Source organism: Carya illinoinensis, chromosome 7 (genome assembly GCF_018687715.1).
Source record: "Carya illinoinensis cultivar Pawnee chromosome 7, C.illinoinensisPawnee_v1, whole genome shotgun sequence".
NCBI lineage: Eukaryota > Viridiplantae > Streptophyta > Magnoliopsida > Fagales > Juglandaceae > Carya > Carya illinoinensis.
The window spans coordinates 7,227,035-7,299,123 of record NC_056758.1 but is presented as its reverse complement, the minus strand read 5'-3'; the positions used below and the strand labels follow the sequence as shown (position 1 = coordinate 7,299,123).

The window sequence follows — 72,089 nt, the reverse complement described above, 5'->3', positions numbered from 1 at the left end:
TCCCTAAACTCACAAAGAAGTCAAGTTCTTAGACTTGCTGGGGGGTATGGTCAAGCCTGCCAGACTTCCCAACTCTCTGTCCAATGAAGCCAAGACCCTAGACTTACAAAGAAGTCAAGTTTCTAGACTTGTTGTTGGGTACGGCCAAGCCTGCCAGACATCCTGACCCCTCGTCCAACGCAATCAAATCTCTAGACTCATAAAGAAGTTGAGTCCCTAGACTCGTTGCGGGGTAAGGTCAAGTCTACCAGACTTCCCGACCCCCCGTCCAATGAAACCAAGTCCCTAGACTCGCAAGGAAATCGAGTCCCTAGACTTTCTGTGGGGTAAGGCTAACTCTCCTAAACTTACTAACCCCATGTCCAACAAAGCCTAGGTCCCTAGACTCGCATAGAAGTCAAGTCGCTTAACTCACTGCGTGGTAAGGCTAAATCTCCTGAACTTGCCGACCCCTTGTTCCAAAAATAAAAAACAAAAATAAGCAAGAGGCAAAAGGCACTTGTAAGGCACAAATGATTCTCATTAATTTGGCACACAACGTGTGTTATTTACAAAGGTAAGAGGAAATGAATATACAACCAAGAGGAAGAATGAAAGCCTCGATTCGATCATTGGGGAGACGGGTCAAAACCATCCATTAGGAGGGGCGATATCTCAGTTGCCCAAATTTCTTGCAATAAGCCCCGGCCTCAAGATCGGGCTTTAGATGTTGCAACTTCAACGTGCACAGATCCAACTCAAGATGCGCCAACAAGTGTTCTTGCATCCCGAATGGCATTGCTCTTTTTTTATTCGAGCCCGAATCTCTACAACATTTCGGCCCACACCCTCGAGGTTTGAGTTCCTGTGCCATAATGGTCGTGTTCTTCTTGAACACCTCATATTTCAGTTCCTTGACTTCCTCCTCAACCTGGTGAAACCCTCCCCTTAGGATCTGCACCTCGATTATGCTCTTAAAACTCAAGGATAGCAGTCGCGAGTGCTGACCACAAGCTTTGGCATGGTCCTGATGGAGCTGCTTCAGTACCGCTTGGGTCTGGACCAACTTGACCTCCCGGGCAGCCAAGTTCTGCATGACCATTTTGTAGTCTACCTTAACCCGCTTTCAATAAGAGCCTCTGCATATCCTCTACCCTCTCTCTCCAAGTTCTCGATGCTCCTCCACATATCTTCCACCTCGTCTATCCATCCTTGGCGCTCGAAATCGAGCTCCTTTTTGCATCTGGAAGTTAGCCTTAGACAAATCCCTGATCTCTTTGCTAACCATTGCTACCAATTGGTCTGCAGTATGCCAAAGGGAAACAAGGATGTATGTAGTGAATGAACAAGAACAAAACACTTAGGTGATTAAAGACAAAGTAGGCAAGTAGAGCATGGAACTATACTAGGGCGAAGACAGGTCGCAGCTTCTGGGCTATCCATTTGGTAGTGGCAGCATGGGCCTTACCTAGATCTAACTTAGAGGCCTGATTCGCCAAGGTCCCAACTATGGTAGGAGGGCTGGCGGGGCCCAAGGGAAGAGAAGAGCCCAACCTCGAGGCCTCAACTCCCTCCTCGTTAGCAGTCCCTCCCAAATGGCATGGATGGCTTGGCAATGGAGTCTTAAGTAGGCGAACCTCCATGGGGAGCATGAACAGCCTGTGACTTTATCTCCTGAGAGTCATCATCACCGCTCAGCACTACTGCCGAATGGGTGTCACAAGGGTCCTCACCATCCCGCTCGGCATTGACAAAAGGAGGAGGGCTAGGGTGGCTTCTCGGCACCTCCGTCTGGTCACCCGTTCTGGGAGCTGATGAAGGATCGACAGTCCCAACCTTTCCCTCCTCACATCCCATAGACCTAGCCACTGTTAGTGTCATGTTTTGCAGCCTGATTCCATGGGGATCCACTCGCTCGGTACCTACAAGAGGAGCAAAGGGTGGACTCTGGCGAAGCCCGTGAAATCTCCAATACTAAAGTTAGTCGAGAGATCTTAGGTGAATGCAACACAGAGATGAAAAGAGAATTAGACCTTTTCTCATGGATGAGATCGGGGTGTTTTACTCAGATTGGGCTCTTTCATTAAGGGAGATCATGGGGTGCTAGGTCGTGCCCAGGTCAAACCTGCCACATTTCTGCTATTGCAGCACAATGCGATGCTGAGGTCATGTCGTCCCAAGGGTACACCATCTTGTGTTTGTATCTCCTGATACATTTTAAATACGATGTGTCTCTGGCTGGATGCGTCTCTGACTGGGTATGTCTCGTCGCCAGTGCCCTGCCCGATCACTTGTCCGTGTACCTTCTGTTAGGTCCTGGCTTCCTAATGTGGCCTAAGGTGGTTTGGGCCCATAATGGGCTTCTTGATCAGCTAAGGGGACTCAAGGGCCCTTCTGTGAGGTAAGAAGGTTACAGGGTTGGGCCATGTCCTTTCTTTCCTAGGCCCTTGTGTGCGCTATCAGTCGTGCCCCAACCCTGGGCCGCTACTAGTTTCCCACTTTACTTTGGTTTGGGGATACCTGGGTTCTAGGCTGGGCCATTGGGCCTAGGGCCTTTTCCCCTCACAATATGTGTACCTAATTGACATTATTAATTTATAATGGATTCACTCTACACACTTAAAACCTATCGAGTTTTTCTATTCGAATGGATACTATCAATTTCATTTATAATAGTCAAGGACGCATTATTGTATCGAAAAAGAGTTATAAATATATATTACGGATGATTTCCTGGAAAGTTTCCAAATCTAGCTATTGCCTCACGTACAAAGAAAATTCTCATGTTCTCATGGAGGGGTGGATTCGAATGCAGGTGGTCATCATGTAAACTATGTTGGTGGTTTCGGGCAGATAGGTTAAACCAGCGCAGTTTGATTGAGACTTTAATTAATTAATCAAATCGATTAATTACGTGTAAATTACTAGTAGCCCGGCCCAGCTAACTAGACGATATTTTAGAAATATTTGATTGTGCATTAATTCCAGCTAGCTTTAATTAATTTGCTCCTGTACCTGAATGACATTGTAAAATTTAGTTGTGGTTAATTTGGATGGTGAGGTGAGATTAGATGGTTTTAAATGAAAGTTGAATAAAATATTATTAAAATATTATTTTTTAATATTATTATTATTTTTAAATTATTTAAAAAAGGTGAATTGTTTATTATATTTTATATGAAAATTTGAAAAAACTGTAATGATGATATGAAATAAAACGATATTGGTTGAGATCAGTGTTTCTTAATCTAAACGGGACTATTGAAGCCATGAGATGCAAAATTAACTTTTTGAAAAATTATATTCTCATGCCGAAGTGTAGAGTACACTTATAAGTAAGTGTTAATATGTTATGATTTAATTTAAAAGATAAATTTTAAAATTTTAATCTTACAAATTAAATTTTATTATTTAAATAATGTGAATGATGAACTTTACATACCAGCTTGAAAGTATAATAACTCGAACCTAATTTCCCTAATTGCCAAAATTCATCAATTATTGATTGGCCATTAAAAACAATCAAGCCAAATCTCCAGCTTGCTGATGAGGTACGTAATTAAAAAAGCTGATTACGTACATGAATCGGCTTTCTTTCATTGTTGGACACTCCATGCAGGGACCATGCATGCATTGTGTCTAGGATTAATGAGACTAGAAAGAGATCGAAAAACATAGGTAAGTGAAATGCAGGTTGGAGGCCAGAAAAGTTGCTGCGTAGCTAGCTAGCTAGTTGAGTGCAGATCTAGATCGATCGACACACGGAAGCCACACATACGGATCAGAAGGCAGTACGATATGCATATACCTAGACATGTATACCATATCATTTTGTGGTATATTCTAAATATACATGCATGATCCATGATCTCTTTTCGTTACTCTTTAATTTCCAAGTTTTATACGCGTGCATGCTCACCACAAGCTGAAAATATATATGTGACGAGATTGATTATTTGCAACTAAAACATATTCATTCAGATAAAAATAATCATTTTTACAATAAATAATAGGTCACAAATGAATAATTAATTTTCTTGCAGTAGCTGGCCGGGTCCTATACGTACCTAGCAAAACATCATGTTGTGAGAGTCCTATATTCAACGTTTCCTTGAGTACGTACGTGGGTGACGAATCCTAGAGATTTTGCAATTGTACACGTTGTTTCAATTATAGTCTGTCCAAGAAACTAAAATAATCTAGGAAACTGTCTATTAATTTTTGTTCTATAAATTAGTTGTTAATAATTTTTTTGTTGCAATAAATTAATTGTAAAAACTCGTTTTTCTTGCAGGATGTTGTAGAAAGGGAAATTAGCACTATGTTTATTTCATTAGATAAAAGTAAGGTTCCACATTAATGAATACATTCAAATGAAAATCTTCTTGACTATCGTATGGGAAAAAAGAAAGAAAGAAAAAAAAAGCAGGATTAAAAATATAATATATCTTTAAAATTAAATGGAGATCAGAAGTACTCAAATGATCTACATATATATGTACGTACGTACGTAATAATTAGGGGACCGGAGGAGTTATACGTTCACAAATTTAAATAAGAGTAGTTAGCCATTAATGGCTGCTCGATGCAGCTTTGTTCTTCCTTCTAGCGCTTTAGGATCCAAGAAAAATATTCAATATATATATATCAAAGAATAGTTTTGAGATATACCAACGTCCAATATTTGACACATATATAAACACTACATATACGTACGACGTCGATTAACTCTGGAAGAAAACTGTTAACTACGTAATCATGTGTTTATATATTAATTGCAAACAACATGCTGGTTTTGAGAAGTTTGGAAAATTAACAGAATAAAGAGATCAACGACTCGCCGAGAATAAAAAACCGACGCATAATTCATTTATATATATAAATATATATGTACAGATCGAGAAAGAGAGGTTATGTGTATGCTTTTAATATTGGTATATATGTTATCTCTTGACATAATTCATCTATCATATTGATATATCATGTAATAATCCATGCTTTTTTGTGACTGATCTATACATTCCACATAAGTTTGTGGTTTGGTTTTGTGCGGATGAAGAACCCTAAATGCTAAGTTTTCTTTTCCACGTACCTAACAATTGCCGGCAGTTAATATAACTCCTATTGTCTTACAAGAAACTGTAACAATCTAGAAAGATAAACTAATTAATTGAATTGTTCTACTTATCATTCCTACCCTATATACTTGTTGAGGGAGAAAAACTAAGATAGCTCATGTGGTGTATGGTGTAGGAATGATGAATAGAAATTTTATTATTTTTTATAAACTGTTTTGTGAAAAACAGATATGTGAGAGTATCATTATTTTACAAAAATGAACTTCATTCAGAACTAAAGTGTAATGAAATTTGTAAAAAGACTAGTTGTGTCTCTATTATCACTATCTAAATAACGCTCTTACAACATTTTACAACCAACTAATATTTTACGACAGTCATAAATATATCAACTTGATAAAATGGTTATTATCTTTCCTATCGTTGGCAACCGACGTTACTTGGATGTTGGAAACACAAATAGAACAGAAATAAGAGTGACCACTAGTTCTTGAGAAAAGGGTTGGTTTCTGCCACCACTGTTATAAATAGGGTACCTCTCACTCAACACAATAAGAAACAAACTCATACAGCCATCCAGATACAAAAGAGTGATTGAGATTGAGATCGAGAGATGGAAGTTGTTGATCAAGTGCTCCACATGAATGGAGGAACGGGACACACAAGCTACGCAAATAACTCCCTATATCAGGTGAGTTCAGAAATCCGCAGCGACCCCCGGGCCGGGGGTGCAAAATATAGAGGATTCCCCAACTTAATTGATCGAGTACTTCTCAGGCCCATAATCTGTAGGATTACGACAGACCTTTTGGAATGAATTTGCCCAATTGAATTTGTTATGATATTCTATATATAATAAGGTTATTGCTTGATTCACATGTAAGGAAGCTTTACATGAGGTAAGCTTTGTGTTATCATTGATTGTGGTAATTTACATTAGAGTAATAGTAGATATTGTAGTCTTAGGATATAGAAGTCTCTTGCAAGCCCACTTTGAAAAAATAGTTTTTTCATCGGTATATCTTACTTTTTTTCTCAAAGAGCCGTACTAATGACAGCTTGGACACCCTAGACTTTTACAAATCATTTTACATATGGAGAGTTGATTCCATGTTGCTAAATATCCAAAAGAACTGAATCAAAATCTTTGTTTTGAATTTGGACAGAGAAAAGGAATATCTATGACCAAGCCCGTCGCAGATGATGCTATAACCAATCTCTATTCCAGCATCTCGCCAAAGAGTCTAGTCATCGCAGACTTGGGTTGTTCTTCTGGATCAAACTCTTTGTTTGTGATTTCTGAACTTATCAAGGTTGTGGATGAGCTTCGACAAAAATTTGGACATCCATCACTCGAATATCAAGTATTCTTGAACGACCTTCCTGGGAATGATTTTAATACCATTTTCAAGTCATTGCCAAGCTTCCAGGAAAAAATGAGTAATCAACTGGGTGTTGGAGTTTGTCCTATTTTCATTTCAGGAGTACCCGGTTCTTTCTATGGCAGACTTTTTCCGAGCAAGAGTCTGCATTTTGTCCATTCTTCTTACAGCCTCCACTGGTTATCGCAGGTAATTAACTTTCTTAAACAAAAATACAAAATTAAACCAATATTAATTTGATCTTAATTATATATCCACAATCATATGATATCATGAGGCCATAATTATATGATATGCTAAGCATTTTGTTGATCTCAAATGTAGAAATAAATACAGTATTAAGAAATCAAATTAATAAATATTAACGTTATTGTTCACGACTAGGTTCCTGAGCAGTTGGAGAATAACAAAGGGAACATTTGCGTCGCATGTACAAGCCCGCCAATTGTACTAAGGGCCTACCACGCGCAATTTCAAAAAGATTTTTCAATGTTTTTAAGGTGTCGCGCAGAGGAATTGGTGGTTGGAGGGCGAATGGTCTTAACGTTTCTGGGCAGAAGAAGTGAAGATCCCTCCAGCAAAGAGTGTTGTTATATTTGGGAACTTTTGGCTTTGGCACTCAATGACTTGGTCTCCAAAGTAACCTCGTTTCACTTTTATATGATACGAGTTCATTATGATGCATTATTGGCATAACACCTGAATTTTCATGGATTTTTGTTAATAATGCTTTTAATTTAGTCATACTAGAAATTTACCTCATTGCATGCTTTTGAGGTTGTCTCGGTCCATTAATGCATATTTATTTATTTATTTTTATTTTTGTGTTTTTTTTCTTTATCATGCATGTAGACCAACAGACACAAGGAGAATATTATACAAAATAAACCTACAAATTGATGTGGTTTCATGGAGTGCGTTATATCTATTTTATAATAAAAATAATTTTGTAATTTGATGTACCATATCAAGCTACAACAGTTTGTAAGTTTACTTTTATATACTCCTTTGTGGCTCAAGTCTTTTCTTTCTAAAAATTGTGTTATATGTATGTAGGGAATCGTTGACGAAGAAACGATGAATTCTTTCAATATTCCTCAATACTCACCATCCCTATCAGAAGTGAAATCTGAAGTCTTAAAAGAAGGATCTTTCTCCATTGATCACCTTGAGACTTTTGAAATCAATTGGATTGCATATGATAGCGAAGTCATGAACTTGCCCGATGTGTTTTTTGATGGTGGATACAGTGTTGCAAAGTGCATTAGAGCTGTCGTTGAGCCTTTGCTTATTAGTCATTTTGGAGATGCAATTATTGAAGAAGTTTTCTGCAAATATAGAGAAATTCTTTCTGATCGCCTTTCTAAAGAGACTAATAACTTTATCAGTATCATCGTTTCTGTAACAAAAAAACGCATGATCATGATCGATCAAGATGTTCATCCTTGAATTTTTTGTATTGAATGCAAGAAATATCATAATCAGCACTTTGAAATAAGAGTCTATGTTCTTAGACTCATTCTTGTAGAATTATTCATTATTATGGTATACAATATTGGTGGAATAAATCGTACTACCCCTTTTGGTCTATGTAATATCCCGGCCCATCAAAGCCCAGACCCTAAAAAACCTGTGCTTTCTTTTTTAAATTTTTTTCTTCCATTTATTCTTCCCACATCCCGATGCCTCTTAGTTAGGTGTATAATCGGTCCAGTTCTAAAAAAAATTTATAACTGAACTAGTAACATTAGTTTTATATTTTTTAAAATCGATTACGCAGCGGTTTACTTCCTTAAACCGGTACTTCTGATTTTACAAATTCATTACCGGTTTGGTCCAGTTTTAATATATTAAGTATATTAGTATTATAAATGTATTTATCAAAATAAATATGTTGAGAATTTATTAGGCAATAAAATATATTTAATATATATATTTTATATTTAAAACATATGATTAAATAGATATTCATGTTTAAGATTAAAATGTTATGTTATAGATTATAATATATTATTTCATATATAATTATATATAATATAAAATATATTATATATAGTATTAAAAATTAATAATATATATTATATGTGAACCGATCCATTTTGGTGTTGGAGAACATAAAATCAATTTTGGACCGAATTTGATCAATTTTTAAAATGAAGAAATCGATTTTCGGACAGAACTGGTCGAAAGCCGGACCGATTAGGCCGGTTTTCCAGTTTTTTGATTTATTTTTACACCCCTACAGAGCGATTCCTCCCCCGGTCTCCTTCTTCCCCAATCTCTCTCTCTCTAGAGCACGCAGCCCGCTTTTGTTTTGGTGATAGTCATGTACGACACCAGGATGTAGACCACTTGGGTTACACACACCTTATTTATTGTGACAAGTGTGTGTGGTCACATATTTAAATAATCTGTATAACTATATTGTAACGAAAAATAGAAAGATTAATTATTAAAAAAAAAAAAAAAAAACTAATAGTACTAGAGAAATTTAACTCATCACAATCCAAATATCCATAAGCCAGCCATAAGTCTTCAAACCATAGACAGAAGAATATTACGTAAAGTCATCCAAAATTAATTCAAAGTCAAAAATAATACTCAAATAAACCCAATCTTCACTTTTCAAGTGAAGCCAGGCCTCTATACACATGCTCATTATCTGCATCAAAATCTATGCTTTAGGAGAGCAGAATTGCAAGTAGGACTATTATGGTGAGATTTCTCAAACTCTCAAAAAGTGAAATTGAGTCTAACATCCAAAATATATGCAAGAGAAAAAAATGAAAAATTATGGAAAGAGAAGATACAAAAAATATGATTTTTTGGCATTTGCAATTTATCAAACTCATGTATTCACCCATTCTTTCAACCGAGATATTACACACCCAAAAATCTTGTTTTTATTTTGAAAACATCTATTTTATTAAGGTGTGCATCATGGTCTCCCCTATGGACCATCCACACACTATAACTCATTTCATCAAATCCTCCCCAATTATAAAGAATTTCATCTTCAAAATTGCTAAGTGTCATCCAGAACTTAAAAACTCCAACTTAAAAGTTGTGCCTTGAAACTTGTTCAACACATAAACTTAATTACCAATACCCAAACAAGTCTGGGTATTGCTCTCTCATATCTACTTCTCACTCCCAGGTAAAATCTCGAGCTACTAGATTTCCCTACAAAACCCTCACCAGAGGTATTGTCTTGGACCTTAACTTCTGTTATTTCCAATCCAAAATCTGTGTCAAAGCTTCCTAATACATAATTTTAGGCTGAAGTTGGATATTCTTTTTGGAAAGGATAGGAAGGAAAACCACAATTTTTGTAAACCATTTTAGAGTTGGAGAAAAAAATTGTTTCTATCAATTTATTTTATCTACTTATTTTTAGCACTCGCCATCTTTGTCCAACTTAGTGAAATATTTTTGGCAACTTGATGCTTTGACAAGAGTACTCACTTTGCATCATTTATTTAGAACACTGATAACTCATACATAGACACATAAATCCTATATTTTCTACATTATAATATGTTATAGACATTTTTTTTTTCTTTTATAGTAGGTTACACTTAAAAAAAAAAAAATTGCATGCTTTAAGTACTTTATATTTAGCATTACTCTAAATATAAACGATGCAACATTTCACGAGTTAGCTCCTTGGTCATATTGTTGGTAGGGATCTTTATCGAAAGCCTACTGCTTTTATGCTAAACCACTTCTGCTCCCTAAATAAACATAAAAACACACACAGACAAATGCACACTACATACACACACTCTCTCTGTAGATCTCAAACAAACTTGGTCTTGATTTGGCTGAAGATTAATATGGCTTATTAATTGTTGCCATTTGTATCAATATACGGTAGGAGTCAGACTAGATCATCAATATTCTTTCAAGTTCTACTGAGATATAAATTCACTCCAAAAAAAAAAGTTCAAAAGTCTCAGCACCACTACATATTATATATATGTATATTTATAGAGTCTCAATGATACCCAGTGTTCTTGAAACTGCATGATCTTCGTCACTCATAGATCTAAACAAATAAATGGGGTTTAAGTAATATATATGATTGATATAGCATGACCATGATCTAGGTACTACTATATATACATTAGTATTATATAGTGCTGGCACCACGGTGTATTTCATTTTCTCCCTAGTCTATTTTATTAAAAAATAACAATGTAATTAAATTATTCTTTCAAGTTCTACTGAGATATAAATTCACTCCAAAAAAAAAGTTCAAAAGTCTCAGCACCACTACATATTATATATATATATAGATATATGTATATTTATAGAGTCTCAATGATACCCAGTGTTCTTGAAACTGCATGATCTTCGTCACTCTTAGATCTAAACAAATAAATGGGGTTTAAGTAATATATATGATTGATATAGCATGACCATGATCTAGGTACTACTATACATACATTAGTATTATATAGTGCTGGCACCACGGTGTATTTCATTTTCTCCCTAGTCTATTTTATTAAAAAATAACAATGTAATAAAATTATTCTTTAGAATCTAACCAATTAATGAGAAGGAAACCTCTACTACCCCAGCAAGTTCCGGTGGGATACCAAAGATTGATGCTAGTGGGCATAAGTGGGGGATTTGAAAGTACAACGCTAAACCTTTTAATTTAAAATATATTTTGCATTGAGGTTTGTGGGTAGGTAGAGGTGAAAAGTTTATTGAATATAATTTGCTTTTGGGGTAGATTTACTTTTTGTTTTGGGTTAAAATTGCTAATGTTAGTCCCTGTACAGGTTGTCTTTAGACTAGTTAAAACAGTGTTGGGTGATAATAAAGGCACCCATATAGAAATGACTAAGGTATTTGAATTCGAAAGGAAGGTCTAAAATGGGATAATAGTTCTATTTCGATTATGATTTTGAAAGACAGAAGAATTAAGTAGGAAAATTACCTCTAGTAATTCTGCTAATCTACAATATATTAATGGAAGTAAAATTTTCAAGGTTATCTGTTGACTCCTTGGTTGAGCACCAAATGTTTAATTTCTTTCAGTCTAATTGTTGCAAGACAATTCTGTAGATGGTCTTCACACCCTACCCAAGAGCACCATATGAAATCATAAGAAACTGATATACAAAATGAAGCTCCTCTTGCAATAATTACGTAAGGTCAGATTTTAACTACAAGCATATAGAGTCAATGACCACAACCATGACCAATCCAAACTTTATCTAAGTTAATGGAACTTGCCACATATCCACACAAGCTGCAAATGACTCCAATAATTTAACTCCTCATGGAACAACAGAATTTGAATCTGCATAACTAATAAGGATGTTTTTGTCAAAGTAAATCTAGTCAAGTACAACAATACTAACACTAACATAGTAATATTAACGACACTGATGGTGATGATGATGTTTAAGATTATACATCAAACTTGATCTCTAATTAGATCAAATGATAATTAATGGGAGTGCAGTTACAATATATACACACACTACATTACTAGTAGTGTAGGCATCAAGTCTCATCGCTCCTATGAAGCAGCTCTTTAATTCAATAGAGCTTAATATCCTTATTTGTTAAACTTTTTTTTTTTTAGGGGTAAATATCATGTCCATGGAATTTACACAATTTATGAAGATAATGGAATTCAAAATAGTAAAATAAACCAACGAAACCACTAAAGGATACATTAGACTCAACCATGGCAATGGAACACTCCAGCCCCACATTGGGAATTATATGCATTGGTAGAACTATGTTGAGACCAGATCTGTCCATGGTCCCCCTAGCCTCCCATGAAAATTTAAAAATATTATTTAAATTCAAATAACTTATTTGGGAGAAAATATATAAAAATCCCAACTAATATAAAAACTCCTAGATATTTTTGAAAAATATGAAAACTTCGTCTAACTCCATCTGAGATTCCCGAGGCTTCATAAAAGTATGAAAAAGAAGTTTCTCTCAATGTTTTTTTCAAGTCCAAAAATTTTACCTCCAAAATATTAAACTAATACACTACAACAAAAATCATTTTTTGGGATGAAATCGTCCCAAAAAGTGAGATTTTAGAACGAAATTTGAATTTCGTTCCAAAATAACGACGGAATGCCAGACCGTTCGAACGAGTTCGAACGCTATTCTTAGGGACAAAATTTTTTATCCCAAATAAGTTAACCGTTCGACCGTTAATAATTAACCATTCGAACGTTTAATTGTTACCGTTTGAACGTAATATTGGCGCGATAGGCAAAATTATTTTGAAGGGAAATTGACAAACCGTTCGAACGGTAAATTATAAACGTTCGAATGATGCATATTCACCGTTCAAACGTTATTTGAAGCGTTCGAACGTGGTATCGTTCGAACGGTAAGTTAATATCGTTCGAACGTATTAACTTAAAATTAATACCCTTCCCTAATTAATCCAAATTTCATGATAATAAATGTTATTTAAATGCAATATTCGGTATTAATTATATTAAATATAATAATTAATTCAATTATAATATATTTTAACTGTTAAATATATTAAATGCAATATATTTAATGCGCTTATATATTATTAAACACTATATATTATATTTATAATTTTTTATATATATAGTATATATTATATTATATTTAATTAAAATATATTATACTATTGAATATTATATAGTATATAGTATAAGTTATATTATATAGTATAATTAATATAATATAGACTACTATATACATGAAACTATGTTCATGTATTTATATAACATATATATTATATGTGATATTAACTAATATATATATATTTAATAGTATATGTATTACATGACTTGTTTAGTATATTTTTCATATTATATTACAGTTATAGGCTAATTAGATGACACTCTCTATTCTAGCACTATAAATGACACTATATATACTCAATTTTAATTTTTGTATCATTATAATACACTCTAATTGCTAGTAGTATAGATGACACTATATATAATAGTAGATATCCTATTATTAAATAATATTATAATAATAATATAATATAATAAACACTATATATATATGCATGTGATACATATAACCCTATGCTATGATACCATATATATGTTATATATAATAGGTTAATATATGTACTTGACTATAATACTAGATGTAATATGATATTTTATACTATATATGTCACTAAACTATATAATATATGTTTGATTATATATTATATAGTTATATTACTCTGTCTCTAAACTATAGTATATTTACAAATTATTATATTAAAAGGTATAGTGCAAAAAAAATACAATAAGCAACATTTTAATTTGACGTTTGAACGGTTTAAAATAACCGTTCAAACGTATAAGAAAACGTTCGAACGGTAATTTTCACGTTCGAACGTTTAATTAGAGGGGGAAAATTTTCCCGCTAATCTATTTGACGTTCGAACGTTCATTAAATAACCGTTCAAACGTCAATGTTCTACATTTACACGACAAAACCTCACAATCTCGCACTCATTCCAGTCGACTTCCAATCTCTCCCACGCTCATTTTCTTCCAACCAACGCCATTATTCTTCAATCCAGCCCTCAAATATTACTAACTTCTATCAATCTCTTATATTTTCGGATTAAGAGATTGTTTTTACCGTTTGGTGAAGAGTATTTAAGTTTTGGGTATTGAGTACGGGTGGATTTTCCGGTTTATCTCTCCAAATCAGGTATTATCCTTAAATATATTCTCATTTTAGATTTTATATAAGTGTTTTCGTTTGCTATAATGAGTTCGTCATATAGTTTGCTGTCTTTTGATGTAATTTGGACTGTAAATGTTGAGGTTTTCGGAGGTTGAAGACGACTGTAATCTGGAATTAATCCGTTCGAACGGTATTCGTGTTCCGTTCGAACGTATGTCCTTAGATCGAACGGTGACTAGCACCGTTTGAACGTTATGTTGGTTAGTGTTAAAATAATTAATACTTTAAATGCAGGAATTGAATTAAAAATTAATTATTTATAATCTACATTTAATAATACTTAAATACTTAAAAGATTAAAGTAATCAAATGAGAATGAATTAAATTACAAATCATCTAAGATTTAATAATACTTAAATATTTAATAGTTGAATTATTCAACTATAGGTTAATACAAATAGTTTTATTTTAATAACACAAAAATACTTAATCTTTGAATTAATAAAATGAATTTTAAATAAAATAAAAATAATCTAGATTTAATAATACTTAAATACTTAAAAGTTAAAAGTAATCAAATAAATTTGAATTAAAATATAAATTCTGAATTATAATTAATAAAATGAATGTTAATTACAATACAAATAGTTATAATTATTAACTAGAATGTTAATTACAATACAAATAGTTATAATTATTAACTAAAATGTTAATTAAAATACAAATAGTTATAATTAATAAAATATTTTGAAAGATATAAAACAACTATCTAATTATTTAATAATATAAATACTTAATTAACATATCTTGCATTGTTTGTTTGATACATGTTATATTAAAGAATTGGTTGCAAAACAACAAGAGTTAGAGGCTCAATTGGCGAGACAATGAGACATGGAAATGCGCCTCAAACAACATGAAGAAGAACAAGCAGAGTTCAGGAGAGATATGCAACTCCAAATGCAACAGTTTATGCAACAGTACAGGCCTCCAACCAACTGATGGTTTTTTACGTCTAGCTTATGACATTATCTAATTATGTATGAACAATGCTAGTATCATGGTTATTTATTTCTTCGCACTTATGATAAAACTTTTGTGAGTAATTAAACAGTTCCTAATTTATGTTTTTCAAATATTATGGATGTCTATTTAGTTTTTTTTTTATAATTATTGATTTTAATAAAAATAATATCCGTTCGAACGACCGTGTCACGTTCGAACATTAATGGGTAGGCCGTTCAAACGATAATGTACCGTTCAAACATTAATGACCAAACCGTTCGAACGATACCAGATGCTCAAAAAAACGTTCAAACGCAGGTCATTACCATAACGTTCGAACGTTGATCAGCACCGTTCGATCTCTTCTACCGTTCGATCTGTTCCTTTAACGTTCGAACGTAATTCTATTGATCGTTTGAACGTATCTTGATAACCGTTCAAAAGATATATTAACGTTCGAACGGTAACTGAGAAGCATTCGAACGCCATTCTGGAACGAATTTTAACCGTGACAAAAAAGGTCATCGTTCGAACGGTATCGAACGGTCAATTTCAAAATCGTTCTAAAAGATATATTTTGGGACGAAATTGTGATTTTCATCCCAATATATCTTCTGGGACAGTGATGTTGGGACGACCTTGGGATGAAATTTTTTCGTTCCAAAAAATCTTTCGGAACGAAATCTATATATTTTGAGATGAAAATTTTCGTCCCAAAAAATGTTTTTTGTTGTAGTGATATATATACCTAAAAAAAATCTAAAAATTCATACCCACAAAAGATTAAAAAACATTGAACTCAGGAGTTAAAAAAAAGGTATTTGGCTGTGGAAATATGAAGGTTCATTTATACTGACGCAAGACTTTTGAGTCTTCCACTTCTTACTGACAAAAGAAGCCTTCTAGTGTTTTTTTTTTTTTTTTAAATTTGCATTAGTTTTTTTTTTAATTTTTTATTATATACATTTGCTATTCTTATAGCTTTCCATTTCTTCAATCAATTTTTACTTCATGAAAAAATACACAAGTAAACAAGTTCGATTTGAACTAAAAATTTTGATCAAGGTCAATAGCTAACTTTAACCAGAATGTTTCTTATAAATGGATGGAATATGAAATGAAATTGCATCTATGATGCATATTATGTATGCTTATAAACAATAAGTATAGTATTGGTCAAATTAAACAGCTAAGCAGAAAAAAAAAACTTCCTCTAATTTTTCAAGTGCTATTCTAATACTTGTCAATACCTTAAGCCAACCTCATTGATCAGAGTACGAAATATTAATTGATACTTAAACCTCTAAGCCACATTAAATACATGCTCATTTCTATGCCATACCAAATTTACTTTTTAGAGTGTACGTATAGGTTTTGGTCGTAAATATACGTATGTAACTATTAATTGATGAAAATCTCATGCATGCATCATGCTTCAAAATAGTCTATTATGTATGACTAGAAATTATTTGAACTTTTAACCAATAGCACTATTGCAAGTGGTTCTTGTCTCTTTAAGAATCAACAACTCCCATTTCTTCATGTTCTGATAAAATTAGCTTCATTTTAAGGATCTGTGCCACACCTTTCTTACCACATCGCAAAACTCATATATATTTGATCAGCGGATCGATTGAGAAGCAAGTTTGAGCCATGTGCTTTACTTTGAATCGTCACAAATTGTCTCACCAATCTAGAAAACTGAATTATTGTTTCATCTTAAGAAATTAAGTGATCATGGCCTGTTAGAGTTTTGTTTATATATATTTATATATGAACAACTTCTTGTGATTTGGATTACATTCAAAGGATAAATAAAATGAATTATATAAGATTACCTTTTCTTGAGTTTGAATCATGTTTTGATTATGTTTAACCCTTTATTTAATGTGTTAAACTAGTGGAGATGAGAATGCATTTTTTTAACACTTTTCTTGAAGATTAATAGCCTAAGTAAGCAACTAAGGATTTTATTCAAACTAGTAAGTTCAATTAGAATTTTAGTGGGAAGCCTTGAGTTACTCTTGCTATTTGTGCTATGCTTTCTAAAAAAAATGATGTTTCTTCTCAAGTTTTCTTCAACTCTAGTATGCTTGGTTTATGTAGTTGAGATTGTGGTTAAATGATGGATCTTTAAGAGCATGAATGCACTAAAGCTGCTAGCTATCCATGGTAGTGCAGAAAATTCTGCTATGCACTCTGTTTTGGGGCTTTAGAGATTTACACCCTCTTGTTCCCAAATAATTAGGTTAATGTGATAGAGCTTGTGCTTGTATGCTTGTTTCCTTGTTTGATTGGTCTAATTTGCTTATTTCCTCCTTCACTTCTATACCTCCACATGGGTTCTTGGTTTCAAGTTCCCAAGCTCCCCCATATATGTGGGGGGTTCATGTATATGGATTGTGTGTGATTTTTTTGCATGGACATTATAGAATTTGAGTAGCATAATTGACCTTTAATACTGGGTTATAGACTTCTAAGAATGGAAACTTGTGGCTGCGCGTTAACAACCTAAGTTGATACACTAACAAGTGTTGGTGCGTGAATTTTTCCCTAGGTAAGTTATATTCGTAATCTTCATGGATTTAATATTAAAATATCTTTCTCTCCATATTTTAGAAGCATAAACTCTTTCTCTCCATATTTGCATGATGTCTTGTTCTGTGCATAACTTTGTTTCTTTCTTTTCTTTGCATTTTTTTATTATCTGCCTCCAAAATAAAAGATTATTTTCTCTTCTTCTTTATATTTTGATTCATCATTCTTTCTACCACTGCAAATATGTTTAACAAAACTTTACATTATTTAAACTTGAACTTTTTCCCTTTTCTATTGGCTGTTTTGATATTTCTTTTGGATTATTTAGAAGGAAAATATGGGGGAGTCGAAGCATGTTAGCAATATGTTTAAAACCCACACACAAATATCATTTGTTTAGCATGCTTAAAACCATACAAGTTATTTTAATTGTAGCTTAAAATGGCTTTGGCTTTGTCATCAAACTAAGCACATATTACATCTGCACATGGGTTCTAAGAATAGTTAAAACCTAAACTAAGCATCAAACTAAGCATCAAAATATGCAATTTTTTTCTTTAGTATAGAAGGTTCATAACCATGCATTTTTCTCCACCATTATATGATTGTTATTCTATCTAGAATCCAATTAGTTGACTCTTGATTGGTTTTTATTTTTATATTTTAATCATCTTGAGTATTATTTCACCTATGTCTCGATATTTGTAGAGATTTGGCTTCATATACTTGAATCTTGTACTCCACTTGTAATCCATCATGAAACTCATCTCACTATATATATATTAAGTACCTAGCTATAAATATAGAGCAATGCTACGTACAGTCACTTTTGCGTACTCCCTGCGCACTCCACTGATATGATTGGCTAGATTAATTTTTTTTTAATATCCAACCAATCATATCACTGGAGTGCACAAAAATGACTGCACATAGAATTTTTGATAAATATATATATATATATATATATATATATATATATCTTGGTGGTTTCTATCTTTTTCAGATAGCTGAATATAACTTTTAGTTTCAACCTATCCCCATTAATTAATTCACATTTCTCTTTCAAGCTTTTCAACAAAAGCATAATGCTTCTCATCTTGAAGTGGTAGAATTTATGTCTCCATGTCCAATAAGACTTCAAAATGCTTTTTTTCAGCTACCCAGATCAGCTTATGCATGTAACTTCCAGTAAAAGGAAGAAAATGGATCGGAATCAGTTATAGCAGTTAACTGTTAGATAAAGTGTGCATAAATTGTATTCAAATGCAGGTACTGTGATATGAACCCAATTTAATGTACTCACTTTTTCAAATCTCTAATTCATAGTTTCTTTTGGCTTATTTCATGCATGCCAAGCCAAAAGGCACTGTTTTTTTGGTGTGAATTAAACCCAATTTATTAGTTGCCATAAGGAACATATTTAGTTATATAAAGATAACTGTCTTACTTGATGCATTTACATGTTTGATGTCTTGACCCTTTTATGATAACCATAACATATAATAAAATGAATTTAGATCATGAAGGTTATTTTTCATGCATTAAGTTTGATTGGGTGCTAAATTGCATTCAAGGGGAATGGTTGGTCTCTTTTGAATTTTCTTGCTTTTGATATTCTGAAGTTGGTCATCCAAATTTCCTTTTACCTCATTCCTTACCTCTTTGATGTGGTTCTCAATTCCTATAAGAAATGTATTCGACCCCACGAATGCAACTATATATATAGTTACACACACACACACACACACACACATATATATATATATATATATATTACAATAGGAAAAGAAATGATGTACTTGAGCCATGATTCTTTCTAGCTAGCTAATAGTAATAAGAACATTTGGTTGGGAAATAAGTTAACTTTGTTACTTTGAACTCTTTATATTTTCAAGTATCAATTTTGATATTTGTTGAGATATCCAAATTTTCATTACAGTTCTATGACTACCCTTTAGAAGTTGTCTAATAGATCAAGTTTGTATTTTATTTTATTTGATTGAATTTGTTTTGTTATCTGTTATAATCTGGTTGTTCCCAAATTGCCTAGATGGATCCTTTTTCTATTAATGGAGAATTAATTCTCCATGCTAGCACAATCTAGTTTGGAGAACATTCTATTTGTCAAATAATGTGAATGCCAATACATTTAGTTATTATGGTTTCTATGTATCGTGAAAGCCAATTCTTTAAGGCTATGTAAATGCCATTGCTTCTTCTTATACTGGGTGGTTGCATAATGTGACTTTAACGATTTTGCATTATTAGTTGTAATCATCACAGTTGAATAGATCATTGTTCATTTTGTAAACTTTTTTAAAATCTTGTTTTGTCATGCTATAAATACTTTTAGTCCAACATGCTATTTGTTCTAAAACCTTGTTCATTATGTTGATGCTTGCATTGGCTTTGTCAAATTGTTTGGAAAGTAATTAAAGAGGTTCACAACAAAAGATATTTAGATATGTGGTGTGTTTATATTTTGTATGGATGTGATTTTTATGTGTTTTGGAACATTTTTAATAATTTCATTTCTTTTCAATGAGTTTTTTTAATTGTTTTAATTGTATTTATTAATTTTTTAATGGTGGTTAATTGATAGAACATTGTCTTTACTTTCCATGGAAGTTATCGATCTTGAAATGTTTTTTCTTTCTACAAGTGTTATAAGCCACAATTTAACATTTTATTAATGTCAAGACCTAAATAAATCTCATCACTTTGCACACCATAGATTGATGTTCAAATTGCATGACATCCCTAATTAGGAAATCATCTTGGGGAATGGTACATGAATGTATATAGCGAAAGCCCCCCCTTACCCCACAACTAACTGCACGTACCTACTTTGTGTAAAAAACCCTATTGCGATGATATATAGAACAACAAGTTCTAGATTAGCGGGCTAGACTTACAATTTGCCTCAATTTATCTATGTATTTGTCTATTTTTTCTACCATGAATGTTCAAATTGAAAGAGGTGCATGGTCTTGTCAACAAGACTAAGGAACTGTTGTATTGCTATATATATATATACCACCATATATATATATATGTATGATTGTAGATTTGGAAGACATCTTTGTCTAAAAGTTCATTGTCAGCTTGTTTCCCAATGTCTACATGAGTTCCTCTTCTGATGAATATTATTGTCATGAAGAAATGTAGGTTTATTGAATATTGATATTTATTTATATTCTCTTTAATATTGATTTGCTCTTCTGTTTTTAATATTGAGGTTAAATTAAGGGTTTTGAGAGCCTTTAACCCTTTATGACTGAGTTAAACTAGTATATCCTGGGAATGTACTTTGAGAACACTTTTCCCCAAGATTCAATTGCCTAAGTAAGTAACTAGTGACTTTATTCAATCTAATAGGTTCGATTAGAATTTTTTGATTTGCTGAGATCTTCTCTTGTTGTTTATGTTATGCTTTCACAAAAAAATTTTGTTTTCTTCTCAAGTTTTCTTCAACTCTAGTATGATTGGTTTATATAGTTGAGATTATGGTTAAATGATGGATGTTTAAGAGCATGAATATACTAAAGCTGCTAGCTGTCCATGGTAGTGCAGCAAATTCTACTATGCACTCTGTTTTGGGGCATCAATCAGTCAATTTCATCCCTATTTGGCTCAACTAAAGTTATTTGTTATTATGAAAAACTATTAAATCAAGGGACAAAAATCAACTAGCTTTTGAGCTTTAGCTCTTCATTTAATTATTATCCAACAAGTTACTAAAAAACTATCAAGCTGCAATTTTTGGTGAAAATTCTAGATTATTAGGGCACAAACTTGTTCTCTTCCATTTCTAATTAAATTCCAATCCTTTGTACATTATTAACCCATGTTCTCATATACCTGGAATGTATAAAACTCAATGACCTTTACTGGACAGCAAGCATGCTATTAGTCATGTTCATAGATTCCTTCACCATGCTTGAAATGAGGAGTTTTAAAGTTTTGGTTTAGTGCTGAAGTATGGAGAGAAGTTAAATGGGTTGAGCTTTTGCTTTGTCATTGATTTTCCCCAAGTGAAGAGGAGGTAAGGAAAGTACTTTGTAGTTGATTTTCTCCAATTGTATTATGTAGTTCTGATTGTGATTAAAACAATTAACTCCTATAATTTGTTCCTTAATTTTTTTTCCCTGATTTTGTTTGTGTTATATTCTAGTATTGAGTTTAAACTGAACATTCGGTAGAGGGGAATTTTACAGCAAGGTATGCCTGGGAGATTTCTAGACAAAGGGGACAAATTTGTGAATGGAAAAAGTGGTTATGGCAACCTAATATTCCCAAGAATATGTATTTTTTCTGCTGGGAGGCGAAGAGAAGGGTAGTGCCGACAGATGATATAGTATAGAGTTTGGATATCCCATTTGTATCTAAGTGTCACTGTTGTATATTGCCGCATATTGAGTTGTTGCAACATATACTGTGTGAGGGGCCGAGTGCTTAAAGAGTTTGGAGGTATTTTGCTAATAGTTGTCAAATTCGATTGCCACATATCAGGAATTGGAAGGGAATGAAGATGTACTGGTGGCAGAGAGCATCAAGCAGAACTCAAGTAGGATGGATAAGGGGTGTACTACCAATTCTTATTTCTTGGGCTTTAGGGAAGGCTAGATGTTCATCAAGAATGGAAGCAATTATCTTCTTAAAGAGGCTTATTGTTCGCTGCAGAATTTTCAGAAAATAAGAAAGGGGGATAGCGTGGTAATGCAAAACTTTAGATTGTTGATAATAACAACGCATAAGAAAAAAGTGAAGTTTGTGAAATGGGAAATGCCACATTCAAGGATGATAAAATTAAATGTTGATGGTGGGGCTCATACGAATCCGGGAGAGGCAGGGGGTGGAGGTGTGATTTGGGATTCTAATGGGAGATGTATTGCTAGTTTTGCGCATTGCTATGGGTATGCGATGAATATGGTTGTCGAATGTCGTGCTTTACTAGATGGTCTCCGCCTTCGTAAACAGTTACGGTTTCAGAGTGTTCTGGTAAAATCAGATTCATCGGTGGTTATGAATTAGCTAGCTTCCAGTATTTGTCATCTTTGGTTTCTTTGGAATTTTTGGGAGGAGATAAAGGAGATTTCTACAGAGATTAATGGGAGGTTTCGACACATTTATAGGGAAGCAAATGTGGTAGCGGATTTTTTGGCAAAGGAAGGAGCACATGGTGTAATTTCTGATTTTTTTGGCTTGGGATTTGGGAACTCACGTTTGCGAGGCTTGATCCGTATGGATCGATTGGGGATGGCTTGTATTCGAGAGAAGTAAGGTTTTTGAGTTCTTTGAGAATTGTTTATGGTATTCCTCCGTCACAAGTGACGATTTTTAATAAACTTGGGACGAGGTTGTTATGTGGGTGGCTACCAGCTCTTTAAAAAAAAATAAATGGATGTTTTATTTCTCTGTTCAATAAATAGATCCCTACTTCATCTTTAGATCTTTTTTTGGATATCTATGTTGTCTAATCTTCGAGTAAGTCTCTAGCTACAACGACTCTACTTCAATGTATGAATTAATTGTTCTAGCTTTTCTTTCACTTTGATAGTTTCACATGACTACTCATTACTTTTGATAGTTTATAAAAGTTACAGGGTATGTATGACTATATATATACAGATATATATATAGACATACATATATATATATGTGTGTGTGTGTGTGTGTGTATGAGAGTGAGGGTGGTGGACATGTAGTTGTTTCAGATAGTTAATACTATCACATTCCAATATTATTTTCCCAGTATTGACATGTGATGATTTAAGATAATTCATGGCCCGATCTGAATTGTCATTTGCTAATGCTTTAATTTATTATCTATTACTAATTACAATGTGTAGACATGATAGTCTTGGTCATTGCTTAGTATAGACCAGCAGCAATATACTATATAGGGGCTTTTTATCCATTTTTGATAAATTACTATATAGACAGCTAGAGACTACGTAGCTAGCCTCATTCCCGAGTATGTTAAGGCTTAATGCAAATGACAACTTATGTGATACCAATTTTCTACCATAAACACTCACATAATGTCATAAACAAGACCCATTTAGATTTTTAACTGTCCAAGTGCCTGATGATCTTCATATGGTACATTTATGTTTAGACAGCCAATTATCCTTGAACCATACATGACAAGAAACCTCTGAGATAGTTAGTTAGCCCCAAAAATAAATGTTCTTCAAGTTAAACATTTATTCTCCGATCTCGCCTAACGACATATGGTTAGTTGACGTGTCCAATTGATAACAATTCATTTACGCACTCAATCAAGATTGGAGTACCATCGGGTTTGAGGCTTCTCCTGTACTTGATGCCTAACATACAACTGCGCAACATCACTCAATCTACTAACTCATAGTAGACTCATGGAAATAATTTTGTAACATGCCCACCTTTCTTGTATGACTTGAACTCAAATCACATACACTTGCTAGTCCTATAAGGATGAATTATATACTTTATAGCAACAACTGGCATGTTGAGACCATTCATTTAATTGCATGAAACAAAATATATTCAGCCTTCATTTTGCCCAACCATTCAGTCCATCGACCATATATTATTATTCTACATTTTGCTCGTGCTAATTTCAAATGTTACTTCATCAACTATATATGTTGACACTCTTTGTTTATCTAACACTCTTTCCCACCATTATTTTTTTATTAGATAGATAAAAGTTGGATGAATGAGCTCGATAGACTTTTATCACCTGTATATGCCAAAGGGGTAAAACATTTCCTCATAGAAGCATGAAACCATGCAAGTGGATGGGATCGCATTTTGTTTCCATGCCTTAACAATCTGTGGCTGCCTATATTTGAGGTTGAAACCCATTTTTTTATCAAAGGGATCAATCCAAATTACACCCAGTGGATATTTCATGGGGAGGAGGAGACAACATTGTACTTCAGTGACGATGATATTGATGACGAGGTTATACCAGAAGATGATTACATCGATGACATGCAGTATATGTTGGATGACATCTGGGCAGGCACCTTTGTTGATGTGCCTCGAGACAACATTGTTGTGCCAAATAGGCTACCAATACCTGAAGGTTCACCAGCAACTACTTTTGATAAGCTACTGGAGGATGCTTGATGTCCTCTTTTAGATGGGTGTACAAAATTTACAAAGTTGTCATTCTTTGTCAAGTTATTACACATCAAATCAATCGGTGGATGGTCAATTAAGTCATTTGACATGCTTCTTGATCTATTCAATCTTTCTTTCCTGATGCGCTCGTGCCATAATCATATGTGGAGTCACGATCTTTGGAGCTCGAGTTGGGTTTCAATTACCACAAAATCTATGTGTGCCCCCAACAAGTGCATCTTATTCTGGAAGGAAAATGCCGCTTTTAATGAATGCCCTGTATGTAAGGCTTCAAGGTGGATGCCAAATACACACGAATCACGTGTTATACCTCAAAAAGTGTTGCATCATTTTCCGTTGAAACTGAGATTGCAACGTCTCTTTATGTATGTGAAGATAGCAGGTGATATGAGATGGCATAAAGAGCAATGGGCAATAGAAGATACTAGTATAAGACATCTGGCTAACTCTGAGTGTTGGAAGAAATTTGATGAACATCATATTTGGTTCGCTACGAATCCTTGCAATGTTAGGCTCGGTTTGGCAAGTGATGGCTTCACTCCCTTCAACAACTTGGCTAAACCTCATAGCATTTGGCCAGTGATCCTTATCTCGTATAACTTGCCACCGTGGTCATGCATGAAAGATTAATTCTTTATTACATCTTTAATTATTCCTGGCCCAAAGTCATCAGGAAATGAGATCGATGTTTACTTGCAGCCGTTGCTCAATGAATTGCTTGAATTTTGGGAATATGGGGTACCTAAATATGATGCCTCAACTAAGGAGACATTTATGTTGCATGTTGCATTGTTGTAGACAATCAATGACTTTCCTGCCTACGGAAATCTCTTTGGCTAGTCAACAAAGGAAAAATTAGCTTGTCCATCTTGTAATGCCAATACAGACTCCAATTGGTTGAAATATGGCCGAAAACATTGTTATATGGGATACCGACGCTTCTTACCGCCAAATCACATACGTAGAAGGTGGAAAGGGTTGTTCAACGGTAAAGAAGATCATCACATGCCACCAAAGGATATAGGAGGATATGATATTCAAACTTAATTGCAAATGATTGGGGATGTTCAGTTTGGCAAATCTCGTAGGAAGAGAAAACATACCACTGAAGAGTTGAATTGGACAAAGTGTAGCATATTCTTCACATTACCTTATTGGTCAACACTTCGACTTCGGCATAATTTAGATGTTATGCATATTGCAAAGAATATTTCCGGAAACATCTTATTCACTTTAATGAATAGTCCAGGAAAAACTAAGAATAATATCAATTCAAGGCGTGATCTGGAGATATTGGGCTATAGAAAAGAATTACACTTGAGGCGTGAAGGTGATCATGTAATAATGTCATATGTACTGTACACATTACACAAAGATGAAAGGAATAAATTTTGTGAGTGGTTGTTCGACATCAAATTTCCACATGGGTTCTCTTCCAATATCTTGAACTGTGTTTCCCCATGTGATTGAAAAATCGCTGCCAAAACCTTTACCAATGATTTCCTAATCTCTGAGAAAGGTTTTTATGGTTTTAAAACTCTATCCCGGCGATGAAGATATCGCTGGCAAATCCTTAGCTTTTGGCAGCGATTTTTGAATTCTGTCGTAGTATATCAAAAGTGGAGGAATAGTATCGGTGAACATGTGGCGATTTTGAAATTGTCGGGATTTTGATTTGGTGGGAATTTTTAGACTTTTCCTTGCAATTAAAAGTGCCTTTCGTTGTAGTGGTAGAACAATGGTAGGTACTGATATATGATGAGCCGCTCGAAGGTGGTTTCTCTTTTTGGTGAGTTCATTTATTAGATTAGTTTTCTCTCATTTATGGGAAGCATGCGTAAGAGTAAATCCCGATTTTCACCGCTTCATGTTTGAGTTATGACTACTCTATTTTGACTATTCAACCTTATCTACCTCATGCAGTGGTAGAACAACAATGTTTTTAGGGGGCCAACATTTCTATTGTGTGACACTTTTATGTAAACTAAAATGAGATGAAAAAAAAACAAATCTTAAAAACATAATTATATATAAAATTAGATCTTGATAATTTGCTACATACATAATAAAATAAAATTCTAAACACGCAACTTAATATACATTTCAGATTATTTACAATAATATTTCATTGAATAATATGCATCCATTATTATTTTTGTAATGAAAAATTTAGAGAGTTTATTTTCTTCATAAAAATTATCAAGTAATCATTAAAAGGTCATCTTTCATTCTAGTATACATATAAGCTAGTTTATCAAGTTTTATGTGAAATCTATATATTTTCATGTCATATTAAATACACATTGTTATAACTGAGACCTTAAATAAATTTTTTTCTTGCTCAATGAAGGCTAGAGGATAAAGCCTCTCAACTATTTTTTTATATATATGATCAATCTTAAATATTTTTTCTTATATTTTCACTGGGGATGATTCCATATTAAGAAGCTCAATATTACATAACAAAAGATTTTGAAATCCATATTAATAAGTTTATTATTTCTCCTAAACTTAGCTTTAATTTAATTTTGGTGAGTTCACATCATTGAAAATAGATAATACATAGAAATTATACAAAGCTTTGGGACTATGACAAAAAGAAAATTAGAGAGAGACATTTCTAAGTATATTAAAATTTTAAAAAATTTCGGAAAGCATATAAAGATTATAAATTTTTTGGATGAGCCACTTTCTATATTTATAAAATTATAAATTAAGTCTAGCTGTTTTGAATTTTCAAAAAAAAAAAAAAAAGAATTAAGGACAATGTGGGTCCACCACTGACCGCATGTGCTTGACTTAGTTTATGGGTTTCCAAGTTCTTAAACCATTCCAAAGAACGTTGATGGAAATGATGTCCCGAGTAGGTTCTTTTAGATCACGCATTTTTGTGCAAGTCTTACCAATTCATATGACAATATTTGTTTCATGTAGTTTGATATGTTTAAGTTGATTAGTGATCCGAGGACATTTTTGTGCAAGTCTTACCAATCCCAGTCCTTCTACCTGGGGTGGTATCCTTAGGTCATCTAATTGCTCAATTATTACTAGCTTTTCTTGTTCTTGGGCTTTAGTGCTAATACTCTTGCAGAATTATATATCTACTCTGAAATTTCATCTTACTATGTGTTATCAATTAAGTATTTATGAACCCATTGTTAAATCAAATTCTCCCCTTGTTGTAAATTGGTTTAATATTGAATCCAAACCCTGGCAATATTTTGATATTTGGGATGATATTTTATAATTTAAGCAACATTTTCCTTTTAGTCGCAAACATGTTTACAGAAAGGGCAATGCTTTAGTAGATAGTCTCACCTCATTTGGAGCCTTAGGCAACATGGTAAGTTTCTCTTCTCTAGTTCAATTGCCTAAGCATATACTTGGTTTGCATGCTCTGGATTGTGTAGGTGCTCATAGCTTTCGGCATTGACTCTAGTTTTTTATTCCTTTACATACTCTTTCTAATTTTCTTTTATTAATTTTCTCATCTCATTTTTTTAGGAGTTTGGCTTTGGAATTATTGTAACACCATGTTCCCTTTGTATGCGGTATTTTTCCGGCATAAATGAGAATTATCAATAAAATTAGGATATTGTCTTCTTCCTTAAAATAAATAAATAAATAAAATCGATTGGTACTAGCATATTGTGGTCATCAATCTTTTTTTTTTTTTTTATAATTATTATAGCTAGGAAGATGATAGAAGCTCATATTTATTGATTGTCCTAACTTATAGTAGAGGAAAATTGTAGTTACAAAACCTAACACCTGGAGGTTACAAATAATTCAATAAGACCCAAATCTAGGTGTTAGAAAGCTAATAATCAAAAATCTCAATACAATCTAGTCCAGAATAACCAAAAAACAAAGGAAAACACTGCCAAAAAAAAAAAAAAAACTGCAAAATAAAAGTTTGCTCACACAAAAAAATGAAACAAAACAAAATCCAATGAAAAAGAAATGGGCTAAAAACAAAACTGAGGTAAACCCAGGTTGTCTAGCCAAATAATACCCTTCAAAAGACGTGGCAACTCCTGAGAATCTGCATAACAAAAGTTATGCCCATTCTCTCCCTGACATGTGAAAAATTAGCAGCTTGATTACCCTTACAAAATTAGTATAAAACCAAAACATTTAGCCCCTCAAGTTCTTTTAGCAACTCCTTCCAAAAATCCCATATATACCAAACAGTACACTTACCTCCTTGGAGCCAATCCATGACCAACTTGGAATCACTCTCGATAATAATGTTCACAAAGTTAAACTTTTTGCTAAGAACAATACCTATTGTAATAGCTCTCAGTTCAGCTTCATTATTGGTAGCAAACCCAAAATAAGTTGAAAAAGCCCCCTTCACTCTCCCTGACTCATCCCAGATCACACCACCTCCACCACTACTCCCTAGGCCTGCAACCCGAGTTACTATTACTGGTTTTGTACCTGAACTGAACCGAAAACTCCCATTTAAGGTGCCAATCCGATCCAACTCGACCTGTCAAAATACAATTGCGTCGAAACTGATGACCCGACCTGGTCTATAAAAAAAAAAAAAAACTGAAAGGTTCAAAGACCCATTCCCCCATCTTTGCTCCTTCGACATGAATCAGTTGGTAGTAGTTTTTTTTTTTTTACTAGATGCTTTTCTCTATAAGTCCATGAAGAAAATGAGTCCGACTGACATTTTCTTGGGAAAGTGACGGAAAAAAAAGAAAAAGAAAAAGAAAGCTGCTTTCCTTTCAACAGATCAAATGTAAGTATTGTGTTTAAGAAAGTTATAACTCATCATGATACAAAGAAATAAAAAAGAGAGAGAAAGAAAATCGTACTGAATTTTTTACGTTTTATATGTAATTGGCTTGTATTAAGAACTGTTATTTTGATTGAGCATTTTTCATGAAGAACTGTTTTTCTTTTTAACTACCGAATCCATGAAACCCACCATCTTCTCTTCCCACACGTATTTTCTTTCCCTTAAAATTATATATATTTCTTCCCATTTCTCAATCCTGGAAGTGGTGAAAAAGAGAAAATCACCACACATAAAAGAAGAGGACGACCACAAAAACCTCTAAAAGATGAAATTGACGAAAAAAAAATTGAAAAGATAGAAGAGAAAGACGATGAGAATGCAAAAACCAGTACCTCAATAAAGATAGAAAGAGTCCTGTTATAGAAAATGGAAAGAAGAAAAAGTGAAACTCACAGATGAAAGAGAAGCCAGATTCTGTAGAGGGGGAAATTTTTAATGGCAACCGATTAAGCATTGATGAGTTGACCAAGTCTGATAGATTTCAGCATAATAGAAGTAGGTGAAAAAGCAAATATGAGAAAAGAAATCGAGGAGGCCATCAGATATGCATAGCAATGAGTCGTTGTTTTAGAAGACGGCATGAACGACAAAGAGAAAGTGGGGGCAGAGGCTAGGGTTTGATGTAAAAGTGAAAGTAAAAGTTAAATAGGCGGGTTCCAAATGACAGCCCAAGGTCCATTGGGTCCGAAAGAAGTCGAGACCAACTTTTAATGTGAACCGACTTTTCCGGATCGGGTTTAATCGGATTGGATGGGTTGTTCGACCTAGTGGGCTTTTTGCACAGGCCAGTACTACTCCCCGGGTTTCCATGACAACTACCTTCACAATAATCCACCCCGCAGTGGTTTTTGCCAAGCCACCAGTCTGTGACGCCTAACTAGAGCCGGTGCAACTTGTAGGTCGAGAGAAGAAACAAATTGATCCTCAGCAAGAGACAAGTTCGCTGTTTTTAACCAATAATTTACGGTAAACCATACTTTATGCGAGAGAGGTTTATTCTTTTAAAGAAAAGTTATTCGTAACTAACTAGCGGAACTGCATCCCACGTGGCATAACTGAAAAATGGCACCGTTTTCTTCTCTCTCTCTTTTCAAAATCGCAAACTCGTTTCCCCCATTTCAAACTTTCATGATTTCATCCCTTTGTCTTCCCCACATGCACGATTCCCCCATTTTTTCCAGTCACTCCATAGATCTTTGTTCTCCAGAACTCACAATAGCTCATACCCTGTCTCTAGCTTATGATGGTGCCGTCTGGCTGGAAGATCTAGCTTGCCGTGAACGATTGGAGAAGAAGGAATCGTCGAAGATGGGCAGTGTTTGCCTGCGGCGAGGGGCAAGGACTGCACCTAAAGAAGAGAGGCGATTTCTGAGATTGAGAGTGAGGGATGAGGATGAGGTATTGTAGCTTTGATGTTTGTGAGAATATGACACATGAAATGGTTCTAGAAAAATCAATTACCTATCTCGTTCATAGCAAATAAAAGTCAAGTTTTGGGGGAAACTGTTGACGGGATTGTGAAATATCGTGACAGGTATGGGATGGCTTGTCGAGTTATGATAGTGGCTAGAATCAGATTTGGTTTGCTGATGCTGCCCAAGCGAAGAATAGGCATTCAAAGGGACAAGGGCACTGGCCTGTGAAGGAAGAACCTGTCATCTGTTGCAGATGGAGAAAAAGAAGTAAACGGTGCCATGCACCGTTTACTATTTTGGCATGTTAGGCACCGAAGGCACCGTTCGGTGCTTTTGTTAGGCACCTCCCCACCTCTTCCTAAAATCATGCAGCAATTTGCTGCATAGTACTGATATGCTCTCCTATAAATAGGAGAGCTTAAGTGAGTATCTGAGTGTAGCAGCAAAGGAGCGCAGAAGAGAGAAAATAGAGAGCTGTGTGTGTGCAGACAGTGTAGAGAGTGGGTGAGAGAGTTTTCTGTAAAAATCATTTTATAGTGAAATTACAGCAGCTGTGGACGTAGGCAATTGCTGAACCACGTTAAATTTCATCCCTCTTTTATTTAAAATCGTCTCTGAGTCAGAACAGCTCCCAACAACTGGTATCAGAGCACTGGTTCGAGCTGTCTGAAAATTCAAGTTGTCCAAAATCAATTTTTGACAACTCCAAGGTGTTCCTCGCGTCGAGACGAATCCGTTGCCGCAAACGGAATCGAAAACGGAGGTCGGACGAGGCTACACGCGCCCCTAGAAGACCGGCGCGTGCATCTGCTGCAACTCACGCGCCCCCACGCGCTCCGAAGGTTGAAGACGCGTGAACCACACGCGCTCACGCGCCCCCACGCGCACCAGAGGTTGAAGACGCGTGACCCACACGCGCTCACGCGCCCTAGAGAGGTTCAGCGCGTGTAACACACGCGCCTCACGCTCCCCCACTCGCACAGTACTGTAGGCGCGTGTATCTCACGCGCCACGCGCTTGCCCATGCGCACTGTACAGCGCGTGTATCTCATGCGCCAGACAGATCAGAACCGTCCGTTTTTTCAGATCTGTTTTTGGCTAGATCTAAGCCAATCGGAGTCCAATTTCGACGATCAAATAGTGCTTTCCAGCTATTTGGATAATTCCGGACTCATCCGTACGGTCGAAATTTTGATATTCGGCATCAGTATATTGGATCTGATCCATCCACGTGTTGTAGATCATTTTGGGCTAGATCACGCCAGTTGGAGTTCCATCGCGACGATCAAATAGTGCTGACAAACTATTTGGATCATTCCGGACTCGTTTCCAGCTAATTCGAGTGTTTCGGACGTAGCGGTGATCTTTGTTTGTTTAAATTTGAACTCATGGCTAGAGAAGAAGCTAAAGGTGCTGGTATCGAGAAATTTGACGGTACAGACTTTGGCTACTGGAGAATGCAGATAGAAGATTATCTCTATGGGAAGAAACTACATCTTCCACTCCTAGGAAAAAAGCCAGATGACATGAGCAATGATGATTGGAGTCTCCTTGATAGACAAGTGTTGGGAGTCATTAGACTAACACTGTCAAGATCAGTTGCACACAATGTGGGAAAGGAGAAGACCACGGCGGATTTGATGAAAGCTCTATCGGATATGTACGAGCAGCCATCAGCCAATAACAAAGTGCATTTGATGTACACGCTATTCTACTTGAGAATGGCAGAAGGAACTCCAGTTATTCAGCATCTGAATGAGTTCAACACCATCATCAATCAATTAGCTTCAGTGGGGATTGAATTTGATGATGAAGTACGTGCACTGATTGCTCTGGCTCAATTGCCAAAAAGCTGGGAGGCCATGAGAACAGCTATTAGCAATTCTTATGGCAAAACAAAGATGAAGTATCAAGAAATCCGGGACCATATTCTTAGCGAGGAAGTTCGCAGAAGAGATACAGGAGAAGCATCAACTTCCAGTTCTGCCTTAAACCTCGAGACGAGAGGTAGAGGAGCTAGTAGAAGTTCAAATCGGGGCAGATCGAAGTCCCGAAGAGGCAGAAGTAAATCAAGGTCCGGAAAACAAGTACAGTGCTGGAATTGTGGCAAGATTGGCCACTTCAAAAATAATTGCAAAGAAGCAAAGAAGAAGAATGAGCATGACTCTGTTAATGCCACAACAGAAGATCTCCAAGATGCCTTACTTCTTTCAGTCGACAACCAAATTGAATCTTGGGTGTTAGATTCAGGAGCCTCGTTCCACACTACGGCACACCGAGAAATCATGCAGAATTATGTCACTGGTGATTTTGGGAAGGTGTACTTAGCAGATGGTGAAGCTTTGGAAATCGAAGGCATGGGAGATGTACCAATCAATCTGCCCAATGGAAGTGCATGGTTACTACAGAAGGTGCGACATGTTCCTAAGCTCATGAGGAACCTGATTTCTGTAGGACAACTTGATGCTGATGGGCATTCGGTACTATTTACCGGTGGCACGTGGAAGATAACAAAAGGAGCTATGGTAGTAGCTCGAGGCACAAAAACAGGTACTCTATATATGACTTCAAGCATTAGAGATACTATTGCAATTGCTGATGCAAATGCCAACCTATGGCATCAAAGGCTTGGTCACATGAGTGAGAAAGGAATGAAAATACTATTATCCAAGGGGAAGTTACCAAAGTTGGAATCAACTGATTTCGACATGTGTGAAGGTTGCATTTTTGGGAAACAGAAAAAAGTTAGTTTCCTGAAAAATGGTAGAACTCCAAAATCTACAAAGTTGGAGTTGGTGCACACAGATTTGTGGGGGCCATCCCCAGTCGCTTCTCTTGGAGGATCGCGGTACTATGTTTCCTTTATTGATGATTCAAGCAGGAAAGTATGAGTTTATTTTTTGAAAAATAAATCTGACACATTTGATACTTTCAAGAAGTGGAAAGCCATGGTTGAAAATGAAACAGGCTTGAAGTTAAAATGTTTGAGGTCAGACAATGGAGGAGAGTACATCGACGGAGGGTTCAAAGAATTTTGTGCTGCAAATGGGATTAGATTTCAGAAGACTATTCTCGGGACACCGCAGCAGAATGGCATAGCTGAACGCATGAACAGAACTCTCAACGAACGTGCCAGAAGCATGAGGCTGAATTCAGGATTGCCTGAATGTTTTTGGGCTGATGCAGTTAACACTGCAGCCTATTTGATTAATCGGGGACCTTCAGTTCCCTTAAAGTTTGATCTACCAGAGGAAGTCTGGAGCGGAAAGAAGGTAAATCTTTCCCATTTGAAAGTTTTTGGCTGTTTATCATATGTTCACATAGATTCTACTGATCGTAACAAGTTAGAAGCCAAATCTAGAAAATGTTTTTTCATCGGTTATGGTGATGAAGAATTTGGCTATCGATTTTGGGATGATAAAAATCGCAAAATCATCAGAAGTAGAAATGTGATTTTCAATGAGCAGGTTCTGTACAAAGCTAGGTCACAAGCTGAACCTGAGGAGCAGCCAAAGAAACCTGAGGTTGTTGACTTTGATGTTACTCGAGTCAACACTGATCAGAACGAGGATCAAGAGAATGATGATCCACAGATTGAACAACGTACACCACTCACTGTTATTCGAAGATCTTCAAGGACAATCAGGCCACCACAACGGTTCTCACCATCTCTATACTACATCTTGCTAACAGATAGTGGTGAACCGGAAAGTTATGATGAAGCTCTACGAATTGAAGATTCGATCAAGTGGGAGAAAGCCATGCAAGATGAGATGGAGTCACTGATGTCAAATCAGACATGGGAGCTAACTAAGCTTCCAAAAGGCAAGAAGGCTTTGCACAATAAATGGGTGTACAGAATTAAGGAAGAGCACAATGGTAGCAAGCGCTACAAAGTCAGAATGGTCGTGAAGGGGTTTCAACAAAAAGAAGGTGTCGACTACACAGACATTTTCTCCCCAGTTGTAAAATTAACAACGATCAGGCTAGTGTTGGCAATTGTGGCTGCAGAGAATCTACATCTTGAGCAGTTAGATGTGAAGACTGCATTCCTTCATGGTGATTTGGAGGAAGACATTTATATGCACCAGCCACAAGGATTCTCAGTGAAGGGAAAAGAGAATCTAGTTTGCAAACTAAAGAAGAGCTTGTATGGCCTAAAACAAGCTCCACGACAATGGTACCGGAAGTTTGACAACTTCATGTGCAGTAATGGATTTACAAGACTGCAGGCTGACCATTGTTGCTATATGAAGAACTTTGACAACTCTTATATTATCCTACTGTTGTATGTGGATGATATGCTCGTTGCAGGGTCAAGCATCGAGGAGATCAATAAACTGAAGAAGCAGTTGTCAAAGCAATTTGAGATGAAGGATTTGGGTGCTGCAAAACAAATCCTTGGTATGAGAATTATTAGAGACAGGTCTAATGATACTCTCAAGCTCTCGCAGGAGGAGTATGTAAAGAAGGTGCTCAAAAGGTTTAACATGGACAAGGCGAAACCAGTGAGCACACCCTTAGCTAGTCATTTTCGACTAACTAAGGATCAGTCGCCAAAGACGGAGGAAGAGCAAGAATGCATGAACAGAATACCCTATGCATCTGCTATTGGTAGTCTTATGTACGCCATGGTCTGTACAAGGCCAGATATTGCACAAGCAGTGGGAGCTGTGAGCAGGTACATGAGTAATCCAGGAAAGCAGCATTGGGAAGCAGTTAAGTGGATTTTGAGATATCTACAAGGCTCTTCAGATACGTCACTATGCTTTACAAAAGCAGGTTTAAAACTACAGGGATATGTAGATGCTGATTTAGTAGGTGACGTTGACAGCAGAAAAAGTACTACTGGATTTGTGTATACGCTGGGTGGTACAGCTGTATCGTGGGCTTCTAAGTTACAGAAGATTGTTGCTCTCTCAACTACAGAAGCTGAATACGTTGCCATAACTGAAGTAGGTAAGGAAATGGTTTGGTTGCAGTCATTCTTGGAGGAATTGGGAAAGAAGAATGAAAAAGGCATTCTGCACAGTGATAGTCAGAGTGCTATTTTTCTTGCAAAGAATCCAGCCTTTCATTCCAGAACAAAACACATACAGTTGCGATACCATTTTATCCGATCTCTTCTCGATAGTGGACAGCTGATACTTGAGAAGATTCGAGGAGCAGAAAACCCAGCAGACATGTTTACAAAAGTAGTTACTGTTGACAAACTGAAGCTGTGTATAGCTTCAGTTGGCCTCCGTACTTAAAGGCATGATTTGAAGTTGCTGTGATAATTGCTATGAAGATATGTAGACTCATTTGTCTCCAAGTGGGAGATTGTTGCAGATGGAGACAAAGAAGTAAACGGTGCCATGCACCGTTTACTATTTTGGCATGTTAGGCACCGAAGGCACCGTTCGGTGCTTTTGTTAGGCACCTCCCCACCTCTTCCTAAAATCATGCAGCAATTTGCTGCATAGTACTGATATGCTCTCCTATAAATAGGAGAGCTTAAGTGAGTATCTGAGTGTAGCAGCAAAGGAGCGCAGAAGAGAGAAAATAGAGAGCTGTGTGTGTGCAGACAGTGTAGAGAGTGGGTGAGAGAGTTTTCTGTAAAAATCGTTTTATAGTGAAATTACAGCAGCTGTGGACGTAGGCAATTGCTGAACCACGTTAAATTTCGTCCCTCTTTTATTTAAAATCGTCTCTGAGTCAGAACAGCTCCCAACATCATCACCCTGCCATCTCGAGTTGATCTTGTCTGAAAATGAAGAACCTGTGAAGAAAGAGCCTTAGACCCAGCTGGCAACTAGCAAGTCTAAGAAGTCTCAAGCTCTATGCATTGGTGCTTCATCTTGGGTGGCAGTTTTAGAACTGGCAATTGAACTGGCAGTTTTAGAACCTGTTATGTAGTTGATTTGGGTTGCATTTGTCTTATTTCAAATTACGGTTAGTTTAATCTTCATTGATATTTTTGTTGGATATTTTTGGTTGAAAAGGCTATTAATTCAAGAGTTCTATATACAAGACCTGTCTATGCTTCTTTTCTCCTACCCACGCAGACGACTACTCTCTCTGCTTTTTCTCCTACACAGAGACGAAGATCTGTCTTATTTCTTCTGTTCGTTGTTTTGTGTTTTTGAAATGAGTTGAGGATAACTACAGTGGACTTGATGTTTTTTACTACAAGAACCTATTATTTCTTTTGTTTTTCAGCTCGTGTTATATTAGCTGATGCGGCAAGTCAATTCCCCTGCAGTTTCTTATGCCGGTGGTACGTAGAAGAACTCATATTTTTATCAAGGGTTGGTGGTTCTGCACAAAGTCTTTAATTAAGGTCGTTGGGGGGACTACTGGAAAAGACTAATCTTTTATTTTGGTTTTAATGTTTTATCCAGTTGTGAAATTTGTTAAATTGAGTGAGAAATTAATATTGACCGATACAGGGCTTCTCTCTAACAAATTAAATGCATACCACTTTCCTCGATCCCTTGCAGGCACACTCTAGATTTAATTGTTTTGCTTGTCCTGTGTTCAATGACTTCAGTGCCTTCTTTCTACCTTGATTTTTATATTGCTTTACTTTTACTTCCAGAATTGTCTCTTCCACAATTCTCTCTTTGATGGTTCTCTTATTCTTAAATTTTTTTTTTTCATTTGATAAAATTCTCAGCTCTATTATCAACTCTCTCAACTATGAGATGCTTCATCTCCACAATATCCTAAATTGTTCTTTGCATTCGAAATAAAGCTATTGTTTATTTTTCTCTCAGGTATGAGTGCGTATTTCTTGATCCTCATGATGGTGAGAACAACACCTTTACAACCTATTTTACCACCAGGTCTAATTGCATCTCTTGCTCCTCGAACTTCGAACCCAAAGTTCTATCTAAAAAGAGATTCCGATAATAAAAAAGCCCTTAAAACCTCTATCATTAGGTTCTTGTGGTTGGGTCGACATGCGTGTGTGACAAATACTCGCCTTGGGAGTAACTCTATTGCTCTTCATGGTGCTTGCCTTGAGGAGAGCACTGTTGCTCCTGAAGGTGCTTGGCCCAGGTCGTGAGCACTCTTTTCTCACCCAATGTGAGATGTTGTTGCTTGACTAGGGGTGAACACACTGTTAGTTTCGGGTACCAGCATCTATGCTCCCATCACAAGTAGTGTTTTGACTAGACTAACCTTACATGGTGATGTCGAGCAAGGGTCATATTCTTTTGCTACTTAGTTATTCTGAGCATGTTTAGATTGGACTGGCATGCTTGGTGATCTTGAGTAAGGCTTATTTTCTTGATATGCCAAGTGATCCCGAGTAGTGTGTTTGGGCAAGCGCTAGAAAATACGCTTTGTTCGGGCAAGCTTCATTGCTCACTTGTGATGGGGCAAGCAGACTGCTCACTATATTAATTGTTCAGAGATGTAGGCCTGTATCCAAGCACTTATGCTAACCTCGAATTTGAATTTCTTCTCTCTTGGGTTGCGAGCACTTGTTGCTTGCTCGATGCGAATTGTTGTTCCTCTTCTAGTGCGAGCACCCTTTGATAGCTTCGAGTGCCAACACCTATGCTTGCCTCGGGTTGGATTTTCTCTCTCTTGAGGGCAAGCTTCAGACTTCTCCTATAGTGCTCCCCCTACTTTTACTATTCAAGCTGGGTGATGAGCAATCTTTGCTTGCCCTGATCTCACATGTTATTGCTCGTCCTTGTATAGGCACTCTATCCATAAAAATATTTTTTATATTTGTGTTAAAATTTAAAAATATTATTATTATTCCTATATGATATTACTATGAAAAAATAGCAGTCATCTTGACCTTATTTTCCAATACAATATATAATTCATAAAAAATAAATAATATTTATTCGACTAATATTGTTATCATTTTGCAAAATGCAATTCTTATTTTGAAGTACTAATTTATCCATTAATTCATGATTGGACTTTAATTTATAATATCTACTGTTTCAACCGGGCATACATGTCTTGCACTTAAAATCCATGCTAGTATAGATATATGTATGCATTTATGTTTGTATAAACTTCAAAAGCTCTTTCGATTGAGTCATATAATTCAAATGTAACAGCTAGCTAAAAATCTAGCCAGTGGTAAAATTTTTATATGCTTTAGGAATCTCTTGAAAACCTTGTAAGTTTTCACAAATCGACTAATCACATAGGTTTTAATTTGTCAGCATAGTCAGTGTTATCACTTACTATGGTGCCAGAAGTGTGTTTTTATTTATTTGAAATAGTTAGAAGTGTCAGAATGTGTTAAAGTCTATATTATTAGACTCGATTGATTATTTAGGATTTTATGGCGCAATAATCCAATTTTTAGTTTTTGAAAGTTATGCTAGTTCAAAAAAGCGTTTTTGTTTCTTTGATTCATTTTAGGGTGGAATTTCAATAAACGAATTACATAGTAGGTTTGTGCAAATATTTATGATTTTTCGGTAAAAACTTTATTTGTCACATTCTTGGAGTAAATAGTAACCTCAATAGTAGCACATAGCATAGTATTTTCAAAAGCACGATGTGAAATGTCTAAATTAGGTTAGAGAAGTTATATTTGGACACTTGTCAAGATTTTAGCCACACTTGGTGAATAATATTAGACACTTGGCAACATGAGGATAAATTAGATAGATTTGTGAAGGAAATCAGGGTGTGAGATCATGTCACCTAAGCAAAACCCTATTCTTTCATCTGATCAACGAAATTGTGTCAGATCAAAAAGGGTTTCAACGCTAGTGAAATCCTAAATGGTTGGAATCCAATTGAAACAACCAAAAACTTGGTTGAAATCGAAACTCTAAACGGTTTTCTCAATCCCTAAAGTTGGCCTCTAAACCCTTTTTAATCTGATTTCTAGTATTGTGTTTAATCACTTGATTAAATCACTTCTACATGCTATTAATATGACGCTCCCAACTCCCACATATGAAAATGTAGAAATTGTGACGTTGGGATAATGACAACACAGGTGCACCCCAAGGACAAGTGCTAAGTGTGTGCACATGTTACACGTGTAAGACAAAAGACACAACAGATAAGTTAAATTAGGTCATAATAAACATTATATATATTGTCTACAACATATTCATAGCTACAACATAGAACTCTCATAAACATAATTATAACTATATAAAAGTACTTTGTATTTATATATTATAATAGTCGAAAGTTTAAAAAGAAAGGTCTGAAAACTCATTCTACTGTTCCTGAGACGTTATTAATAGATAATACAGTAATCTTGTTTTAACGTAGCCTCCTAGATTCATTCATCTGCACGCCCAACACTACAATCCACTTATGATTTTCAATGTTATTTGCAATGTCTTCACGATAAGGTAGATTTTCCTATAACGATGAAAAATATAAAAAAAGATAATGTATCAAAATTTTTTAAACATATTTAAATGTATAGATTTTACCTCGCCTGTATTTTCTATAAGATTAATTGTTGTGCATCCCAAAATTTGCTCTGCCAAAGATCCAAAATTTTCAAATTTTTAACCATAGACGGATAGAATTTTTTTTATAGTTGTAGAATTTCTTTCATGTTTACAACACATATTACATATATGACTTGCATAATATTCATAACTATAATACAATAATTTAAAAAAACCAATCCGCTACTATCCACACATATTTTTAAAGTATATATTACAAGAATGATAAGACGTTCCAAAAGGGGTATTTAAAACATTCGAGTTACTATTTAAGGAACATGATTAATAGAGACTACATTAATTAGTTTATTATGGCGCAATTTGCCATATTCATTTATTTTTGTACCAAGCAAGATCATCTATTCTCTATTTAAAATTTCGGCTGTTATATTATGAAAGAATTGAAGTCCATCTGGTACTAATGGGAACATATAAATAAGTATTGTAATGAATTTTTGAAAATAAATTTATAAATACATATTTTACCTCATTTTTGGGTTTTAAGAGATCCACTGTAGTATAATCAATAATCTCTTCTGCTGTTGGTCCGAATGCTACCACTACTGTAGATTTAGTATCATCATAGACGTCTAAATATACCCGATATCTAAGATCAACAAAGAAGTTATTGTTTGTTAATATTTATATTTTTTAGTTTTTAATTTTAATGTAAGAATTTAAACTTTCATAATACGGAAGAAAGTTTTTACTGTAGCAGTGATACAGTCATACTCTTGTAACTGTAACATAAAAAATTTGCATTGCAGTCATAACATAAAAAATTTTTGTTGCAGTCCTATCCAGTTGCTCAGTTACAGTTGGCACAAGACATGTAATAAAAATCTATAAAAAAATTTATTCAATAAATAATATTTCACTACAAGAAATCAGGTCTTTTGCAGCGCACAAAATCGCTGCAATAAAGCCTATAAATTGCTGTATATGCTCAATTCCAGTGCTTTAAAAATCCTTGCACAGTCGCCGTTATAATCGCGTCTTTGTTGCCCAAAGCAGCGAAAAATAAAAATTCACTGCTTTTAAAACATTTAGCAGCGATTTTTTTTCCTTGTTAAAACTACAAGACATCGTTGTAACTGCCCGCAACCATATAAACATATATCGCTGAGAAATCTTAATTGCAGCATTGTAAATCCTTGCAAATACCTTCACAATCGCTGTAATTGATGTAGGCAATTTACAGCGAATATATACAAAATTGTTGCAAATGCTTATTTTCAGCGGAAAATGGATGCTGCAAATACGACTAAAACCATTGCAATCAGATTAAACTCTGTTGCTATGATGTTTGAAAAATCGTTGCAAACTAGTAATTGCAGCATTAGAAATCACTGTAATTACTATGAAAAGCGCTGCAATCGAGTTTTTAAACCAGCGATTTTATTAAAAATTGTTGGAAATGATTATTTTCAGCGTAGTTTAAATGCTGAAACTGAACCCAAAAGCACTGCAATCATGAAAAATTGTTGGTAATGTGATTTTGCATGTCTGAAAAATCGTTGTTAATATCTAATTTTAGCATTTAAAAGCGCTGTATTTACTCTCAAAAGCACTGGAATTCAATTTTAATAGCAGCGATTTTGTTAATAATTGTTGCTAATTCTCTGTTACATCGTAATATAAATGCTGAAAAATCAACCAAAAGCGCTGCAAATAGGTAAGATTATTACGAATGTGTCCATCGCTGTATGGGAAATCGTTGTTAAAGCGTAATTGCAGTATCTAAAATCGCTGGAATTGATATAAAATCGCTCTTATTAAGTTATTTAATTCCAACGATTTATTTAGAAATTATTGGAAATAATATTTTTCAGCGCAATGAAAATGCTGAAAGTTGCCTAAAAGCGTTGGAAGAGAGGGAATTAGTTGCAGCGATTTATTTGAAAATTGTTGCAAATAAGGTGATGTAGCGCAATAAAAATGTTGGAAAATTGAATAAAGCGCTGCAATTTTGTGATTTACTGTTGCAAATTTGAAAAATATGTCTGAAAAATCGTTGTTAAAGTATAATTGCAACGTTGAAAATTGCTGCAAGTACTCTAAAAAGCGTTGCTATTAATTATATTTCATTTTTATTTTTTTTTTAAGATCGTCATCTCGCCTGACATATTTGTTATATATATAACCATATTTTTCAAACTTAGTCAGAAATATAATGAACTATTTAGTAATGTTCACATATTTAATCATGATATTACCTAACCCCCTTAATCAATGAACTTTTTCTTAATACCTTAAACTTCACCTAATTTATGTAACTTAATTAACAACAATTAATTACATAACTTCATTGGCATCACCACAAATTTAAAATTTCCTACATGAACCATTCACACATAAACCTATATCCAATTCTATTCCATTGCTATATAACACTTATAGTTTTGACAACACCCAATTTAGAAATACGAAATATAGAGGAAAATTCTTTCACTATTTTCATTATAGGAAAAAACATTTTCCTGAGAAATATAATAAATCAAACACATTCATTCATCTAAACTCAATGGGAAATTCACATTAATGTGCAGGCATGGGCTATATACACAAGGGTGGACCAATTTCTACTTGCAAAACCTACAGTACATACAAACTACTAAATATATAGATCCCATTTATTGCTCCTAAACATTAATTGAAAATCTCCACATTCATCAACAATTGTTCAACTGTCCTGCTCTTCTATAGTTAGAATTAGTTAATGTCATCGATAACAATGTGCACCTGGGCATTGGGTAGAACAGCTTCAACACGTTTGCATCAAGTGGGGGGGGATTCATTGTTCAGCATTATCCAGCCTTTCAATCTCTCTGATCCATTCTGTCAATGACCATGTAGATTTTCGTTACGTAAACCGATTAATTTAACACATAAGAACATTGAATAATGACCAAGAAAATAATACTCAATTAGGCCTGTAAACATCAATGTTCATTCATTATCGCCAATTGCCAAAAAGTAGAACATAAGGTCTAAATCTAAAATCTAGAAATGGATTTACAGTCATTTAAGCAAAACACCCTTAAGCACGAAACTAGCACTTTTAAATTTGCTGCTTATATAAATAATTACACTGTAAAGATGTTTGAAAGAAACACACACAATCCCTCTAGAAGGTTTTACTCAATTTATACAAACAGTATATATATATATATGCATCTGAAAGTAATTATCTTACAAACAATTACATGCAGTACTCACATACAACATGTATAGCTGTACATATTGTATATAAAGTTCTTTGCTTAGATGATCTTTAGAAGTGATTTCTAGATTTATCAGTTTATTACATCACTGCTGAACCCAGAAATTAGGCCTAAATACATCAAAGCTTATATTATAAGTTATGCATGTACTCTGGAAATATTCCTTGTGCTATGGTTCTAATCTACTGCAAATTGCCTCAAACATAAAAAATCTTAATGGGGATCCTGACCCTAACATAAATATCCAAAAAACAAAATAACTATGAGATAGGATAATACCTTATCAATGTATGGCCACATATCAAAACTTGTATTCATACTTTAGTCTACCTGCATAATTATGCAAATGATCAACCACTATGATAATTGATTTACTTTTAAGAGCATCCACATAAAGTATAACTAAAAGTTTTAACATGGCTGTATGGCAGCTCTAACATATTCATTTTAGCAGTACACAACCCAGAAAACCCCCTCCAATGCACATATTGAGGTTACAAGTTACGCACCATATATATTTACCCAACACAAGAGGCATAAAAAATCTTGGTGTTTTTTGGGCTAATATAATATGAAAAGAAACATGTAGGCCTTCATCTAATTAGAAATTGTCTCCATCAATTTATGCATACTAAATTCTCCATTTTAGTAACCTCGGTTGGTCTTTTTCTGTGTGCGTTTATAACAGAAAATATACATTTCCAGCCATATTAAGTCTGGGAAAACAGAACCAATTTGGCCACTAGTTATAAATTATGTTATAACTATTTTCTAAGAACCAAAATGACAGCTGCCTTTAAAAACATGTTTAGAAGTGTGTATGTAGAGTTGCAAGTAAATTTTTCAAAAACGTTTGATAGATAATCTCAAGTCATACAGCTTGCTAATATGGACTTGTAATTACATATATTGACAACTATTAACAACAAAGTGCATAAAAACAACTGCCTTACAAACATTTTCCCATATCAGCACCTGTAATCATCACCCACAGACAGCTCTAACATATGCATTTGAGCAGTACACAACCCAGAAAAAAGGCCTCCAAGGCAGCATATTAAGTCTACAAGTTACCCACCATTTATTTTTCCTAGCACAAAAGGCAAGAAAAACTCACCATTTATTTTTGGGTTAATATAATATGAACCAAAAACATGTAGAGATTCATCTAATTAGAATCTTGTCTCCAACAAAATATGCATACTAAATTCTCTATTTTTCAAAACTGGTTGGTCTTTTTCCTGTGTGCATTTATAACAGAATATTTGTAAGTAAAGCCGTATTAAGTCTGAAAAGAAAAACAATGAGAGTTACAACTTATAAATTCTGAGTATATCAGTTTGGGCTGAACCCAAAAATTGCTGCCTCTAAAATATATTTAGAAGTGTGTGTCTGAAGGGTTGCAAGTAAATTTTTCAAGTTTGATAAATAATCTCAAGTCATACATGTTAGCTATATGGACTTGTAATTACACTTAGAGTATATATTGACAACTATTAATGGTCAAATAGAGCATAAAAATAGACCCATACCAACATATTCCAACATGCACACCTATATGATCTAATCAAGATATTCTCAGATAGCTCTAAAAGTCTCATTTCAGCATTACACAACCCAGAAAAAATGCTCCAAGACAGCATATTAGCACACATGTTACCCACCATTTATTTTTCCCAACGCAAGAAATATTGAAAAAACTCACCATATTGGTGGGTTAATATAATATGAAGAGAAACATACAAAGATTCATCTAATTAGTAATTGTCTCCAACAATTTCTGCATACAAAATTCTCCATTTCTCAAAGCTAGTTGGTCTTTTTTTTGTGTGTGTTTATAACAGAAAGTAAGAACTTCAAGCATGTAAAGTCTGAAAAACTATTCCCATTTTACACGTTATAAATTCTGAAATTATCAGTTTGGTAACAACCCACACTTAGAGTATATATTGACAACTACTACCATAGAGCATAAAAACAGACCCATACCAACATATTCCAACATGCACACCTATATACTCTAATCATCATCCACAGACAGCTCTAAAAGTCTCATTTCAGCATTACAAAACCCAGAAAAAGTGCTCCAAGGCAGCATATTTGTGTACAAGTTACCCACCATTTATTTTTCCCAACACAACAAATATTGAAAAAACATCACATTGGTGGGTTAATATAATATGAAGAGAAACAAACAAGGATTCATCTAATTAGAAATTGTCTCCAACAATTTCTGCATACTAAATTCTCCATTTCTCAAAACTGGTTGGTCTTTTTCGTGTGTAATCTTATAACAGAAAATAAGAACTTCAAGCATGACAAGTCTGAAAAACTATTCCCATTTTACACGTTATAAATTATGAAATTATCAGTTTGTAACAACCCAAACTTAGAGTATATATTGACAACTATTAATGGTCAAATAGAGCATAAAAAAAGACCCATACCAACATATTCCAACATGCACACCTATATACTCTAATCATCATTCACAGACAGCTCTAAAAGTCTCATTTCAGCATTACAAAACCTAGAAAAAGTGCTCCAAGGCAGCATAGCATATACAAGTTACCCACCATTTATTTTTCCCAACACAAGAAATACTGAAAAAACAACATCATATTGGTGGGTTAATATAATATGAAGAGAAACATACAAGGATTCATCTAATTAGAAATTGTCTCCAACAATTTCTGCATACTAAATTCTCCATTTCTCAAAGCTAGTTGGTCTTTTTCATGTGTAATCTTATAACAGAAAATAAGAACTTCAAGCATGACAAGTCTGAAAAACTATTCCCCTTTTACACGCTATAAATTCTGAAATTATCAGTTTGGTAACAACCCACACTTAGAGTATATATTGTCAACTATTAATGGTGAAATAGAGCATAAAAATAGACCCATACCAACATATTCCAACATGCACACCTATATACTCTAATCATCATCCACAGACAGCTCTAAAAGTCTCATTTCAGCATTACAAAACCCAAAAAAATCTTATTCTTCTCTCTCTAGAAGCTCCCACCTCTGTCATCTCTCTATAAACCAGAAATCAAAAATCTCCTTAGAGGGAGGCGGGAGCTTCGGCTCCTTCCTCCCTCCCTCCCTCCCGCTCCTTTGTTGTTTTCTTTGTTTTGTTTTTTCTTTGTTTTTGTTAGTTTTCTCTTTTGTAGGCCCAGTTCCTAGATTTGGTTTTTTGGAAATAGGGAGACGGTTCTAGTCTCCATGGCTACGGAGCTTTGGCGCAAGGCGTTGGGGGTTTCAGGTCCAGATGTTTTGGGGAAGCATTTCCTATTTTCCCGAGGCCTCAGAGCGAGGGTTCGCATGGTCGGATCGGTCCCTAGAGGTCCAGACTCGAGATGGCCTTGCTCTGATCCAAAACGTAGCTCACGGTGATCGAGGTGGTGGAGAAGGTTGAAGACGAGGTGGCCTACGGCGTTCAAGTCGATGCTGGTCAGAACGAAGGTGAAAACGTAGGAGAAATGCATGGGGAGGGCTTGTCTTTCCCTGGCGAGATACTGGAGAGCAGAGCTTTTCTGTGGCCTGCGGAGGACCTCTGGAGTATGCACACATCCGGTGTTTTCAGACTATGTGGAGGAGCTTGGAGCCATGAGCAGCCCCTGTTTTCAGATGGCGAGGAAAGTTTGGAGCCGTGAGTTGCGCATGGTGTTGATCTGCACCTGGCTGGAGGGGGGGCGCCTCACAGTGAGGGGGCAGCAGCAGAAGTTAGAGGCAAAACCCTAAATGGGTTTGTATGTGGGCTGGGTTTTGTTGGGCTGCGCTGTGTACGTGGGCTGGGCTTGTACGTGGGCTGGGTTTTTGGGTTGGGATGCGCTGTGTTATGCTTGGGCTGGGCCCAGGATGTTTTCTTTGAGTGGTTGTTTGTTGTATGTATTTTATTTGTTTTAGTTAGCAGTAGGGAACATAGTTTCTAGGACCGAGGGTCCGTAGAGTTTGTACTCCACTCCTTGGGAGGGGGAGTTGTGTGGATTGTCTTTCTAAGACAGAGGTTAGTCTCTCAGACAGTTAGTCTGGAGATCTGTCCCTCAGAGGATTAGTCTGGAGGCCTTGGGCAAGACCCTGTCAGTCGCAAAGAAATTTGTGAACTGAAGAGCGAGTAAATGTTTATATTTAACTTGTATTTTGCAAGTTAAAAGTTGTAATTTTCCGCTTTAATGAATGGAATTTCACTTTCAAAAAAAAAAAAAAAAAAGCATTACAAAACCCAGAAAATGTGCTCCAAGGTAGCATATTTGTATACAAGTTACCCACCATTTATTTTTCCCAACATAAGAAATATTGAAAAAACAACATCATATTGGTGGGTTAATATAATATGAAGAGAAACATACAAAGATTCATCTAATTAGAAATTGTCTCCAACAATGTCTGCATACTAAATTCTCCATTTCTCAAAGCTGGTTGGTATTTTTTGTGTGTAATCTTATAACAGAAAATAAGAACTTCAAGCATGACAAGTTTGGAAAACGTTACCCATTTTACAACTTATAAATTCTGAAATTATCAGTTTGGTAACAACCCAAACTTAGAGTATATATTGACAACAATTAATGGTCAAATAGAGCATAAAAGTAGACCCATACCAACATATTCCAACATGCACACCTGTATACTCTAATCATCATCCACAGACAGCTCTAAAAGTCTTATTTCAGCATTACAAAACACATAAAAAGTGCTCTAAGGCAGCATAGCATATACAAGTTACCCACCATTTATTTTTCCCAACACAAGAAATATTGAAAAAACAACATCATATTGGTGGGTTAATATAATATGAAGAGAAACATACAAGGATTCATCTAATTAGAAATTGTCTCCGACAATTTCTGCATACTAAATTCTCCATTTCTCAAAGCTGGTTGGTCTTTTTTTTTTTTTTTTTTTGGGTGTGTTTATAACAAAAAATAACAACTTCAAGCATGACAAGTCTGAAAAACTATACCCATTTTACAACTTATAAATGCTGTTGTTATCAGTTTGGTAACAACCCAACAATTGCTTTTGAATGCTATTCAGAATCCAGGAGAAATTTCTTCTGCAATGTCATTATTCATTGTTGTCACACCATTGCCCTTATCAACCTCAACCATCTCCTCAAACTCCTAAAAGTAATCCAAATCATTGCTACCATATTGAAAATAACTGAAAAATTAGGCTTAATCCAGGTCACAAACCGGTTTAAAGGGATCTATTGTGGCTCTTTTTTTCCTCTAAGAAAACTAGCAAATTCCCTTATTGAACAATTGAACTTTCAAGCATATGCTCTACATCAATTTAGAGCACCTCGCCCATGTGACATTCAGAACCAATGCAGCCATTATGCATCATCAAAATCATATCAACCATTGTGATATGCAGCAACAACTTACACAGATATCCAATTTTTCTTATGGAATGAAGTGGGAAGCTGTGTACCTCAAAAAATGACCATGCTCAGCAGCAATCCTCACATGATCCCTACATGCCCGTTCAATCTATATTGAACGGATAGCCCTTTAATATCACAATCATAGTCTTAACAAATGATATTTGAAACATAAACTGTCCAAACTATAAATTAAAGTAACGCATGCATCATTGTTCAGCATATCATTCAACATAACAGCACACCAACCTTTAATGTGCATCAAAACTGGAAATTTCTAAATGAAAGAAAATGGTCACCCACAAAAAAAACTGGTGTGCATCAAGTTTGGCGGTCCAACTGCTCCATCAAATGGCTGTTCCTGAATTAAATGAACAGCCATTTAAGTTTGTTAGTATATCAAAAAATTTAATGTTAATATAGAGAACAAAAAATATGATTGAAAGAGAGCACAACGTAATGTGTAAAATGAAAGTATGAGAAGGGATCTTGCAATTACATAACTTCTATCTAGTAAAATCTCCTGCACGGACAATAAGAACCTTCTCTTAATGGGTGTTTATGGTGCTTCAAAGCATTTTCAGCCCACATTTAAAATCGCAAATAGCTTACACAAGTAACCCCCCACTGCCCAAATGCCTCCCACTGAAAAACCTTACATTCTTTATATATATATATATATATATACGCTTTCATTTATAATTTGGCCACCACCATCTCCCACTACCAAAAATTTCCCCAAAATACTCAAAAAATCCATGAAGTTGATTTCTTGGCCCTCACTAAGTCTCTCCACGAGACTGGAGAGACTCAGTGTTGCCATGAAAGTTCTGAAAAAAGTTTTGCACCATCTGATCAGTAGCATTTTGCCTCTCATGAAGAGCTTGCATTTCACACATCACTTGATCAAGCTTCGTCTTGTAATGGTCGGCATCTTTCTTGTAATTCTTTGCATCTGTCTTATGTTTTTCAATTAAAGCAAGATATTCACTTTCTTTTTGGGTGTTCCGTTGTCTTGTCGACTCCGGAATGACCATCTCTCCTAGCCCCCTTGCGTATCCTGGTCTATGCCCAAGCACCTTTCTAAATACACTTGCTGCTGCTTCATTGTTGCGTTGCTCAGGCTCTAGACCATCCATCTTGCTGACCATCTCATTCTGCACATGATACATTTTAAAATGAGCGGTGTTAAGTCGTGGTATGAAAGGTGAATAGGACACTCAAATATAATTTTGGAAACCATCCTTGCATGCAACAAACAACTGCAAGAAATATCGTACTTACATAAGTGTTTTCAGTTGCTGATGTAACAAAATTTCCCATTCTTCTTTGACTAGTGACTCTCCTTATAGAACTCCACCAAATTCGCATTAGTAGCCTGCTACAAATGTGTGTAATCGTACAGGTAATTATTCAAGCAGAAACATTTAATAATTAACATATTTATTCAAAAGGAATGACCAATTTTATAGAAAAACCCCTACGGTCAAATCACACAAACACGAGATCCAAAACCTCGTGTTTACCTTCATACCTTGCGATGCAAATGAGTAGACATGTGCATTTCTTAACAATAACGGTGTAATTCGTATGCTATTTGAGTAGAGCAATACCACTTATACCATTAAAAGGTGTTTATATAGTAAATGTAATGTAGCATCCTCCTCATCTGATATAACTTGTCATTTTATATAAGATGTCATTTTAACCAATTATTATTTCGTATGCTAACTAAGTTGCCCCTACCTCTATTTTACAACATTCTAATTATTTCAATTAACACAAATGTATATACTGTTAGAGGGAGTAATGATACCAACTGTTTTTATTTTTTCAGGAAACAACCATTTAATGTGTTATTAAACTTGAGATGACCTTTACCAACATGAGAACCATATGTTCCACACCCTTACAAACATATATATAAATTAGTGGCCATGCAGCAAATGGGTTGTGCGCGATGTTGTAGAACTACATGTATTATGCAAATACATGACTAGGCTGAAATCAATTGAAAGACTATACCTTCTCCTCCATTAGCCTAACAAACAATTTGCGGCCTGGCGTGTGGTTAATGGTTAGTGGCCATTAATGTGTTATACTGTTATATACTGTTATATACTGTTATAATGGCCATTAGTGGCCATTATTTCAATTAACACAAATGTATATACTGTTAGAGGGAGTAATGATACCAACTGTTTTTATTTTTTTAGGAAACAACCATTTAATGTGTTATCAAACTTGAGATGACCTTCACCAACATGAGAACCATATGTTCCACACCCTTACAAACATATATATAAATTAGTGGCCATGCAGCAAATGGGTTGTGCGCAATGTTATAGAACTACATGTATTATGCAAATACATGACTAGGCTGAAATCAATTGAAAGACTATACCTTCTCCTCCATTAGCCTAACAAACAATTTGCGGCCTGCCGTGTGGTTAATGGTTAGCGCTTTCCTATTCTCCCGATTTTGTCTTACAATTTTCTGAATTAAGTGGCACCCAAAATCAGCGTTTGAAAATTGCATAATAAACATAGTAAGGATAGACTCATTAAATTCTACCAGATTGTTATTAATTTAACTAATATATACCTTGAATTCCGCACTTCCCCACCTCTCACACAGCTTAACCCAGACTTGCAAGTCAACCATGGTATTGCCAGCAGCCAATGCTTTCTCGTGATTACCGTACAATTCATACTTTTGTGTAATTCATGGTGGAATGCATTGAACCGCTTACGTAACTGCTTCTTGACAGTCAGTCTATGATTCTCCCAATCCCAATCTAACGTGAAGTCACCCTGCATGGATGAACATCCAAGGTTAACACAAACCAATAATTGTGTACACCCACTAACATTATCTCAAAATAAATCTCGATATATCTTACTCTCACACAGTCGATCAACTTGTCCTTTTGTGCCTGTGGCACATTAGTCCATCTAGCATAGCTCATGTTGTAATGTTGTTTTATGATTTGCATTACTCGTGCCGTGAACATCTCTGCGTTCGAACAACACGGTGCTGTTTCACCGTCATTAATCTTCAAAATCACAGGGCCATACTTCCTCAACTTCTCAAACTCAATACACTTAGCTGGCCCACGTCTCCGTTTGGGCTGTTCTTGGTTTGATGTGGGCACCGTGGGGGCACTCAAATCTGTATTTCAACAAAGAAAAACTTACTATCAGTCTTCAAATAACAACTTTTGTTATTTACACATAAATGAGTAATGTATTGAGAAAATTACAAGAATAATGATTGTACCTTGTGTGTCTCTATTAGGTGGGGGTTCTCTTAAAGGTGAGGGTTCTCTAATCGTCTGTGGTGGGGTTTCTCTAATCGGCTCAGGTGGGGGCATTGGATTGGGACATGGAGGCTCCCACGAATGACTAGGAGGCTACGTTGAGTCATCTGAGCCTGACTGATCTGGTTCTGAGTGACTGTGGTATGAAGCGATTCGAGTTCCTCGTGGTCCACGCACTCTACTATGGTAAGGTACAAAACGTCTGGCATGAACACCTCGTCTATACCCTCTTCCTCGAGCACTTTCTCCCATCGCATCACCTGCATTAATACAAAAAACCATTTGAGTTACAAGTATTATCATGAAATTATAATAAATCATGCCACAAACATATATGCAAAAAGCTAACTCTAATACCCAATTATTAGAACCAAGATTAGATACTGTAGATTATTGATAGGTTTTTTTTTTTAATACACCTATATAGTAATCTCTTTATTATTCTAACATTATCGAAAAAGTGATGCATTCCCAGCAGCCAATAGTTTTTATAGTTTTGCCACAATCGATGCAATAAGAATAGCACGTTGTGCGATATTCTAGCTCGAATACGTGATATATTAATCTAATTAAACGTCAAAACCATACTTTGTCAAAAACTTGTTAATGGTAACTCCTAATATGTTGCATTTCTGTCCACAAGCATTTGATGAGTGTTAACAACACATTTTGACCCATAACTTGTCAAATGTTTCCAACCAATGTGTGAGTCTATACAGATAAATAGACTAACCAATTTGGAACTGGAATTAGCTATCATTACAACTATATTCATAATGGGGCCATTCAGGATCTATAACTTTTATAAAAAAATAATGATTAAGAAATGCTTCATTACTTGATCCAACTTGGTCTATAAAAACTAACTGTCGCACTTTGTTGAAACGAACATACATGTATTTCTTTGTTATATATATTGTCCACATACTCGTTACGAAAAAGATAAATGATGGAGTGGAAGGGCATCAACAAATGGGCTGCTTGTCTAAGATGACCTAGACTCGTCGTCTGTGGATAAGTCCTCCTCATCTGAATATTCCCCATCATCCGACGCATAGCCTGAACCAGAAGCAATCATGCCATCGTCAATAAAGTCTGCTACACACATGTTTTGCCCAGCCGAACTGGTCACTTCTTGTGCATCAATGACCATAGGTTCTACGTCATTCCTACTCAATGGAGTAGACATTGGACATGCATCACACTGCAAAGGTGCATAATCATATGATGCCTCATTTTCTTGATAGACATCATCATCACTTGATGATCCATCAAGTTCTCCTAACACCCTCGGCACTGGTGGAATGTCATATACATTCCTATTCATGTACTTCTGCACCACAAACTATCTCCCTTTCGCCCTTATATCTCTAATGTAGAAACACTGTGAAGCCTGGCATGCTAACACAAATGGTTCATCCTTATACCAAGTCCTATACATATTGATACTGGTCATATGGTTATCAACTCGCACGCCTCGTCTTGTATCACCAACATCAAACCAATCACACACGAACAAGTACACCCGACGCCTTCCCATGTAGTGTAACTCCACGATATCATTAATAACACCATAGAAGTCAACATTATTAGTACTTTCCTCCCCAATTACCAGCACCCCTGAATTTTGTGTCCGCTGCCGAAATTCATGGTTTTTCGTATGGAACCTTTTGCCATGTATAATGCATGCAGCATAGGATGCAACCCACCGTTGAGGCCTGCAAGCTAACGCATACAAATCAATGTTCACATCAAGTGGGTTGGTCATACGCTGCTCCTGAACCTACAACAATATTGTAGAAAAGCCATTACTTATAGTTTCTTGAACAAAGGAAAAAAGGCTCGAATTCATCTAACTAGGGAGGCATCAATCTAACTTACTCGTTTCCTCAACCAAGTTGGAAACTCAATTTGATGTGTTTGATTGATACAATTTGGGCTATGCACTTTACATTTTTCATAATGCTCCCTGCATTTTGTATATGCAAAAAGGCAGCAACAATATACATAAGATACTTCATGTGGACATACAACATAAATGGGTTGCTCCCATAAAATTATAAAAGAAAGTTTGAACTTCAGAGACAATAGATGCTTACTCCAGGTAGGGTCCAATCTCAGCGCAATTGTTGATGACATACCAAGTTGCTTCCGTTAGGAGTTTTTCTGATAATTGAAAGTTGGAAGCTATACCCATGGGACGAACTTTCTGGTTGGAAATTTTGAATCCATCTATATTCTCGGGATCTCCACCATCAATGTTGCGGTCTGTTCGAGTAAACTTTGTCTCAATATCTTGGAGATACATTGAGCAAAAAGTCAAGCATTCGATGTGAATGTAGGCTTTGGCTATTGAGCCTTCTGGGTGGGCTTTATTCTTAACATACCTCTTAAACTTGCCAAGATACCTCTCAAATGGACACATCCATCTGTATTGTAATGGACCCCCAAGTATGGCCTCACGGGGTAAGTGGACAGTAAGGTGGATCATGACATCGAAAAAAGATGGAGGAAATATCATCTCCAATTTGCATAGAATTGTGACGATATCAGTTTGGAGCTGGGATAGTCGATTAACATCCAAGGTTCGGGCACACAACTCCTTAAACAACGTGCTCAGTTTAGTTAAAGTCAAGGCGATATCAGTTCGTAAGAACCCCCCCACGGCAATAGGAAGTAGTCTTTGCATGAAAACATGACAGTCATGGCTTTTCAACCCTGAGATTTTGCAATCACGCACGGAAACACAATGCAAGATGTTCGAAGCAAATCCATCTGGGAATTTCACATCGGCCAACCATTCACAAGATGGACATGCCAATTTTCTCTTTGTTGACCAACCAGAAAGATTCCCATATGCTGGAAAAGCATTGATTGTCCACATTAAAGCAACGTGTAACACGAACGTTTCCTTTGTGGAGGCATCATACGTAGGTACCCCATGTTCCCAAAATTCAAGCAGTTCATCGACTAACGGTTGCAAGTAAACATCAATGTCATTACCTGGAGATTTTGGCCCTAGAATAATGAGGGATGTCATGAAGAATTGGTCTTTCATGCACAACCACGGCGGCAAGTTATAAGGAACCAAGATTACTGGCCAAATGCTATATGGTTTAGCCATATTATTGAAGGGATTGAAACCATCACTTGCCATCCCAAGCCTAATATTGCGAGCATCCTGTGCAAACCAACTATGTTCATCATCAAATCTCTTCCAGGACTTTGAGTCTGCAGGATGTCTCATACTAGCCTCATCAGTTGGCCGATGCTCTTTATGCCATCTCATATCATATGCTATCTGCGCAAACATGAAGAGACGTTGCAATCTTGGCTTCAAAGGAAAATGCCGCAACACTTTCCTAGGTATAAGACGTGCCCTGTGTCGTTTAGGCATCCACCTTGAAGCCTTACAAATAGGACATTCATCAAAATCAGCATTTTCCTTCCAGAATAAGATGCAGTCATTAGGGTATGCATGAATTTTGTTGTAATTGAAACCCAAACCCCTAACCAATGACCTTAACTCCTCATATGAATTTGGCAATTCAGCATCAGGAAATGCGGACTGCAATAGGTTTAGTAGCATATCAAAGGACTTTATTGACCACCCACCGACTGTCTTAATGTGTAACAACTTCACAATGAATGACAGTTTTGAGAACTTTATACAACTAGCAAAAAGTGGACGACGAGCATCCTCTAGTAACTGATCAAAAGATGAACTTGGAGAGGGATCTGGTATTGATCCACCAGTTGGCAATGGATTGTGCTGATCTTGGGAAACGTCAACGAATGTGCCTGCCCAAACGTCATCTAACATATGATCCATGTCATCAATGTACTCGTCAGCATAATCAGCAACACCATCATCATCGTCATCATTGAAACTTCTTGTTTCCTCCTCTCCATGAAAGATCCATTGAGCATAAGTTGGATTGATCCCTTTAATGAACAAGTGAGTCTCCACATCAAATATAGGTAAGAATATCATATTACAACATGAACGACAAGGACACCGAATGCGATCACTTCCCCGAGAATGGTTTCGTGCAAAGGTAAGGAAAGTTAACCCCCTCTGCATATGCAGGCGATCGAAATCTATCGGTCAAGTTCATCCAGCTTTTGTCCATCTAAAATTTGGGGAAAAAAGGAATATATTAGTTATGAGGATAATATGCATCAATTTAGCTATAGGGAGGACGGGTGAAGAATTTGAGAAAGTGTACTAGTGACATGAAATGGTTTAGCCGAGTTGAAGCAATAGATAGTGGAGCTCAAGAGAAGATGGAGAAAACGATACTAACCGGGGTTGTCATATATGCAGATCGTTGTGGAATGATGAAGGTAGTGTTGAACAGATTATTGTGTTTAAGCTAAGAGTATTGAAGTGCTACAGAATATGTTATCATGTTAAACATAGTACCATATGTGATATTTGTTAGTATAGGGCAGACTAGTGCATATTAAGATGCTAACTAGATGGTCCACCTACACAATAGTTGGAACAATTTTGAAAATCGCTGGAATCATGTAGTTGGTATAATTAAATATGATCATGAATTGCGTAGTACTCATATGAACCGCAGTTATAAATGACGACGTTTGGGTAGGAACATATGGTTGTGGGAAGGAAGGACGAGCCATTATGATGTGGATGCTTGTTTAATGGCCTAACGATTAAGGACTTTTGATTCATCAAAATTGTAAATGAAACTGTTTTCATTGACATCAGACGAGGGTTTTGGTGGGGTTACCAAAGCATAAATGTAATAGTGGGGGGAGGGTTGTTCTCTATATTCATATGTACTCACTACAAAATTTCAAAAAACAGCAATACGGTGATATACTTCAATTCCCAGAAGTTGTTATTGGACCTATTAACCAACTTCTCAATTTGCATTATGACCTGCCGAAATTACCTTGACTCCTAATTTTACATGTATATACTCTAAATGGAGCTTCACTAAATGAAATCAACATCACAAAACAAATTTCAGAAAACCTAGAATGAGAATGAAATACTCATTCTAGCGAATTTCACAATAAGGGCATATTTATGCATAAACCTATGCTTGAAAACCAACCAAACTGAAATTGACATGATGCAAACTATGAAACATATACACATGATACAAACGTACACACCATAATACTTTCTGGCAATGTATTAACTTGAATCTTACCACAATTATCAGCAAACATTATCAATTTTAAATGAATACCATTAAGTCATCGTAGCATTATGTGTTCCCCTTGTGTATATAAAACTTAGTAATACTAAGTATGGCCAAAACAACATCGGTATGTTTTTTTCCTAGGAATCTTGGCCTAACATATGTTTTAAGACTAAGTTTTTTCTTAAAAGTAGCGTATACATGTAAAGGAGGCCATGCTACAACAACTACGTTTGGCCAAGACGAGCAAAGCGTTATTGAATCACACAAATGCGATTTGCTACGGTCAAAGATAAACAACATATGAAACACAATAAAATTGCTGTAATGGCTTTATGTATATAGTAATTACCTCAAAAGGGCCCACGTTACCAAGATAAACAGAAGACACTTGCACAGAAAGGTTGAAAGCTTGGTCACCTCATCCAATCAAATTTGCCTAATTATGCACAGGATATCATTTGTTTATTACATTGCTAAATGTAAGAAATAATCAAAAAGGAAAGACAATTCCATGATAAAGGGCCATAAAAATTTTTGAAAAAGCAATTGTTCAGAAAAAACTTCATAGCTACACGAATGTAGTTAAGCATGCTAATACCCAGAAAAATAAACCACCATGTACACAACATTTTTCAAAAAATGAAACCGAGCACCACAACATATACAAAGACCACCATGTCCGCAAGATCTATTCCCTTAAAAGAACACAACTTAGAGCACCATATACACAAAAGGTAAATATACAAAAATAAAACCCAGTTACAAGATAGGGCTTTCGAGGGCAGTCAACTTAGCTAGCTAGCAATAATGGTTGTAACATCTAGTTGGTCTCTTTAGATACATATTTGTTGGCTAGGCTGCATGCACATGATTGATCAACTCCAAGGACATCACCAACTAGAGGTTTAATGTAGCCATCATGTCATCCATTTGGAAACAGAGTGAATAAGTACCTTTCAGGAATTCTTTCACTTGTTAATTTGCAAGTCTCGGTCAAGAGATTAATCAATATGCTCGGTAAACTCAGCTTCAGCAAAGGTGGAAGGAGAACATGCACAACTTCCAGCTAACCTTCAATGATGGCTAATAATAGTCCAACACTCTGTTAAAAAAAGGAAGCCTCTTTCAGCCAGTGAAAGGTTTATCCAAAAGGAAATCTCTAACTCATACAAAAAGTGTATAAACGGCATGTTGAGCAATGTTTATTCCTCCAAAGCATCATACCAAAAGCAATGAAAAGAGAGATATTAACGTTATATGCAGTCCCTCAAGTTGTAGTCTAAAATTGACCAATAAATTCAGTTTGGGAAGCTAGCTTTTCCGAAAAATCTCCACAAAACACTTTCATATGTAACATAGAGGAATTAAAATGGTAGTTAAATTTCCCTGTTAATGCAATTTCAGGTAATATTCTTTTAGGACACTTGTGTTGGAAATCATATGCGGTTAAATGCTTATCTTTTGACAATTGTTTAAGATATAGAAAGTTTAGAAAATAAAAGTGTTCACGAATGTACTAAACGATTTTTACAACATGGAAAACTCTCTCCGTCTATGGGTATATGCAATTTATTGAACAATGACCTAAAAGAATTACAAAACCCAGAAAGAAAACCCATTATCCTCCAATTTAATCAACCTGTATTCACTATTTTTTTTTCTTAATTAGTTCAACCTAATTTAACTTATCTTCGGTTCCAATAAATTATGTACTGGTAAACAGGGGAAATTAAGGAAACCAGAAAACTAACACGACAAAATGTTAGGCCAAGAACTCTAAAAGTAAATTTCAACAAGAGTTTAGGTTTTGTTTCTTTTTTCTTTAATGACAGGGAACCATCCCATGACAAAGGTGAATATGACTCACCCATAAAACCAAAAACTCAAAGCAGTATTAGCACAACAACCCACACCACGGCCTCCCAATTAAATCACTGGAGGCTCCCAGGGGGAACTGAACTGTGACATGGGGCTCATGCACCTACGCTGTCATAGGCTGAATTGGAATGAATATCAAAGTATATTTTTCCAACATTCCCTTACATAACTTCTTACCAAGTTGAGAATATATATTCTTCACAATAAAGTTTTGTTCACATGAGAAAAACACTATAACCTCTTATGAAAAGAAAAAGAAAATATTTGAATGATTAGAATAACCAAAATCTTCATACAACAATAGTGTTTCTTCCTTCCATGAAGTATTCAACTACTCTACCCTCTTTGGAAGTATGAAGCGTGACCCACTGAAATCAGTTTGTGGTTATAGTTATTTAAACTTCATTCTAATTATATTGGTTGGTACTTGACATTTTGGTTTAAATGTCATGGTATTTTCTTCTAATCTATATTTTTTGAAACATATACCTACTAAGATGGCACCACAAGAACCACAAAAAATAAGAACTGAAGTATATTCCAACAACCAATTTCTTTAAGCTTAACGCTTTTAAACATGCTATTCAGAAACATGCATAGTGCGCAAAATAGCTAATCCATTAAGTAAATATATCATACATTACTAAGTTAGCATACCCAGAACCATTTTGCTTATTTTTTTAATAAACAAAAAAATTTAAAGAAAGATTAGAGGGGTGCACAATCACGGCGCACAAGAAGTACACAAAATGAAACATCCAATAAGCAAAATGGAGTCAAAAAGAGAATAAGCCTTTAAAATCTACAAAGCTAAACGTTGGGAACCAATACAAATATGCATCCAAAGATAGAGAGTGCTTCATACTAAGGGTGAGAAAATTTTGTTGTTGTCCATTCACGGTATAACAGAAGTTTGGTCATTAAGTTCTTGGCAAATGTACCACCTATATAATAAAGGGACCATCTTCCAAACAAATAAAATTCTATGACTTTCCACAAGGACATCAGTAACATGCTTGGAACCCACACTCGCATGTTAGTTAAATGAAGATATAAAATGCAGGAAAATAGTTTCAGCCAGATACAGGGGTTGTGTTATATTAATGATTTTATAGCCATAAACGTGTTTGGGTATGATAAATGGATAGGCACTAAACTACAGATAAGAACTAAGTTACAAATATAAACTATAGTTATCCAAAAAAACATATTAACAAAGTGATTTGGTTGTTGCCATTTCTGGTAGGATAAAGTTACTTCCAAATAAATCAAAAACTTCATTTGGTGGAGTACAACTTATCTTAATAAGTATATAGTTAGTTGTAAAATATGAGATGGAGTCCTATGTCTGAGTTGTCTGAAGAAGAGGCAGTTGTTGATGATACAAATCTGAGATAGAGTCCTATGTCTAAGGAATCTGAAGAAGAGGCAGTTCTTGATATCATCAACCTCAAGTTAACGGGTGGTACAAACTTAAGCTTGAACCTTTGTTGTTTTTGAAATCAAGCTGCAGCGGTAAGTATTGGTAAGGTTATCTACTACCTGCGTAGAGGTAGAAATGGATATTAACTCAAATGTTGTTATTGACCACAGTTTTTAACACAAACTGATTTCTAGTCTACATATTACATGCTTGGTACAAGGTTGGCAACCAAGGCAAGTGCACTAGCATTATTGACCATACAAATGATGGGAGCTGTGATGAGAGAAAGATGAAATTGTAGTGAACAACATGCGATTTACTATAAAGCTGGGTTCTAGTGAGTTGTTGTTAAAAAAAAAAAAAAAAAAAAAACCAAGAATTCACAATCTGCAAAATACTCATGACAGGGAAGAGATAGACTTTAAAATTCTGTGAAGGAACCTTATCTATAATAGCATGGATTTTGATCTATTCTCAATCAAATCATGAACGGTTCCACAGACACTGATCGAAGGGACAAAGGGTCAAAGAAAGTCCTAAACGTATAAATTATAGGCAAACACCAATCTCTGTTGTAATTAAGGTTGCATTTCTTCAATTCAACCCCTATCTCTATTCCATTCCCTATAGTTTCTGATATGTGCGCATGTTTTATGCTAAGAACATAATGTGGATGGATTAGTTAAATTGCAGCTTAATACATTGACCAACCAACCCAGCCACACAACTCATATGCACAAAACAGACCCATAACACAGATGCCCAGAAAATCAAGTAAACTCAGATGCACAAAACAGAGCCACAACTGTGTAGTGCATTAAAATGCCACTGCACTAAAAAAGAGCCACACAATAGTACAAGCTTGAAGTGCAAGCAGAACCAAAGGCTTTATAGGATAGAGGAAAACACAAGCTGAAGGCAACTATATTCATCCTGAGTATCTTTTCATTATAAGTTTTAGTAAATTGAATTTTAAAGACCTGAATTAAAAACATGTACTGAACTTGGAAGGCATGAACCTTTTTCTAAAAACACCACAAAGACCATAACCTAGATATTTGAGTAAAAATGAATGGGTGGAAGCTCTTCTAATATTCTAATGGGATGAAATAACTAATGTAGTCAAATTAAAATTCATTATTCAACCCTGAATGTGGTAGCTTCTTACTGCATGGGAGTTTTAATTGATCTAACTCATTAATTTAATATTTATTGTTACATATTCCTGGCAAAACAACCCATTCATTAGGATAAAAAAACTGTTTTTGAGTTTGAGTCCTCACAAGCATGTGATATCAATTCAAATTAATAGGCAAGAAAAGAGATTAGATCGGGGGAAGAGAGAGAGAGAGAGAGAGAGAGAGAGAGAGAATCTTGGTGAAATGCATAAATACCTGATGATACATGCCAAATAGAGAGTATAGCACAAGAAGATATAAAACAACATTGACATATCAGAAATCAAGAAATATATCTATTCGTAAATTCCACTCTTAATCTACATCCAGACAATAAATTATTAATCTGAAACAAAATAAAAAAATAAAAGGAAACTCCTCATGGACAGCGTGGTTCTTAATAGAATAAAACCATTCAGCAGTTTGGTACTTTCTGGGTATTCATTGCGATATATATGGTGGATATGTTACTATATGTACTTGTACTAGGTGTGCAGTTTGATCTTAGAAAACGAGGCTCCAGTCTTAGTTTTGTGATTTATCATGTGGCCATGGACCATATCCATAATTCTAGCTCATGTTGCTTGGGTTTTATATGAAATGTTTGGAGTGCGCGGAATTTTAAAACATTAGGAATAATTTCATATCAATATGTACTTAATTATGATCGATTTCATACCCAACCTGTTTTACTAGCTACGCATGAATACACAATTAAACACCATATTGCTTATATTCCAACAAAGTGCATAAAGAAGAGAGATTATAACATACGGTCAGTTAATCTATGTAGGTGCATAGAGAAGAGATTATATATTGCTAATTGAGACAAAAAGTGCTATGCTAGGGGAATTGAGGAGACAAGACAACAAAGCTCTAAAATAATTTAGAAAGGATGGTCCAGGGAAAATTCTTCTGCAAATTACTGCTTGATATTAAGTCTGATGTTCCCTTAGCATAAGGCCCTAGTGACATAGGTTGTCTAAACTGACAAATATAATACATGATATTGGATGGATGCAGTGTTAAGTAGTCATGTAGCATATTGGTGGATTTCAGCAGTACACAAGTTACCTTGTGCTAGAGTTGGAATACTAGCAAAACTTGTGGGAGATGAGAAAATGTTAGATGAAAATGACATCAAGCTTTCAATGGTCTAACTCTCCAAGGTGTGTTGTGCTCGTGGACTTGTAGTGCATATAGCATAAAACAATGAGAGTTACTACTAATGATAGCCTCATCTATCACTAGCATGTGTACACTAAGTAATTGTATAGCATGTACACATCCCACACAATTACACTTAAATTAATGAGCTTTGCATAGAAACAGTCATGTGTAATATAAACGAAGTTATAAACTAAAGATGAATCTAAACTAAAGCCCAAGGCTTCAACCAAGTGCATAATAATTGCACATAGGCTTGATGAAATCAAGCCATGGAGGTGTTAATAAGAACTGGAAATTTCCTGAGGAGCTTACTCAGTATGGGAGTTCAGTTGGTGCTTCTGTTGTCACCTCTTGAGGTTGAGCTCGAGGGATGAGATAAAGGAAGAGAAAATCCAAAATAAGAGGCTGAAATGTTAAGACTACTAAGTATACAATCTACTGATATATTACTGAATAATTTCCTCAACTGCAGAATGAAATTATTTTCTGTCATTGCAGTCTATTTGGGATCAATTAGCTATATATAGAACATGTTTAATCATGAGCATATGAGTAAAGTTAAATGGTGGAATCTTGTGTAACAAAGTTAATATCTTATAGTAGGTCCCCCTTCTAAAAATTGATCGTCATGTAAAAGCTATACATACGGTGTGGGACATTTGATCTAAACTTACTATCTGGTATGATATCCTTGTTTTTCAAATCTAAAAAAATAAAGTACTAAATTAATGCGGGAGACAACTTTATATAAATGAAACATAGACTAACAGAAATTATGTAGCTTAACTATTGCATAACCAACACATGACCCCATATAATCATATACACAAGACAACCTATAGAATATAAAATTCCTATTCAAACATATTTCATGGACCCATCAAGTTGGCCACTAGCTTGAAAGGAGCAATACAACCCCTTTTGAGGTAAAAATTAAGAGGACTCAGTAGAATTCTGAAAGAGAGGAGCTAACATTAATGTTCCTCTCAGATCTAGTTACTTAGACCATCATTGTTATGAGCTTTTAAGGTCATTTGGTATTCCTAATGTCACATATTGAGGTTGAGTTAAAGAGATAAGATAAATGCAAACTAAGGGCCTAGAACTTAAGAGTATACATTCAAAGCTAAAGTCAGGTCAAACTTTATGCACTAGCTTGACAAGCCAATAAGTTAGTTGTATACCTGTTTCAAAAACCCCCCTCCTTCAACTATAATCCCAACTACACAAGCAATGAACTAGTGTTTAGAAAAATTAGGAATAAGCATGATTTGTGGGTAGACATAGCATAAACAGAGGAAGAGATAATTCTTGATAAACCAAGGATTTCTATTGAAATCCTTAGTTGTTTACTTAGTTATTAGCTTAAGTAGAAGGTAAAACAATTCATACTAATATCTTACAGTTTAACACATAAATGGAGGCCTAAACATATTTGAAAAGTGATTCACATAGAGCATACTACTATTGTTAAAATTATAGCAGAATAAGTTTTTGGTAAGACTGTCAGCATGGAACAAAACAGGGTAGAAAAACAAGTCATAATCTCAAGCAGACTCTAGCACGGATATTGCAAGTTTCAATCATCACCCACATCGTTACACACCCAACTAAACAAGTATTAGGGGGAAAAGGTAAGGATAGATGAAGTTGAAAGAAACCATGACAGAATCTGATGCAGAAAATTTCAGAATTGGGAAGTGTGTTTGCTGCTATCTTTTTAGGTGCTAAACATGAGGTAAGAGAGGGAAAAAGGATGGAGTTTTACTCCTAAACTGAACTTAGTCAAGTTACAAATGAAATTTAAGCCAAAGTTCCAGCCTTGCAAATACAATTAAAACTCATATATTGGTGTTTACAAGAACGGTCATGTTGAAATCATAGCGAATGACCAAGGAAACCGTATCACCCCTTCATGGGTTGTTTTTACTGATAGTGAGAGACTGATCGGTGAGGCTGCAAAGAACCAGGCAGCCGTCAACCCTGAAAGGACCATTTTTTACGTCAAGAGTCTTATCGGAAGAAAGTAATTCATCCTTCTCAACTTGTTGATTTCCGATTATATATCCATTTGTTTGGAAATGGTAGTGACAGGCTCAAATATAAACACATAGATTTGAAGACAAGGAGGTTCAGAGAGACATGAAGCTTGTTCCATATAAGATTGTGAACAAGGATGGAAAGCCTTACATTCAATTGAAGATTAAGGATGGTGAGACCAAGGTTTACAAAGTGAGGAGATCAGTGCCATGATTCTGACTAAGATGAAGGAAACGGCTGAAGCATTCCTTGGGAAGAAAATCAAGGATGCCGTTGTGATAGTTCTTGGTGAGTAAAGAAAGTAACAACTGTGTACCAAATACTTTTACTCCATTCGCATAGATTAATTTCTATTTTCTTAAACCCTATCGTTAATTTCAGTTACACTAATAATTATATTTGTTCCAACATGCAGCATACTTTAATGATGCCCAGAGGTAGGCTACCAAGGATGCAGCAATCATCGCTGGACTGAATGTTGCCAGAATTATCAATGAACCAACTGCTGCTGCCATTGCTTATGGTCTAGACAAGAAGGGTGGTGAAAAGAACATCCTTGTGTTTGACCTTGGTGGTGGGACATTTGATGCCAGTATCTTGACAATTGATAATGGTGTTTTTGAGGTTCTTGCCACTAATGGAGACACTCATCTTGGAGGTTAGACCATATATTCTTAGCCACTGTTTAATTGGTTGTTAAGTTTTCTGTAAGAGAAGACATGGACTGAAGGAGCAGTATAAACCTATATGTTCTTGGATGCCTATATAAAATTTTGCTTAAGTTTGAAAGTCTCCAGTCTCCTATGATTAATTAGGGTAATTTGACTACTTTGACTGCAACAAACCCTAGAGGGTTTCAGATTGTGTACGAAACACTGTTTACCGGTTCAGTATGTTGTATTTATCATAAGAAAGGTAGATTTAAGAGTACTTTTGTAGGCAGCGCAAATGCCAAGCTTCTGTTATTTATGAGACATAAGTGTTTGTATTAAGCAAGCCTATAAGTTAAAATTTCATGCTCTAAGGAAGGTCAATTTCCTTGTAGGTGAGGATTTTGATCATAGAATTATGGACTATTTCATCAAATTGATATGTATATGTATGGCAAGGACATCAGCAAGGATAACAGAGCTCTTGGGAAGCTGATTCGGGATCCTGAGCGCGCCAAGAGAGCTCTTAGCAGCCAACACCAAGTCCATCTCGAGATTGAATCACTTTATGCAGGTGTTGACTTCCCTGAACCACTGACCCGAGCTAGATTTGAGGAGCTGAATTAATGATTTGTTTAGAAGGACCATGGGACGTCTTAAGAAGGCTATGGAAGATGCCAGTTTGGAGAAGAACCAAATTGATGAAATTGTGCTTGTTGGTGGAAGCCATATTAGGATTCCAAAGGTTCAACAGCTTCTTAAGTGCTCCAACATTGATGGAAAGGAACCGAACAAAGCTGTGAACCCAAATGAGGCAGTTGCTTATGGTGCTGCTTTTCTTTTCATATTATATGTTTGCAATTATGTTATCCATGAGATGGTGCTACCATAATGTAGCTGAACTATATGGGCAGCACTGACAATGTGCCTTGTGGGATTTTTGATTAATGATATCCTTCTCCTGTTACGTGGCTCCACTGATGTAACGAAAATAAAATCGCTGGAAAATGTCCGATTTCTTGTAGTGCTGGTCGCAACTCACAATCAAACAATATAATATATCGTTTATATTATAAGCTAATTCAGCTTCCCAATATTAGATTGAATATTTCGAATTACTTAGAAAACAACAAATAATTAAGACGACACCACTTCCAAATTATATATATATCCTGATCATGAGGTCTAAATTAGTCATTTAAGCAAAATTGTAGTACTAGTTAGCTAGCTAGGTCTCTTCTTATACTTTTGGGATGCCATAGCTTAATAATAATTCATAAGAAAAACGATAGTGATCGAATTAAGAACATTAATCACAAAAATAGCTAGCTATAGAAAATTTAAAAGATACTTATATATATATATATATATATAATGATCATTGGTGATTGGTGCATGCATGATTGATGGGAATTGGCCGGGGACAAGTTTATGACTTCAGTACTGCAACTAGCTACCTAGCTGGGTCATTAATTAATATATGACCTGCTTTTGTTTTCAGTTGTTTGCCACAATTTCCCATACATATAATATATATATATAATATATATATATTTGCTTCTATATATATTTATGTATGTATGTATTTGTGTACTCGTGTGTACGATTAATGGGATTAGTATGTTTGTGTACGTGCCTTTGTTGTTTAAACAAAGGCATTAATTGGGTCCTTGGAGAGTGAGCAGCATACTCTACTTTTATAATTCTGCCAGTCTTGTTAGCTAGGACCCGATGATCCTAGCAACTCAAAAATGGCCATTTAATTTTAGAGTTGCATTGATTTCCAACTACTATGCGAAGATCAATGTCCACATATAAATCATAAATGCATGCAAGACAAAGATATATGGAGTTCACAAATTAAATAGATCACATGAGTCCTCCCTCCCTACTTAAAACCATGTGCAGAGAGGTTAATTTCCCGGATTACACGTTTCAGCGTTTGATATATACTTGCGAAATAGAAGTTTTTCCTGGTGAGAAGGTATATTTATTTTGTTGTTCTTCACATTCCTTAAAACCTACTCTTAGCTTGCTGAATTTATGACCATATAGATATATATATTATAATACAGCTTGGATAAAATTTATACAGGCCAGTTTGTGGTTATCTAGCTGGGATGTTCTGTCATACTATATACTTTTGTAGACTGTAGTATGTATATATATATACTATATATATATACACATTAATAAGCATTATATGTATGCCAAATTTATGGAAGGTCTCTCCGCACGCAACATGATAAGCAAGTAAGGTGCATGCCGACTCTAACCACGTATCTTTGTAGTAAACATGAGCTTGGATGGTTAATTATACACACACACACACCATACATTAGTACCCAACCATATAACATGATAAAGAGAACATTTCTACATATATAGTTTATATTATCATTCTGCAGGCTGATAATTTGGGCCAATATTGGATAACCCTAAATTTCATGAATCATGTGGAGTTTGGATGCAGACAGCAAATAGTAGACCAGCATAAAAGATTTAATGCATGCTCATATACTGCAGAGCAAAAAGGGACATTTCGTGACCTATAGTAAATCCTGGGTTGGCGAGATTTAAAAATCTCAGTTGGGATGGCTTTTAACGTACCCATTAAAAGCCATAGGTTTCATGGCGGATCGAGACAACAACCAAAGTAGTAACTTTCTTGACATTTCATCGTAAACGGAATAACTACTCGTATCTTTTTTCATCCCATACTGATGAGTGTACGAAAGTGCACTCTATATACCTTATTATTGGACTAAAATACTAAAATGTGAATAGAAATCATAGGAATTAATGTGTATTCTTAAATTGAATTTCTATTTATGTTGGGATACTCCTAAGCAGTTTTTTTATGTCTAATTTCAGAGTTTATAAAAGAGCAAGTCAAGCCCAGTCAAATTCAAAGGAGGACATTCATGGGGTTTGAGAGTAATTTGGAAGAAAAGAAAAATAAAAAAATCACAAAATGAAACCACAAGAAGTCCAAGTCTGAAATTCGCTAGGAGACAGTCTGGACATACTTTAGTCTTTTGACTGTATCTTTTTAGTCACATATCGGATTGATGCGATTCTTGATGCATTGGAAAGCTATCTTAAAGGGCTATAACGTTATCTCTAATAAGGATTTCCAAATTCGAAATCCTGAAGGTCATACGTGGCTGCCAAGATAAGTCCTAAAATTTAGGCGATTTTTTTATGCGGAAATCAAGAGGACATTAGGGTTTCTTTCTTACCCTATATAAGCATATCAGCACAAAATGGAGAGGAGGAAGAGGCACAAGAGGCAGATCTGAAGAGAGGAGAAAATCACTTCCATGGCCACCGTTCGCTTCAGTTTTCTCTGGAGATTTTTGTTGTCCATTATATTTATGGGTAACTAAATTCTCAAGTAGGGTTAGAGATGAACTTGCACATTAGATGGTATTTCTAATTTATTGTTAATTCATGTATTTGATTTTCAATTTCTAAAACTCTTATGTTTTATCATTCTCAATTCATCGTTGATGTTTTCTTCTCCGAATAATCATAGAATTTATTCTGTTTATGGATTCAGTCATGCTTTTTCTATTGAATGGATTAGTTCTTTGATTATGTTTGGATCAATTATTTATCTATATTGATTTAGTTTTTTGCTGCAATATCGCTTCTTGAGTATATTGTCGTCATTGGATTTTATCAATAGGGGTAGTAATTCACGTTTTTTAAAAGTGGTGAATGTTTTTTCAAAGGGTTACATTTTATTTTAGTCTGGTTTATAAATCTATACCTTCCGATTAGGAATTGCGGGAATTGAGTTCCTAATTGAGTTCCTAATTGAGTTATCCAATGAATTAAGAATAATTAAAATACCAGATTTGTGCAAGGTATTCCCGACACTCTACTGTTTGTCAAATTTGAGTACTTTTTCTGTTAATCTCTTTGCTTCACTTTAATTTACATTTAAAATTAATCTTTGTTCTCTATTACTTATTTAATATTTTTTTTTAGTTTCTTTGTTCCTTTTGCTATTCTTTTAATTTGTCTCCCTGTGGAATCGACACCCCAAAGCTGTGCTACAACTACCACGTTATTCTTTGGGCATAATCACATACCGATGTGATGGAAAAAGATACTAGTAGTATTCATCCTTTAGTTAATATCAACACCTTTATTCTAGCAATAAGTAGGTTTGACACATGGAAAATCGATGCATAATGGCTTGACCATTTAGGTTCTGGTTTGAGAAGCTCAACAATGCCCATAATTACTTGAAATACATTCTATTTTTTTTTTTTAATTTACCTTGTAAGTTTCAACCATTTTCTTTTCCAATTTGCTACTAAAATGAAAAATCTTTCCCCTACTTACAGGACTGTGTACCTCATAAATAGTTTTTTTCTCTAGAAAGTAGAAAGCCTTTCTACATGTTATTAATTATCATCTTCGGAAATCACATGACATCAATATGGATTTTCATTTTATTTCCTCCTAAAAGTATGTTATTAGGACTGGATAACAGATTGTAATTGTTAATTAACTTGATGAATTCGTAAGTGCACTTGAAAGGAAGACAATTGAGAGTGTTTCTAGAATGAAGTCTTGCTCTGAAGCCCAGTCAATGAGAGATTGTCCTAATTAGAGTCCTCAAGTCATCATTGGTGAATAATCAAATTATCTAATACCCACAACTAATTGAGCATTCCAAACATAAGAGGCAAATACACAACCAGTATAATGCAAACAGAGGCACATGCAACTCAGTTTCACAGAGTAATACATAAAAATTTGTGTACATCTAAAAACAACACCTTTTGTAATGAAACCTACAAGACATGGGAGATACCTGTAGCCTCGATTGATCATCTTTGAAAATAGATGATTGATATCTTCATATTAGAAATGGAGGCACGGAATCGTCTAGGGTAACCGAAGGTGGAGACATAGGAACTAGCTTCCCAAACGAAGACAATATTCAAGTTGAGAGAAGGCTGTGCGCATAGTAGGGTTTACGATTGGGAGATTAAAATCTTCTTCCCAATTGGTGAACCAGAAACGGCTCTAGAGAAGGTAATCGTGGGGAAATGGGAATGGGAGAATTGGTAACCCAGGCGAGGAGCTGAAGCTGTCGTTGCACGCTGGGAAGGGTTTTCGAAAGTGGGGATTGAGAATGGAAACTGGAGTTTGTTGTGGGATTAGGTTGAAGTGCAGATGAGCTCCAGTCTCGATCGAAGTGGGCAGACACGAGGAAAAAAAGGTTGGGGGGAAATTTCCAAAGTGAAATTGGGTGTTTGGCGCGGCAGTGAAATTGCAACGAAAATCACATGCTACAAAACAAGAATGTTACAAGCAACAATTAAAATCGCCTTAATAACATAAAAAGTCGCTGCAAGTTTGAGTAATGAATAGGAATTTTTTTTTGCAACGATTTTTTTCGTTACAATAACTTAAAAATCGCTGCAAATAAAACCAAAGGAAAATTACTGTTTTAAAAGTGCGTGGCATATTAAAATCGCTGTTGTTGATAATCTATTGCAACGATTTTATTTCCAGCAAAATAAAAATCGCTGCAAAAGGTGCATTTTCTTGTAGTGTTTATTCGATAAAAATTTATAAAATAAAGAATGAAAAATTTAACTGAATAAATTTTTAAAACAAATGAAATTTTTTATTAATGGGTTTTAATAACTTTATTGATAATATTATGAATGGCACTTTTTTTTCATTGATAATATTGTGCCTAATCCTAACCATTACTGTGTTAGGTGAAGAAAATATCTCCTACACTCAAATCTCCATTGTCCACCTTAGCTTCACGAGATGCCTAAAGGCTAAAGCTCATGTCTTTTACCGATCGGCTCACCCAAGAAACAAAGAGAAAACTTCTTCCCTCCAAGAAAGCCACGACTGACCCACCTTCCTCTCTCCTCTTCTCTTGTCTTCCCTTCTCATCTTCAAGAAACCAAGTTCTTCTCATCTCCTTCATGTTTTGCGACTCCATAGCAAGGAAAGACTCCACCTTTTTTTTTTTTTTTCAATTTCTGTAAATATTTGTATCATGTATTTGATCATAGTCTAGAAATCAAAACATCTTCAACTAAGAGCAAAAAATAAAAATAAAAAACATACCGATCGACTTATAGAAGACAATTAATATATTTTGTTTTCTTCTTCTATTGGTTTTGATTTTCTGGTTTT

The 72,089-nt window shown here is 35.3% G+C and overlaps 2 protein-coding genes, 1 long non-coding RNA gene and 1 pseudogene across 3 annotated transcripts; 2 read left to right on the top strand and 2 right to left on the bottom strand.

Moving 5' to 3' along the window:
- The first annotated feature begins 5,596 nt into the window (after positions 1-5,596).
- Positions 5,597-8,034, top strand: LOC122316950 (S-adenosyl-L-methionine:benzoic acid/salicylic acid carboxyl methyltransferase 2-like). Its single transcript, XM_043133818.1, has 4 exons — positions 5,597-5,748; positions 6,224-6,628; positions 6,824-7,078; positions 7,496-8,034. Exons 1-4 carry the CDS (start codon positions 5,671-5,673, stop codon positions 7,886-7,888), a joined length of 1,131 nt encoding a protein of 376 aa, XP_042989752.1. The 5' UTR covers positions 5,597-5,670; the 3' UTR covers positions 7,889-8,034.
- A 34,846-nt stretch (positions 8,035-42,880) lies between these two features.
- LOC122314958 lies at positions 42,881-49,741 on the bottom strand. Its single transcript, XR_006243917.1, has 4 exons — positions 49,317-49,741; positions 49,118-49,176; positions 43,953-44,003; positions 42,881-43,287 (listed from the first exon to the last, which is right to left on the bottom strand). It is a non-coding gene; the product is annotated as an uncharacterized LOC122314958 (long non-coding RNA).
- A 3-nt stretch (positions 49,742-49,744) lies between these two features.
- On the bottom strand, positions 49,745-50,872 carry LOC122314957. Its single transcript, XM_043130614.1, has 2 exons — positions 50,352-50,872; positions 49,745-50,224 (listed from the first exon to the last, which is right to left on the bottom strand). Exons 1-2 carry the CDS (start codon positions 50,436-50,438, stop codon positions 49,850-49,852), a joined length of 462 nt encoding a protein of 153 aa, XP_042986548.1. The 5' UTR covers positions 50,439-50,872; the 3' UTR covers positions 49,745-49,849.
- Positions 50,873-56,389: 5,517 nt separating this feature from the next.
- LOC122316129 lies at positions 56,390-66,798 on the top strand (annotated as a pseudogene).
- Positions 66,799-72,089: the final 5,291 nt, after the last annotated feature.

Bases quoted from the DNA above. Each gene is read 5' to 3' on its own strand.
- LOC122314957 (XM_043130614.1), bottom strand. From the start codon at position 50,438: ATGCGAATTTGGTGGAGTTCTATAAGGAGAGTCACTAGTCAAAGAAGA. The intron at 50,225-50,351 runs GTAAGTACGATA...TATCATGTGCAG, and splicing joins CAGCAACTGAAAACACTTAT to AATGAGATGGTCAGCAAGAT.
- LOC122316950 (XM_043133818.1), top strand. From the start codon at position 5,671: ATGGAAGTTGTTGATCAAGTGCTCCACATGAATGGAGGAACGGGACAC. The intron at 5,749-6,223 runs GTGAGTTCAGAA...GAATTTGGACAG, and splicing joins CAAATAACTCCCTATATCAG to AGAAAAGGAATATCTATGAC. The intron at 7,079-7,495 runs GTAACCTCGTTT...ATATGTATGTAG, and splicing joins TCAATGACTTGGTCTCCAAA to GGAATCGTTGACGAAGAAAC.